At 49.2% G+C, this 62,780-nt stretch overlaps 1 protein-coding gene across 4 annotated transcripts; it reads left to right on the top strand.

The window, feature by feature from the left end:
• The first annotated feature begins 9,252 nt into the window (after positions 1–9,252).
• On the top strand, positions 9,253–39,401 carry ZNF496 (zinc finger protein 496). 4 transcript variants are annotated; one of them, XM_004778428.3, is made up of 9 exons: positions 9,253–9,390; positions 10,663–10,779; positions 11,189–11,568; positions 11,960–12,143; positions 14,553–14,629; positions 30,124–30,256; positions 30,694–30,801; positions 31,528–31,641; positions 36,123–39,401. In XM_004778428.3, the coding sequence occupies exons 3-9, from the start codon at positions 11,239–11,241 to the stop codon at positions 36,875–36,877; spliced, it is 1,701 nt and encodes a 566-aa protein (XP_004778485.2). In that variant the 5' UTR covers positions 9,253–9,390; positions 10,663–10,779; positions 11,189–11,238; the 3' UTR covers positions 36,878–39,401. The 4 variants fall into 4 exon arrangements, with proteins under 4 accessions (XP_004778485.2, XP_004778486.1, XP_044925159.1 ...); XM_004778429.3 differs by having other exon boundaries at positions 11,142–11,568; XM_045069224.1 differs by lacking the exon at positions 9,253–9,390 and adding an exon at positions 9,427–9,562 and having other exon boundaries at positions 11,142–11,568.
• Positions 39,402–62,780: the final 23,379 nt, after the last annotated feature.

The raw sequence follows: 62,780 nt of genomic DNA, 5'->3' as shown, positions 1-62,780 counted from the left end.
GACGATGCAGACATGAACGGATAAGGCCAGAAGCCAGGTCTACTTGAAATAATGCCCAGGAAGCCTGAGAGGAGTTGCACTGAGGAGAGAATGTTTGCCTACAACAGCCCAACCTTTTCTAGCAAAATAGAATGAAAATTATCAGAGTGCAACATGAGGCATGTGCTTTGTTTAGTCTTCCTGCAAAACAAACAAACAAACAAACAAACAAAAACCAAGAGAAATGCTGACCCGCAGAATGAAATGCATGTTCTTTAACCTGGTGACTTTGTCTACGGGTCACAGAGTTCCATCCAAACAGCAAGAGTTTTCAGGAGACCTCACCTTTCTGTTAGCTTCCTAGGTACCCCTACCTCCTACTTTTAAGCTGTTGAGCTCCCCTGATAACCCTAAACCAAACATAACTGATGCCACCTTGGAGCCCTTATTGCAGGCCGACCATGGAGGGAAGTCTGAAGCTGGGAGGGGTGCACTTCAAAGTACACTGGGCCCCTGGTCACCTGCAAGTTCCTTCTTGGCTGTGGACACCTCTGTGGGGGTTGGGGTGGGGAGGCTTCTGCAGACTATCCTGGTTGGGCAAGAGGAGCCCTCAACAGGGAAGTATTTTGTTTCTCTCCAGGAAAGCTGATCACTGCCCTCCTCAACTAATGGCCCCGTGTTCCCTTAGTTCATCTTCGTGTCGTGCCTATGAGGTTTTCAGGTCATCCACTCTGAGTTGATAACCATAAATGACACTCATAAAATGCTCTGAATTAATCCATAGAGGATAGAGACAAAGAGGACAGCAGATGTGCTGGCAATAAGATCCCTTTTCCAAAGAGTTGGCTCTCAACCAAGATGGACAGGAATGCAAAGATGGCTAGGGGAACAGTTCTCAAGTCTGCCTGGTTAGATGTGGCAAAGAAAGGGCAGGAAAAAGCTGACAGTGAAAAGTTTCAAGTCCTACTGAAGGTTCTCATTTATCTACAAGAGACTGTGCACAGGAGACTGGAAATAATCATTATAAAACAAAGACGATCAGACAAAATTCCTAGTTTGGCAAGTCAAGTTAGTGGGTGTGTGTTTGGTGTGGTGGGGTCTTTCCAGGTCTTAGAAGCCCATCACCCCAATCTCCACCTCTGTTGTCATGAGGCTTTCTGTGGGTCTACTTACTTTTGTTGTTGTTGTTGTTTTAAGATTTCATTTTTAGGGGAGCTTGCTTGGCTCAGTTGGAAAGGCACCAACTCTTGATCGTGGGTTGTGCGTTCAGCCCACATTGGATCTAGAGATTAATCAATACAATAAATAAACTTTGAAAAGCTATTTTATTTTTAAATAATCTCTATGTCCAATGTGGTACTTGAACTCATGACCCCAAGATCCACAGTCACATGCCTCACCATCGGAGCCAGCCAGGTGCCCCACATGGCCTATGTGTAAGGCATCACTAGAATTAGGGTTCACCCTATGATGTCTGGGTAGTTCAGTCGGTGAGGCATCTGCCTTTGGCTCAGTTCATGATCCCAGGGTCCTGGGACTGAGTCCCACATCAGGCCGCCTGTTCTTTGGGGAGTCTGCTTCTCCCTTTGCCTCTGTTGCTCCCCCAGCTTGTGCCCCCTCTGTTGAATAAACAAACAAAATCTTTAAATAAAAGAAAATAAATAAATAAAAATAAAAATAAAATAAAATACTTAGGGCTCAGTGTAATTCAGTATAACCTACTCTGAACTTGATTACATCTTTGAAGATGTAATCAGATGAATCAGTGGATAGAAAGCTATCACATTCATAGGCATGAAGGGTCATCGCTTCAACCTATCTTGCTGGGGAGACACAGTGGTGCCCAGTCTGACCTCAGTGTCACCTGGACGTGCACATGAGGTAATGAACTTGAGGAAGAGGCCAGCACACGTGGAAGGGCTCGTATCTACAGTATCAGGAAATTCCGGAAGACGTGGCACTAAGTTCCCCTTGCAGTCATTCAGAATTCACATCTGGAGCAAAACTCTGTAGATAGATCCAGGGGTTTTCCACAGCATAAGAATAAACAGATAAACACTAAAATGAGAGGGTTCGAGGTTCACAGGCAGCTAATGGAGGAGAGGAAAAGTACCCACTTGGTATCACTGGCTTTGTGCTGGATACTTAGGTAACATTTTGTTGTTTGATCCATGGGAGCCAGGAGCTATATCACCAGATCTTCACAGAGAAATATCTCTACACCTCTCAGCAACACTTAAGTACCTTACACAGTGTGGGGGCAGGTACCGGATTTCCCTGGTCCTGGGACTGAAAGAAAACACCACAATTATAGGACTCAGTGCTCAGGGTGGATGAAGATGGAGGTGCCAGAATAGTGTCTGTGCTCTGAGAGGAGTTCAGGGTGTGGGTTCCAGGATGGGGTGTGTGCTTTGAGAGGAGGGTCGGGACACACAGGGGGTGGGATCCAGGATGGAGTGTGTGCTCTGAGAAGGGATCAGGTCACACAGGAGGTGGAATCCAGGATGGGGTCTAGGCTCTGAGAAGAGGACTGAGACACACAGGAGATGAGATCCAGGATGGGATGTATGCTCTGAGAAGGGATCATGTCACACAGGCGGTGGGATCCAGGATGGGGTCTGTGCCCTGAGAAGGATTCTCAGGGTGTGGGTTCTAGGATGGGGTCTAGGCTCTAAGAGGAGGGTCAGGACACAAAGTGAGTGGGATCCAGGATCAGGCTGTGCTCTGAGAGGGTCAGGATACACATAAGAATGAGGACACACAGCATACACTGGTTCCTCCTGTCCTGTAGGACAAACTATGCGGTTCTTTGGCTCCAGCTTCCTGGGATTCCAGGGCGCACTATGATAAAATGCCGGTGGTTCGCCTAGCAGATGCCAAACACAACTTATACAATGTCTCTGTTCATCACTCCTCTCTCTCTCTCTCTCTCTCTCTCTCTCTCTCTCTCATACACACACACACACACCCCTGTCTCATCCCATGCGGCCCTTGACCACTTTCCTCTCCCTGAGTCTCAGGGGCCATCCTGAAATTCCAGCATCCTGGGATCCACCTAACTTGAGCAGACAGAAAGGAAACCTTCTAAGGGCCAAAGCATGAAAATCAACAGGACGGAGGTCCAGCAGGGAAGAGAGACCCAGCAGAGCAGCCGTGCTGTGTTCCCAGGAAACACGGTCTCGTGGCAGCCAGGAAATAACACCATGTACCTGTCTTACCTGGGATGCCCCCGATCATCTCACTGTGCCTAGCTTTGACTCTACACTTCAGCAATCCTCCTATCCAATAACCCCGCTCTCCTGAGCCCGCCTCTAGCGGCACCCACCCATGGAAGCCTCCCTAGTGCCTTTCCCCTCCCCCTCCTCCATCCTTCAGGGCAACTCTGCTCTTCCCCTTTGATCAAGCCTGGCTCCAGTCTCCTCTGGCTGCAGCCCTCAAGGCACCAGGACAAAACCCTGGTTGTTTCAGTGTGAGTGTGTCAGACTACAGGCTGGCTGCTGGTGGGCTGGCAGAACTGGCTGACAAGAGATGCCTCCTGGTGTCTCCTCCTGCACTCATGCCTCTACACCCCCACATCCACACACAGCTCCCAAAACAACACTGGGGAGGTCTTGGTTTCATTTCTCTGACCACAGCACCCAATGAGTTAAAGGAAAGGGATGGCATCTTTCCCAAGGGACAATGGGGCCTTTCCCGAGGTTCTCATCAGAGCCCCTGAGCAGCTGGTTATGTTGGTCCTTCCACAAAAGAAACAGGAACCCCAAAAAAACAGATGAGCAGCCCCCTTGTGGCAGCTGGGAGGCTTATATTGTGACAAAATTAATGAAGCCAAGTTCCAGAACTCAATGGACTCTCACTGAGCCCTCTCCACAAGATATGACCTCTGTTGGCATCTCATGTGAGATGCCATGGCAAGGCCCCTGCTGTCCTTGTCTCCCGGGAGCCTGGAAGCCCGGGAATAAGTCACAGTGATATCTGGCACTATTATTCTTAGGCCTCTTTGCAAAGCTAGAGTTTACTGAGTGTCTGGTATGCCGGGAACAATGATGGCCCATTTGCAACAGCGCTTCCAAATCACAGAGCTGGATGGTCCCCTGAACCTGGCTAACCATGCAGGCTACGTGTGCAGCCTGGGGGTTCTACATCTAATGGGCTCCCAGGGAATGTGGAGGTGGTTGGCCTGAGACCCTGCGGGGAGGCAGCACACTCTCAACATGCCCATATTTGCTGTAGGCACATGGGCCTGTCTTGTGCGGCAGTGACCAGCCAGGCCCCCAGGGAAGACCTGGCTGTTCACAGACTCTTGTTTTTGTTTTTTGTTTGTTTTTTAAGATTTTATTTATTTATTTGACAGACAGAGATCACAAGTAGGCACAGGGTCAGGCAGAGAGAGAGAGGAGGAAGCAGGCTCCCCGATGAGCAGAAAGCCTGATGTGGGGCTCGATCCCAGGACCCTGGGATCATGACCTGAGCTGAAGGCAGAGGCTTTAACCTACTAAGCCACCCAGGCGACCCAAGACTCTGGGTTTTAGGAGAGCTACGCTTCACACCTCACTGTAAGCAGTTCCATCCCATAGGTGGAGGAATTCATCACTTCCTTTGTGATATCCCCATCACCTCCCAGTGTGCAAAATGAGCATATCACACCACCTCCTCTGGCACTCACATCTCCATGCCCTCCTGCCCCCCTGGTAAGCCCAGGACCCTGTGTTGGCCAGGGTTCTCTGGGGAAACAGACCTGCAGCATCAGGTGTGTGGGGGTGGGGGGTAGAAGAGAGTGATTTAGGATACCTATGCAGAGAGATATGTAGGGTATGCATATAGAGATATTTAGGGTGTGTGTGTGTAGAGATATTTAGGGTGTTTGTTTAGAGATATTTAGGCTGTGTGTATAGAGATATTTAGGGTAAGTGTGTAGATGGAGAGATTTAGAGAGACGGGGACTGGCTTTCAAGACTGTGGAGGCTGGATGAGGCCCACCCACATTATGGAGGGTAAGCTGCTTTACCCAGGGCTTACTGATTTCAGTGTGAATCTCATCTACAACCACCTTCACAGGGGCACCTGGGTGGCTCAGGTCATAATCTGAGGGGCTTGAGATGGAGTTCCGAGGGCTCCCCGCTCAGCAGAGCGTCTGCTTGAGTCTCCCTCTTCTTCTGCCCCTCCCACCACTCATGGGCACATTCTCTTTCTCTGAAATAAATCTTTTTTTTTTTTTTAATTTTACTTATTTATTTGTCATAGAGAGAGAAGCGACAGCAAGCACAGGCAGACAGAATGGCAGGCAGAGGCAGAGGGAGAAGCAGGCTCCCCGCCAAGCAAGGAGCCCGATGTGGGACTCGATCCCAGGACGCTGGGATCATGACCTGAGCCGAAGGCAGCCGCTTAACCAACTGAGCCACCCAGGCGTCCCTGAAATAAATCTTTAAAAATACCTTCCTAGCAAATCTAAACCAGTGTTTGATCACAATCTGGGCACCTGGGCACAGTCAAGCTGACACATAAAATAAGACATTACACCTGCTTCTGTTAGTGCAGTGTGTCACCGGGACTCCCAGATGGCCACACACCCGCAGCCTGTGAGCTCTCGGCCCTTCACGGCCTCCAGTCGGCTCAGGGGCATCTCTACCCAACCCCAGGCCAGTGTTTTCCTCACCCAATTCAGACTCCAACCACAGCCCTTCCATCAGTGGGAAATCTGGGCCACCACTGGCCCCGCCAGCCAGAGGCACCTCCAGCAGCCAATAAGGGAACCGCCACTTCCTGCCTGTGCTTCCCTGACAGCTTCGAACATAGCGCCTGCCTTCTCTATCTCACTCCAATCGGCTCTGCACAGTGACCACAGAAAATGAAAGTCCCTTCAGCCTCGACCCTACTGGACCTGCTGAGTATAAAGAGCAGTCGCTCTGTTCCCCCACCTCCCTGCTCTCTCACTGTTCCCTCAGCTGGAATGCTCTTCCCCACAGCCCCTGCTCTGCTGTCAGAGCACCGGCTGAGCCCTCCCCCTGCTCTCTGTTAAAACGTGTCCTCATGCAGCTCCTTCCAGACTTCCCTGGCGGGCTCCTCCTCACCCTGCTGTATTTTACGCCTTTCATTTTCATGGCATCTATCACCAATGTTTCATTTTCTATCTGATTTCCCTTCAAGCCTCCAGAAGCCAGGATCTTCTGTACACTGTGGTCTCTCCAAGGACGGAAGAATTGGTGGCAGATGGAAAGTATCACATAGAAATATACATGCTCAGCAGCAGTCCTGTAAATCAAATAAATGTTCACATTGGGTGCAAGATGATGGATGTTCCTTTTTTTTTAATTATTCTTTTATTTATTAAATTTCTTTTCAGCGTAATAGTACTCATTGTTTTTGCACCACACCCAGTGCTCCATGTAATACGTGCCCTCCTTAATACCCACCACCCAGCTCTCCCCCCCCACCCCCCGCGCCCCTTCAAAAGATGGTCAACGTTCCTTGAGCAGGGCCTCCACCCAGGCTCATCCCATGCTGCTGCACACTACTGTACCTGACAAACCCATCTGGGGCAGAAAGAGACGTGGCCCTGGCTCCAAGCCCCGCCTGCCCACGAAGAGCCCACTCTTCCGGCTCCCTGGCCACCTCCCTGTAGCTCCCCATTAGGCCTCCACTTGGGACACTGTTCTCACCCCTGCTTGAGCTTGACCAACTCAGATATCCCAGTCACACGGGATCCTGCCCTGACCTCTCCAATACCGCAAGCACCACCAGCCCCTCTCCAGCCCCACGTTCCTTGACACTGCTCACTTCTGCACCAGGCATCAAACACAGCAGATCCTGTTACAGAGTCTGCTAACTGCTAGCCTGCACCGTGCCCCTACGAACCGGTTGTGTTCATGGATGTGCCCCGAGTGCCAGGCAGGGGCTCAGGTGTTTATCGAGTGCCTTAAGGACCCCAAATGCACTAAGTGAGGTGGACAGCTTCATCTCCATCTCCTGGATGAAGACAAACTTGTCACAGAAAGGTGGAGGATGCCCAAAATGACCCGGTTAGGACGCAAGGGGGCAGGATTTCACCTAGGGGTTGGCTTTAACCCCTGTGCTGCGTGAAATGCAGAAAACATGCAAAGGGAGGGCCTATTCCTAGCTGTGGGGGCGCACAGTTTACGAGGATGGGGAGGGAATGGGGCTAAGCAGCATTGATCTGATGCTGTATGCTAGCCATTTCTGGGCTCCACGTTTCATCTGGTGTGAGCTGCACTGGGCAGAGCCATGTGCACAAGATTCCCAGCCCTCAGCAGCTCGTTCCACAGCCAGTCACAGAGCTCGAACTCCTGAGGAGAATGTGGACTCCCCCTGAGGATGTGGATATCCAGAGCAGTGCCAGAGACCCAAGCCCAGCATACCTTTGGGGTGATCCTTGGTCCTTCCCTGGGGGCATCTCCCCTCCAAACCACGGTGCCTAGCTGGTGCTCCTGAGATTCCTGGTGTGCATGAAGCCTGCTCACGGGGAGTCTGGTCAAGTCTGAAGGCAGCGGCCCTGCCTGTGTCTGTCATTTGGGGGAGCACTCACTGTTCACAAAAAGCTCCACTCCTTCACTTTGGTGCATCTCCTACTAATGTCAGAATCCAGACGTTTGGCAAATGGTGGTTGCCAGTAACCCCACTAGTCAGGAGCAATTATTTGCAGTTTATGGGAAATGGGAGGCGGCCAGGCGCACCAACTGAGAATACACAGAAAAGGGTCCAGATTCTCATCCCTTTTCCTTCCCCTGCTCTGTTCTTCCAGACCACATGGTCTTTGGGCGAACTGGTTTTATTTCTGCTTGGCTTCAAACAGTGATCTGCAGTCAGGCGCCCCTCTGGGACGTGGAACCTTTCCTTTGCCTTCTCTTCCGTGGGAGAGGCCAGCATCAGAGGGGAGCAGGGTATGTGGAAGGGTTGGTGCCAGACAGGCCTGCACAGGGACCCAACATGCTTTCACCCAAGCTAGGGAACCTGGAAGATGCGGGATGGACCCAGGAAGACCCTGCTGAGTCACTGGGCTATGTTCAGCATAAGGTAGAGGCCAAGTAGCCCTGTCTGGGGTACAGTGGCCCCGATTCCCGGCTTGCCCCTCACTGCCACCGGACTTAAAAGGCCCATAACCTCTTTCTCTGCCACAATAGGAACGTCTAGCTGCTTCCTCCACTGAAACCAGCAGCCCACCCACTGGGGTCGAGACTGACCCCGGCCCCTTTGCGCATTCCACAGCGTTGTCCTGATGCTCAGAAGGGCCATACAACAGGCGTCCTTTCTTAAACTGTTAACTCTGAAAACCCAAGAAACCGCGGGCTTCATCCAGAGAAAGCCTGGCGTCCCAGAATGAACGAGGCGGGGAGGAGGGGTCTGTGGAGCGGCCGCGAGCCGGGCGGAAGGGAGGGGTTCTGGCGGCGAGGAGGTTGCATCCGCCAAGGCGTGGGGTCGGAAAGGTCACAGGCGGGCCGGGAGATGGAGTGGCCCAAGGCGCGCGGGAGCGGGGCGCACCTCCTTCCGCTCCCCCCTCCCACTTCCAGCATCTGGGCGCGGCTCGGGGGTCGCGCTCCGCCGTTCACGGCGCCCGCAGTCCCGGGAAAGGCCGGGCTGCGGAGACCAGCAGCGGAAAGAACCCCAACACGGCCCTTTCGGCACAAGCGCGCCCGGCCGCCGCCGCCCGCGTCCGCGCTCGCCCGCCCCCGGCGCGCGTCCCCCAACGGGCCCCGGGTCGTCCAGGCCGCCGCGGCGCGCTGGGCCCACAAAGCCCCCGGCCGGACGCCCAGGCCCGGACGCGCGGAGCCGGGGCGGGGCGGGGCGGGGCGCGCCGGCCGGGCCGGGCCGGGGGTGTCGGATGTCACCCCCCCGCGCACACCTCGGCCGGGGGGCGGGGGAGCGAACCACTGAGATGCGGAGACCTCCCCGGTCCTAGAGCGGAGCAGGAAGTGTCCCAGGGGAGGGAGCCGGAGGGCTCCGGCCTTTCCTTTCTTGCGCGTCCGGCGGGCTCCGCGGCGGCCAGGCTCGCGCGGCCCGCCACCGGGGACGCGCCGCGGGGGTGAGTGCGGCCTGGGCGGCCCGGCTACTCGCGCACCCCAGCCCCGCGCGCACGGCTCCCCGCGCGCCCCGGCTGTCCGCGCTCCCCGGCCGCCCTGCCCCGAGCCGTGCGGCGGGGACGGTGCGGGCGGGGCCGTAAGGCGACACAAATGCTGTTTTGCAGGCGCCTCCATTTGCTCCCACCTCTCCACTACCGAGCGCAGCCGCGGATTTCTGAATGAGCCGGGGACGGCGTCGGCCCCTGCGAGGAACCGGCCGGCCTCAGGAGGGACGCCCGGGGGAGCGGGCTGGAAGGATGCGGAGCTGCTGCCGTAGGCTTCCGCCGCAGCAGGAGGGACTCGAGTTGGGCGCCTGGCAGGAATTCCGAGCGGTGAGGTGAGCAGCCGGGAGCTGGCGGGATTGAGGTCTGGCGGGGAGGCGGCGAAGAAAGCTGGCCCTTGCGCCTGGCCTGGCCTGCGGTCCTCCTTCCTCGCCGCTGCTCCCGCGGAGTCCTCCCGGAGCTGCTTTCCGCACGCCCCGCCCCTCCGGCAGTGCCCCGGGGACGAAAGTGAGTTCATTCATCAGGCATCTTCTCCGAGCCGCCTGCGTGCCGGGTGCCCTGTTGACAAAAAGGGCCCCGGCTGTGCGCTTGAGGGTGCCCCGTAGCATCCTGAGCGGTGAAGGTGGGGCACGAGTCTGGGGCAGCCCTGAGCGCTCTAGAGACCCTGCAGCTGTGGGATGGCTGAGCTCCTGGGAGGTGGGGGCAATTCGGGCTAGGCTGGTGCTCCAGCGGCTGGTGTACACACCGTCAGAGCCCTTCGGTGTCCTACTCTGTTCTTACGTGAAGCCAAGAGGTCCAGAGCCTGGAGTCTGGTGGCAGGTCAGGGGCCTTTGCTGTTACTGTGGCCTCGAATGCTGTTGTGCGAAGCGTGGGTGAGGGGTAGCCTTATGCAGTCTGCTGTCCAAGAGTGGCAGAAGCCTGAGGATGAGGGAAGGGGCTATGGGCTTCATGCACCCTTCACTTTCTTGGAGTCCCCCAGTCTAGAGTAGCCTTGGCTGCTCTCGGATGTCCCTGGAGAGGTGTGGGGGCTCCCCGGAATCCCTGTGCCTGAACACTGTCCTGCCTGAGGAAGCTGGGAGCTGTGTGCTGTCGCCTTCACCATTTGGGGTTTGGGGATGACATGGGGGTGAGGAGCACAGGCTGATAGGCAGCACTGCTGTTTCTTTTCTTTTCTTTTTTTTTTTTTAAATATTTTATTTTTATTTACTTGACAGAGAGAGATCACAAGTAGGCAGAGAGGCAGGCAGAGAGAGGAAGGGAAGCAGGCTCCCTGCTGAGCAAAGAGCCCGAAGCGGGGCTCGATCCCAGGACCCTGAGATCATGACCTGAGCTGAAGGCAGAGGCTTTAACCCACTGAGCCACTCAGGCGCCCCAGCACTGCTGTTTCTAAATACACAGTTATTTTCTCTGGTTACATGCAGGATGTGGCTGCATCTCTCGTCTGCTGTCTTGGGGGCTGTCTGCTTCATCCTCTCCACGCTGCTGGCTGGGACTCACTCTGGCAGGTCCAGCACCGGTCCTTGGCCCTGGCCAGACATGGGGTTGACTTCTGGTCCTGGGTCTGCTATGAAGGCTCTTCCCAGGAATGTCTCTCTTTGTCTTTCCAGCTCTTTTTGCAAAAGTCTCAAGGGCAAGGACGGCGACTTTGGCTCCAAAGCCTCAAGATAGCGTCTTGCTTGGCGTGTGCGTCTCAGGTCCTGTCCAGGAGAACCTGGCTCCTGAAGGTACCACAGCACCTTCACTCCATCTGTCTCCTGCCTGTGGTCCATCCATGATTCTGGTTGCTTGAAACACTGGTGTCCTGTCCTGCTAGCGCTTTTCTTCCAGACTCCCCACCCCCCGCCCCCGCCTCGCGTGTCTGGTCACCGGCTAGAGGAATCACATGATGGTGCTGTTGAGGGGCAGAGGGTGGTACTTCCCTCTCCCGCCTTGTGTAAGGAACAGCCATGCTGACCCCTCTCCCATGTCCCAGAACTCCTCCTGAGGGCTGGTCTCTGGGGGCTTTGCCACACTCCCCATCACCACCCCCAAAAACCTACCACAGGAGACCAGAACATTGAAGCCAGTGATTTCTGTTTGGAAATAGGGTCGTCTTCTGCTGCTGACCCCCATCAAATCCCATCATGCCCACAGCCCTGTGCCCCCGAGTCTTGGCTCCAAAGGAAAGTGAGGAACCCAGGAAAATGAGGAGCCCACCGGGAGAGAACCCTAGCCCCCAGGGGGAGCTTCCCAGCCCTGAGTCCTCCCGCCGCCTCTTCCGCCGCTTCCGCTACCAGGAGGCTGCGGGCCCCCGGGAGGCCCTGCACCGCCTCTGGGACCTGTGCCGGGGCTGGCTGCGGCCGGAGAGGCACACCAAGGAGCAGATCCTGGAGCTGCTGGTGCTGGAGCAGTTTCTGGCCATCCTACCCCGGGAGATCCAGGGCTGGGTGCGGGCCCAGGAGCCCGAGAGTGGTGACCAGGCTGTGGCAGCCGTGGAGGCGCTGGAGCGGGAGCCAGGGAGACCCTGGCAGTGGGTGAGCAGGGGTTGCTACGCCAGGCTAGTGGGTGTTGGGGGGTTGCTGGGTGGGAGAGGCAAGGAGCGGGTCTGGACGACATTTGTGGAGAGGGGCAGCCGTGTCCTTGGATGTTCGGCAGTATCACATGTTCTCTGGCCAGGGGTGAGAAACTGTGGAGCTCCAGGCTTCAGTGAGGCTCAGGTTGGAGTTCGGTTTCCTCAGAAAATGGGTTCTGTGACTTGTGACCTCACAGCCCTGTAGAAGGCCCTGTCTGAGCCTCTAGCGCTTCACCAGGAGGGTGTTCAGCAGGTCCAGGGATGGGTGGTATCGGTCCAGTCTCTGGCCGCCAGCTCTCTCCTGGCCGGGGACCTCTCCACCTGGCCCTGAAAAACCCTCTCTGGAACTGAAGCTCAAGCACTGTGAAGACCCCGTGGTGATCGAGGATGGGGACAGCCCTCCAGACCAGGAGCAGGAACGGCTGCCAGCAGAAGCCCAGAGCGACCTTGCCAAGAGCCAGGACACGCAGTCTGTGGCCCTGGCGCCAGGCCCCGGGCTCCCCAGCAGACCACCAGGCCAGCTCAGTGGGGAACCAGGTACTGCCAAGGGGGTGGGGGAGGGGCATGCATACCCCACCGTGTCTGTATTTCCTCCTCCTCTGCTGAAGAGCCATGAACTATGTTGGGGATCTGGGTCCTTTCCTAAAGTGATTCAGTTAGAATCTGATGAGCATGTCTGTCCTCTTCACTGTGTTAGGCCCTCCCAGGGGGACCACTGCCCATCTCTTGGAGGGTGCATTTCTGGATCTTGTAGGCTTGGGGGCCAGCCAGTCACCATCACCCAGCAGGGCCTGTGTGGTGTGGGCAGCTGTGCACGGCCATGCCTTGTCTCCCTGAACCGCTCTTTCCTCAGCTACAGAACAGCTGCCCTCGGGATGTGTCATAGGAAATATAAAATTTGCCTCACAGGGAACGGGCTGGTGTTTTCAGGGTGCAGGGCCTGGGTGTCACCTAGGTGCATTTGGCTCTCTGTGGGAAGAGCGCCCATGGCTGGAGGCAGGTGGTTTTGACAGCTTTGAATCCTTGAGCTCTGACCTAGGGCATAATCCAAGTCCCGATTTCCAGTGAAATCTAGAGACATTTTTTAAGAGACATCTGCACAATTAGGAACTGTATGGCTTTTACTGGAGGTGCATCCCCAGTAACAAATCAAGCACCCTTCCTGGGTTTGTTGAGGATTGAAGGATGAGACTCACAGAATGCTGAGAGCAGGGACCCGAGCTGCCCATGATCATCACGGGAGTTGAGTGCCTTCAGGGTGAGGGAGGTGATATCCACGATGGGAGGGTCAGTTTGGGAGGACTTGCCACATTGTCCTGTAATTATAGCTGGAGAAAGCCAGGAGTGCATGCTTGTGATTCACACAAGTGGTCCTTTGAAATGTAGTAAGGTTTTTAGTTTCCAAAAAAAATCTTAAATTTCTCTCAGTGTGTAATTAATCTGCCTTCTGTGTAAGGTTTAATTTTTCTTTTTTAACATCAGGGCTGCTGGCCATTGGGGCTTGCTGGGGCTTCTGTGACCAAGCATCATCTACTGGGCAGTTCACACAACAGGAATGTATATTCTCACAGTTCTGGGGGGCCAGTGCCCTCCATCAGGGCATGGGTGTGTGGCTTTCTCAAGAGGCTCCTCTCTGTGGCTTGTAGGCTCCTCCCTGCGTCTTCACAGAGTTGTCTCTGAATGTCCATCTGTGTCCTAATCCCTTTTGATCAGGACACGAGTCACTGGATCGGGACCCACCCGTGGGACTTCACTGTAGCTCAGTTACCCCTTGGAAGACCTCATCTCCAAGTGCAGTCATACTCTGAAGTTACACGTTCATGATTGGTCACTGGAGGATGAACCTCCAGTAGAAGCCATATAGGTTCTAGTCTTGCTGGTCTTTCTAGAAAGGTAGATTTTGTTGGAGACTGAGAGCTCTCCAGTGATTCTCATGGCGTCCCTCTACTCATTTCTCTTGCGGATGAGTGAGGGAGGGCTGTAGTTAACCTGGAAGGAAGCACGTGTGAAACTGGAAATACAACGGTCCTCCCACATCCGAGCCCACGCAGCCTGCACTTGGGCCACTGGGGCGGTCACCTGTCACTGCTCTTGAGCTCTCCCTGTCTCACCCTCATTGTGTTGGAGGCTGGTATCCCAGACCTGCAAGGGGAGGCACACCGGATGCTGGTTTCAGCTTGGATGGGAGGGATTCAGCATGTGAGGTAGGCTTCTCCTGGATTTGTTCTGACCCTGCAGATGCCGGCTTTCCAAGTCTTCCTTTGCGGAAGAAGCAGATTTCAAAACAACTCGTTTTTCAGGGTGGCCCCACAGGCCAGGCGTGTGGCTCACCATCTGCAGTGCGGTTTGGTGTAGGCAGGAGAGGGGTCCTCCTGCAGCTGAGCGGAGGGGTTGGCCGGGCTGCTGGTGGGCCACGCTGCCGTGCCTGCTAGCCCTTAAAGCACTTGGCCCACGGCTCTGCTGGGAGCTGCTCGTGGTTGGTAGCCATCTTTCTTCCGGAGCTGTGTGATTTCTCAACTTGTAAATAAGTGACCACGGGTTGCGCAGTGATGTTTGTTGCTGGCAGCTCTTAGGGACATCTCGATGCCGTAGAGCTTAAACCTTTATTTTCCCGGTATTGGGTCTCTCGACCTGTGGGAGGCAGCGGAGTGTGTTGAGTAAGAGATTGTTGAATCTCGAATAGGTAGATGGTCCTCCTGATGCAGATAGAACAGTGTGTGTTCACTGTACTGGGAGGGACAGCAAACAAGAAGAGAAAGTAGGCGTCACTCATGCACGGAAAGCTGCCTTGAACCCAGGTATGCCCTCCCTGCTCAGGCCTCTCCTGGCTACATCGGAAAGCACAGTGACAAAGATTCCTGTGGTTTGCAGTACTCTTCATGTGCATTGTCTTGTACTCCCCCTTCCTGTGGATGAGGAAGGAGACGCGTTTTCCCTGTCTTTCAGTTCTGCAAGACACCCCCCTTCTTCAGGAAGCAAATTTGAGGGATACACAGCCCATGACGGAACTCCAGCTACCCCTGGTGAGTGACTTCTTCCAGAGTCCTTGAACTCCACAGTGCTGCCCCTCCCTTCCCCCACTGCACTATGTGAGCAGAGACAGCCTCAGGTCAATGTATGCCATCCTCTGGACACCTTAGGGTCCCCCTGGGAAAGATGGGGGAACCTCACAGCATATCCGTTTCTGTCCTAATCATCACAGTGATTATATTCCAGAAGTGTTAGGAGATGAGGGGAGAAGGCACATGTCATTTCAGTACTGTACACAGCCAGGCACACTCATCAGGACTTTTCGTGGTATGTTACCATATGATACTGCACACAGCCAAGCAAGGAGTCCTTGCTCATGTGCCCCCGTGCAATAGAGAGCCCGTCTGATAGGGGTCTCCCTCCCTTCTTTCCTGCCGTTTTGCTGCCTTTGGCTGCAGCTGCTCATCATGCCTCCTCCATTTTCCTGACACGTTCCTTGCCTGGCAGCCAATATGGTCTTGCCCCATGGAGAAGTGGGTGATGTGAGGTGTGGACCTGGCAGATAGAGGACTGTCTGGTGGTCCCAGGTATGCCTCAGCACCATGCATCCTGCAGGACTTGGGACCTGGGAGTGGGGTCGGCTCACGGTGGGGAGGAGCTGGCAGGTATGTGGCTTGGGATGTGTGTCTTCCCTTTCAAGCGGTATCCAAGGGCTCTTGTGTGCAACGTGCACTCCCATATCACCGATGTCCTGTGACAGTTGTGGAACAGACTGACCCAGAGGTAAAATGCCCAGTTTTTACTAAAGATAGAGATGTTTGACTGGTACGACATGCAGAGAAGCACTGTGAGCTCAGATCTGATGAGCCTGGTATCCTTCTGAGTCTCTACGTCCTCCTCTACAAAAGGAAGATGGATTTCGGTGAGTCGGTACCATCTTGTCACTCCCCTGAAGACAGTTTCTGCTCAGTGCACTGGAAGTCACCATCACAGAGGTCTTATTTTTTCAGAATCATTTTGAAATTTTTAAATTTTTAATTGTGGTAAAATACATACTACATAAAATTTACCATCTTAACTATTTTTAATGTAGAGCAGTGTCTTTAAGGGCTCAGGGAGTGTAGGTATGTTCACACCACTGTGCAGACAGCCTTCAGAACTTTCTTATCTTCCGAAATGGAAACCCCTTGCTGGTTAGGATGTTAGGATATAACTCCCCTCTCCCCCACATCCCCAGCAAAATGGCTGCTCTGCCTCCTTTGTGAATTTGGCTACTCCCTATAGTTCATGTAAGTGCAGTTACACCTTTACAGCATTTGTGTCTTCATGACTGGCTTGTTACACACAGTGTGGTGTCCTCAAGGTTCCGTCACACTTTTCTGTGGTGGGCTTTCCTTCCTTTCTGAGGCTGGATAAGATTGAACAGCGTGTATGTGATACATTCTGGTCAGCTGGGTAATACTGCACGGCACGTGTGTGAGAAATTCTGGTCAGCCGGGTAAGAGTGCACAGTGTGTGTGTGATGCGTTCTGGTCAGCCAGGTCAGAGTGCTTGGTGTGTATGTGATGCATTCTGGTCAGCCAGATAATACTGCATTGCGTGTGTGTAACGCATTCTGGACAGCCGGGTAAGAGAGCATGGCGCGTGTGTGACACATTCTGGTCAGCCAGATAATACTGCACAGCATGTGTGTGAGGCATTCTGGTCAGCCAGATAATACTGCACCACGTGTGTTTGGCATGTTCTGGTCACCCGGCCAAGAGTACACAACATGTATGTGGCATGGTCTGGTCAGCCAGATAATATTGCACCATGTGTGTGTGATGTGTTCTGGACAGCCAGATAACACTCACGGTGTGTGTGTGACTTGTTCTGGTCAGCTGGGTAAGAGTGCACGGCGTGTATGTGGCGCATTCTGGTCAGCCGGGTAAGAGTGTATGTGATGCGTTTTGGTCAGCCAGGTAAGAGTGCACGGCGTTTGTGTGACTTGTTCTGGTCAGCCGGGTAACAGTGCACAGTGTGTATGTGATGAGTTCTCTTCACTCACTTGTCCCTGGTTTGCATCTGGATCTCGGCCCCTAGGAGCGGTGCTGTTGTGAACATAGGCAGACGCGCGTAAATGTGCTGTTGATCTTTTTCTGTCTGAGGTTAATTGCATTCATCTACAGCGGCCAGAAACGACAGAGCTCCCTTGTACTGTTCACACTATGCGGTCGTGTATGGTGAAAATACTGTAGAAAGTCGTGGCCAGCCTATTTGTGTGGAGGCACACAAGATGCGGACCATGCGCTTCCTCTGAACCATCCTTTCCTTTGCCCTTGACAGCGGCCTGTGTTCAGTCTGCAAACAGTGGAGCCGTGACGGGCTTTGCAGGTGTCTGGCTCGAGTCCTGCTGTGTGCGATGAGATTCCACAGCATGGATTCGCCGCAGTGTGCCTGACCTCTCCCCTGTTGAAACCTCTGGCTTGTTTCTAGTCTGGGGCTGCGTTGCATAAAGCTGGTGTACATATCGGCTTGCGGGCTGTTGTGGGAGCGTCAGCTTCTTGCTCTGGGAGGAAGGCCCAGGTTTGCACTTGCTGCGTTGTATGGTATGTGCCTGTTTTACTTTGTGGGAAACTGCTGCGTCCTTTTCCAGAAGGAGTGCTTATTTCTAATAGAAAAAGTGCAGTTGGTTTTTGTTGTTTCTCTTGATTCTGTCACCTTGCTGGATCAGTTTGTTTTTAAACGGCATGCTCTAGATTTTCCGTGTACGCAGTCACACTCTCTGCCCATGAAGACAATTTTACTTTTTTCCAGTCTAAGTCTTTGTTCCCTGTCCTGGCTTCCTTTCACTGAGAACTCCCGGCACAAAGTTGGGAGGCAGTGCTGAGCTCCTTGTCCCTGCCTGTCCCCAGGATTCATGGGAAAGAGTTCATTCAGTCTTTCACTGTCCCTGACCTGGCAGCCTTAGGGGTTTGGAAATACTCTTAGAAAATTTTTTTTTAAAGATTCCTTTTATTTGACAGAGAGAGAGAAATCACAAGTAGGCAGAGAGGCAGGCAGAGAGAGAGAGAGGGGAGGAAGCAGGCTCCCTGCAGAGCAGAGAGCCCTACATGGGGCTCGATCCCAGGACTCTGGGATCATGACCTGAGCCAAAGGTAGAAGCTTTAACCCACTGAGCCACCCAGACGCCCCTGGAAATACACTTGATGCAGTTGCGAAAGTTCATCGATCCCTGTTTTCCTGTAGTTTTTATTATAATGGGTAGCTGTTGAAATTTGTTGAAACTTTTTCTGTTGCTGTTGGTCAGGTGTATTTTCTGTAGATTGTTAATGTTGTGGATTATATTTATCGATGTGGATATCGAACCAGTCTTGCATCCCTGGAACAAAACCTCTCCTGGTCACGGAGTAACATTCTATGGGTATATTGCCATATTTTATTTGCATTTACAGGTGACCCTTGAACATGAATTTGAACTGTGCTTGTCCATTTACATATTTTTTTTTTTGACATACAGTATAGTAACCTCAGTGTGCTTTCTCTTATGGTTTTTTAAATAATAGTCCTTTTTGTTGCTTAATTTATTGTAAGAATACAGCATGGAATACATATAACATATAAAATGTGTGTTCATCAACTCTTTATGTCAAGTTTTGGGGAAGTCAGAAGGTATACATGGGGTGTGTGTTGCAGGGGGAGGGTTGTGCCCCTGACCCCTGCATAGTCCAAGGGTCACCTACATTTCGTTAAGGATTTCTATAGCTGCCGTTTGGGGAGAGAACAGTCTGAGTTTGGTATCAGGGTAATAATAGGTTTGTAAGACGAGTCTGATTGTGTCCACTCTTGATTTCTAAAGGAGATTGTTTAGAATTGGTTTTCATTCTTTGACATTTGGTAGAGTTCTCAGATGACACCATGGGAAGCCAAAGGTTTCATAGGGTGGAGGGGAAGTGGTGTTTTAATCATAGACCTGAGTTCCTTGGCAGTCCTAGAGCCATCCACGCTGCCTCTGTGATGGTGGAGGTGCTGGTCTTTCTCAGTCAGCTCCTTCCTTCGAGCTTGTCAGATCCATGTGCACAGACAAGCTCATGCTGTTCTGTATCATCCATCTGGTTTGGCTGCAAAACCCATTTCACTTCTGATACTGGAAATTGGTATCTTCTGTCTTTTCCATGTCAGTCTTATTAGAGGTTTTCAATGTTGGTGATCTTTTCAGAGAACTAGCTCATTGTTTCATTGATTTTTCTCTGTGATTTCTTTTTCTGGTTTCATTGATTTCTGCTGTCATCTTGACTGTTTCTTCTGCCTGCCTGCTTACTGTTTGTGATCTTGGCTCTTGAGGTGGGATCTTCGGTTATGGATCTGAGACCTCCCCTCACATGGAGGAATTTTAATATAAGTGTTTCCATGCAGTGACCATCCCCCTGAGAACTACTTCAGCTGTATCCCACAGATTGTAATGATGTAACTTTACTTTCATTCATTTCAGTGACTTTTTAAAATTTCCCTGACCCTTCTTCTTTGACCCAAGCTTTGTTTTAAAATGCACTGTTTAATTTCCAAGGGCTTGGAGATTCTCCCTTTATTTTCTATCCCTGATGTCTGGTTTGATTGCATTGTGATCCAGGAATGCGATTCCAGGATCTGGTGAGCGCAGCATGTCTGGCCAAGCCGTGTGTGTGGGTTGGGAACAGTGTAGGTGCTGTGGGTGGTGTGGACTGGAACACACAGGTTGTGTGCTTCTGCTCTTGCGTATTTTCTTTCGCTTGACAGAAGTCAAATTGAGGCCCCCGTCAGTAATGGTCGATTCCTCTCTTCCTTCCAGTTCTGTCACTCTTTGTGTCCGTTTCTCAGCTCTCTGGTTTGGGACACACACAGCGAGGGTTGCTGTCCCTTCTTGGGGGATGACCCTTTTATTAGTATAAAATGTTCTGTCTCGTTTTCTTTGCTCTAAAGTCGGCCTTATCTGGCGTTTGACTACTCCTCCTCCCTTTGATCAATGGTTGTGTCATACATACCTTCCATCTTTTTACTTCCAACCTGCCTGTACCATTATGTTTGAAGTGAGTTTCTTTTCTTTTTAAAGATTTATTTATTTATTTGAAAGAGAGAGGGAGAGCACACGAATGGTGGGGGGCGGGGATAGAAAAAGAATCCCAACCACACTCTGCCCACATGTGCAGTCTCTCTCAAATAAATCAATCCTTAGGAAGAAGTAACTACATTAAAATATATATGGTCTAAATACATCTTTAAGTGAAACTCTGCACCACACATGGGGTTTGAACACACGACCCTGAGATAAGAGTCCCATGCTCTTAGAACTAAGCCAGTTAGGTACCCTTAAACACATCCATTAAATCACAGTGAGTGATTGGCAGAGTAGACTAAGAAACCTGACCTAACTCTGTTGTCTCAAAGAAACTCACTTCTGGGATGCCCCAGTGACACAGTCGGTTAAGAAACAATTCTTGGTTTCGGCTCTGGTCGTGATCTTGGGATGGAGGGCTCCATGCTTCCTTATCAAAGCTCTGAAGGGTCTTTGCTCCTGCAGGAAAAGGATCTTCCTTCCCTGGCCACTTCTGGGTTGCTCATGCCCATCCTGTCTCCAGAGTCCCCAGTCCACGTATGGTGTGTTTGCCATGATTTCTCTGGACGGCCTGTCTCCGGTTCCCTCCGCCTGGGTCTGCGGGGCTGTGTGTTTTAACATATACAGGAATTCTGGAGTTGGTTTCTCGTCCTGTCAATTCCAAGCACCCCCTCTGCCTGCAGGACTTGGCCAATAGGACTTCTGCTCTCCCGAGGCCCTTGCCCAGGCTCCTGACGCTCTGCTCACTTGTTCGCAGTCTGTTCTCTGCCCATCGTTCAGATTGCACGTCAGGTTTCTCCGTCTCCTCCCCACGGGCAGGTTCTGTCCTCTGTCCCCTTCTTGTTGCCGTCAGCAGTTGCTGAGCCCTCGTTCTGCAGCTCTGCTATTTCCACTTAACTCGCTATTCACGTCTTCTGTGTTCAGTCCGGTTCTTGGTACTTGGTGTAGGCTGATTTTCTACAGACACACGCACTCTTCCTAGGTCTCCTTGAAACCATCTGTCCAGCTGGGTTTTCCCTTCAGACACTGTTCCAGCAGAAGATAGGATCAAGCTGCCTCGGGGTCCCCACTGGCACAGCCATGGTGGGGCTCCTGCATGGGACTAGGGCATTGAGGGGGGCATAGCCATGGGGGGTTTCCTGCATGGGGCGCGGGAGTGGGGGGAGAGCACTGCCATAGGAGGGGCTCCTGAGTGGGGCTAGGGCACAGGGTGGGGGGGGTGGCACAGCCATGGCGGGGGCTCCTGCGTGGGTCAGGCGTGCAGGGGGAGAGGGGCTTTGGGAAGCTCACGGTGCCCCACTGAAGGCACAAGGCATGACTCCCATGTGCTCCCTGCTGGCACGAGCAGGGCTAGGGGCTCATTGCTGTAGTTCTTTGGTCCAAGGCCAAAAGCCCATCTTCTCTCCACCTTTCAGAGTCTTGAGTGTGGGTTTTAGGTATCAATGGCCTGGGATTTCTGTTCTGGAGGCAAGAGTTAGGGAAAATATATCTGTTCCATGTGTCAGAAGGACGCAGAAGTCTCTGAAAATCCATTCTCCTGATGAAACTTGGCAAGGTTGAGAAATGGAAAGCCTGTGATACATTCCCGGTTACCTGAGATCTCCACGTGTTCTATAACGTTCTTCCAGACTCTTCTGTGTCCTTTGTTTCTGCCTAGCTAGGATGATATGTGGGGTCAGTGTATACCACGGCTGCTGCCAACATGTGAGCACATGTCCCTGCAGTGCAGAATTCCCCAGGTCTTTGTGGCCGAGTCTGTGACCCCACCCACGTGGCATCGGGGCTCAGTTTTGCATCAGTGAGGCCATGAGTGTCTCTGCCCACTGTGTTTCGTTCCTTCTTCCAGGCTTTGGTCCATTCTCGGGCACTGATCCAAGGGTCAAGGGAAGGAAACCCATAACTCTTGCCTTGCTGTGTAGTCTATTGTTTTCTCCAGAACCTGCAGAGCCAGCAGGCACTGCTGTAAGACAGCTCTGATTTCCTTCGGTCTCACCAGCTGTGGCGCTTCCCATGTCTTGCTCCTCCGCAGGCCGTCGGGAGCAAGCCCCTTCCTGTGCTCTCCTGGGCTCAGTGCTGGCCTGCACAGGGGCTGACGGGCGGAATGCAGGCGAGAAGGGGGCACTTCATGTGTCTGTGTGAGAACCCCAGGCAGGCAGGTAAGTCCGTGGCTGAAGGACTGTTTAGCTGGGGACCACACGGTTGGTGATGGACACTAAGGTGACGTTTGATGTTGTCTGAGCCAACCAGAATGCTGTCCTTTCTGGGGGTTAAGGGCTTTTGGCCCTTCCGGGCAGGGGAGAGTCAAGGGGGCTCTTGATGAGGAAGAACAGTGCTGGCTTTAGGCAGAGATGGGGCAAGCAGAGCACATTGTCTGTTCTCATTCTTCAGTTTCCCTCAGCTGGAAAGTCTTGATTCCAAAGTGGCGTCCCCAAGTGGGGATGGCCCTTTGTGACCCACTCTGAGACCAACACCTGGTTCTATGCTGCAAGCCCATGGCTTCCCCGCAGTCTGTCATCCGTTCTGTGGACTGTGTGCTGCCCCCACACTGGCCTCCTCTTCGTGGCCGTTGAGACGCAGCTGCTCAGGCTCTGTGGACCTCCTTAGACAAGGCGTGTTTGTATGGAGACACTGAGTGGTTCATCCATGTCTGTGAGATTTGGAAGCCGGTTCCCAACTCCTGTTCAACCCTAGACATTTCTGAACTATTCTGTTTATTTTAACTTTTATTGTGGAATGGACTCCAAACTTGAGGAAGATTGCGAGAGTAGGACAAGAGACTTGCAAATGCCCTTCACTTTAGTTTCTGTGTTGTCTCCCTGCCCCCACCTTCCCGCCTAGGCTCATCTTTTCCCCAACCCTGCAGAGTGTCAGACACATCTTTACCTCTCCGGCCACAGCATGCCCAGCTGCATACATGAGTGTGATATATGTGTCACGTTCTGGAAGTTTCAGTTGAGATAATGAGCAACCAGGGTTATGCTTCTGGGTTTGCGTCTGATGTCCAGCATCCCCCCTGCACCCCCGGTGAGCTTTCCTAGTCTGTAATGCCCATATTCCAACAGGTGGAGACTGGCCCTCCTCACTCAGCGGCAACTCTGCGCAGATGCAGGCTGCACACTGTGGCAAACCCATGGGCTGCGCTGTGTCCACCCCGGCACACATGCCCCACAGGGTCATGTGGTTCTCTCGCTGGAGTACAGGTCTCCAGGGGTTAACACCTTGTACAGGGAGAGTGTGTGTATATGATTGTTCCACAGAGAGCTGTTCTTTTATATTAGAATTGTTTATCATCTTCACCAGAATGATGGTGGAAAATGCTGTCTATATTTGTACTTCCTTAAATCTAATTTTGAGGAGCACCAGGGTGATAACCTCAGGGTCCTGAGTTCAAGCCCTGATTTTAAAAAACAAGCTGATTTGGGGCTATAATCTGCATATAGTGCAGCTGTTTCAGCATCTGGCTTGCAGAATGTTGGACAAGTGTGTGCATTGCTGTCCTGGTTGCCCCAGTCAGGATAGGGAGCATCTCTGCACCACTTTTGAGGCTCCCTGGTGCCCCTTTGTGGTGGAGCCAGGCCCTCACGCCTGCGCCTCGCCTCTCTCCATTGCTACTGAACATGAGCTTCTCTCCTGAAACTGTACATGAACAGAATCCTATGGGATGTGGCCTAGGGGCGGCTCCTGTTACCAGCCCAGTGATCCAGGCATGACTCACGTGCGCGAGTCAGTGGTGAGGCCCTGTTCATTGCTGAGTAGCATCGCATGTGGTGACAGCCAGTCTGTCGTCCCCTGTCCATGGGGATTTCAGTCACTTCATTTTCAGCATTACAAAGGATCTTCTAGAACATTTGCATGTCTTCATGCAGAGACACGTTTTTATTTCTCTGGGAGTGAAGTTGTTGGAGGGTAAGTGTGTGATCGGTTCTACAAAAGATGGCTGTTTTCCCTGGACCACTTAGGCTCCCACCTAGTGAATGCACCTCTTCCCCACTTTTCATTTTCTTAGAAAAAGTATGTTTTTGGTCATTAAAATATTCATTATGGTTTTCGTTTGCATTTGACTCAACGAAGTGTATCTATCTTTTGTGAAGTGTCCCATAGCCTGTCTATGACGGGGTTCCTTGTCTTACTGTGTAGTTTTAAATAAGCTGCACACTCAGCATGAGGCCAACATTCATGACCTGAGATCAGGACTCACCCTCTGTGACTGTGTACCCATCTTACCATGTTTTAAGAACTTTGTATAAATCATATATTCTGGAGGACAGTAGTTTGTCCGATACATGTACTGGAAGTTCGTGGTTTCCTTGTTTTAATGGTGTCTTTAAGAGGGTCAGACATCTTTAATTTTCACGAGGTCAAGTTTATCACTTTGTTTTCTTTTGTCACTTAGCTTTTTATGTCCTAAGAAATCTTTGCCCCAAAATCATAAAGAATTTCTCCTGGAAGTTTTAGAGTTGTGGCTTAGTTACATTTTTAGGTCTTTGGTTCATTTCAGGTTATTTTTTTGTGTTTGGTATGAGGTGTAGAGTTATTTTTTTAATGTTGATATTTAGTTATTAATCACCACTCACTGAAAAGATTTTCCTGGGGTGCCTGGGTGGCTCAGTGGGTTAAAGCCTCTGCCTTCGGCTCAGGTCATGATCTCGGGGTCCTGGGATCGAGCCCCACATTGGGCTCTCTGCTCAGTGGGGAGCCTACTTCCCTTCCTCTCTCTGCCTGCCCCTCTGCCTACTTGTGATCTCTGTCTGTCAAGCAAGTATATAAAATCTTGAAAAAAAAGTGCATCTGAATGTTTAAAAAAAAAAATATTTTTCCTTTAGTGGCCTTGATACCTTCATCAAAAATCAGTGGTCTGGGAGCGCCTGGGTGGCTCAGGCAGTTAAGTGGCTGCCTTCGGCTCAGGTCATGATCCCGGAGTCCTGGGATCGAGCCCCACATCGGGCTCCCTGCTCTGTGGAGAGCCTGCTTCTCCCTCTACCTCTGCCTGCTACTTTGCCTACTTGTACTTCTGTCTCTGTGTCAAATAAATAAAACCTTTAAAAAATTTTCTTCTGATATTAAAAAAAAAAAAAATCAGTTGCGCACGTACATCTGGATATCCTGGCCGCACCGTGGTTTATCCGTGCTCTGATTCTTTACACCAAACCACCGTAACTTCATGGAAGGTTTGCAGCTGGGTAGTATGAGTCCTCCTGTTTGATTCCTTATTTTCAGAATTCTTTCCACTGGTCTGAATGCTTGCTTGTCCACATTCATTTCAGAATTAGTACATCAGTTTCTATAAAACTGCCCCCTAGGGTTTTTGTGTGGGATCGCCTAGAATCTGTAGGTCATGGTGGGGTGAGCTGACGGTCTAGAAATATGTTCAACCCTTCCGTGTTCAGGCAACATGCAGAGTAGAGTTTGTATGCGTTTTCCTTAAGAAGTCCATGGTTTTGATTTTGTAAGTGGTCTAGCCTTTTTTTTTTTTTAATTTCATCTTCTAGTTATTGCTCATACACAGTGATATAGAAATACAGATGATTATTGTATATTGGCCTGCTGTCCAGAAACCTTGTTAATTTTACCTATCAGGATAAAACCTTTCCAGAATATTCCAGACCATGTCCTGTGATTGGGTGGTGGGAGTTTTGGCCTCTCCAGTGAGGCAGTGGTTCAAGGGTTTGAGAGGAGATACAGGTTTATTGAATCCAGGGCCAGGGAGTGGCGGGCTGGACGGCAGAGCCGAGACCATGTGCCAGGAGGGGAGGGGTGGTTCAGGAGGAAGGTGGAATGGTGAGGAGGTTTGGGAACATAAGGAATATTCCCTTGTTTGTGCTCAGTGGTAAGTAGCCCGTTGGCCTACTCTGGCCTGTGGCTGTTCTGAGGTGGGCTGCCCGATGGCCCTGCTTGCAGCCAACCCAGGGGCTACCATGGGCCCTTCTGTCTTACTTAGCCTTCCTGAAGTAGCCTCTGCATGTCCCCCGACAGATAGATAAGGACAGATCCTTGGCATTGGTTGGAGGCCTCAGTAGCTGCTTCCTCCTGAATGGGGGCAGGGAGTGGGGGGCGTCTGTCTAGCAGGAGTTCATTTATAGACCAGAGTGTGGTTTGAGGTTAGGAAGCTGGCGGGCCATTGGAGTGATATTACTTGGTGGTCAGGGCCATGGGATTTAGGGGAAGGGACCCTTCCAGTGGCATGGGCTGGAATCCCTGTTCAGCAGTCCTTCCCATACAGAATTGTTGGATTCAAGATGAGACCAGTTAACAAAGATTAAAGAGGGGACCAAAATGAGGAGTATGAGTATTGAGGGCAGAAGTGCTAAGAAGAGAAGAAGTGGGGAGAGCCGTAACTGGTTTCCAGGAAAAGCAGGCAGGTGATTGAAGGTGAAACAAAGGGACAAGGGCCATGGAAGAAGGAGCAAGGCAGCTGGGAACAGCAACCTGAGGACAGCGTCCCAGCCGGCTCCTAACACAGGCAGATTCACCCTGGTCCAGTTTCTGTGCACACTGGGAAACGGAGACTCGGGGGACCGAGCAGGAGAGCCAGGGAAAGCGGTCCTGACCCACCCCCCCGCCAGGGGCTCGCAGCCCACCTGTTTGCCCTGGCATCTTCAGACCACCCCATAGAGCCGCCCTGGTTGAAGAACAGTGGCTCTGCTGCTGCAGAGCTGGTGGGGAAAGGGAGGGAGGGAGGGTTCCCTCTGAAGGGTGGGAGGGGACACCCATCATCCTTGTGGGCAGGGGCCATGTGGCGGGTTCACCCCGGGCTTTGGGTCCTCACCCAAGAATCACCCAGACAGGAGGTCATCAGTGTACCAGGGAGAGTCCCTAGAGATCCCTGGGAAATCAGGGGAGAGTCCTAGGGCCAAGGTCCTCCAAAAGTGGGGCATCCCAATTGGATGTGGGATGACTGGATTGGGTAGAGGGGACCCCGGCTGGCATAGGGGGGGGTCCCAGCTGGTACAGTTGTCCCTGGCAGGTAGAGGTGACCCCAGCTGGTGTAGGGCAATCCTGGCAGGTAGAGGGGGACCCCAGAGGGCGGAGGCCAGCAGGAGGTGGTGAGGGGACAGAAGTTCTCTGGGTATAACTACAGGGGCTGTGGCTTCTGCCAGGAGTTTCCAGCATATGCTGAATGGTCAGGATTGCAGACAGATCTCCTCACCTGTCTTCCAGTCTTCATCAGATGGTTTCATAGGCGTGTTTTCATGCACGAGTCAAGGTGAACTTTTTCTCATACACTTCAAAGTATTTACTTTCTTGACTCCCTCTGTAACGGATATGGAAGGCTCTCTAGACAGGTGCTCTGTATATTCTCAGCCCCTCTTCTCGTTCATTCATGGTGGACCTGTGTACCCGTTTGTCATTTGTCTCATTCATGCTGTGTCATTACTGAGCATACTTTTAAGTTTTATGTGTCTGCCCATTATTTCTTTACATGGTCTTTATTTTTACTCCCTGGAAGCCATTTTTTGCCCTTCTGGTACTTTAAGGTTTTTAGGGGTTTTTTTGTGTGTTTTTGTTTTTGTTTTTAATTTTTAAATTTGTTTTCAGCAACCTATACACTCAACATGGGCTCAGTCTCACTGCCCCAGATGAGAGTCACAGGCTCTATCAACTGAGCCAACCAGGTACCCCTAGGGTTTTTATTTTTATATTAGTTTGGTCAAGGAACAGGATCTAGTTTTATTTCCAGTCAACCAACCATATCAAATACGTTAGATAAAAATTATCTTTTCTGGGGCACCTGGGTGGCTCAATCATTAAGTGTTGCCTTCAGCTCGTCATGACCTCAGGGTCCTGGGATTGAACCCCACAATGGGTTCTCTGCTCAGCGGGGGGCCTGCTTCCCCCTCTCTCTCTCTGCCTACTTGTGATCTGTCTTTGTCAAATAAATAAATAAAATCTTTTTTAAAAAATTAAATAAAATTAAAATAATACTATGCTTTCTTTTGTAAGAGTGAAGTATATCCACAATTATAAAGCAGACAAACACAGGTTGGCCACTAAACCGAGAGGAGAGGTTGGTGGAGAGCAGGGTGGGCCCCCACGAGGACAGCTACTCACCTGGTTATTGGAACCATGATAGTATTGCCGCCCAGTGCTGGCAAGATGGTGGGGAGACAAGACATAGGTGCGCAGTCTGGAGCAAGAACCATGCGGGGGTATTTAATATAGGGGAAGATACGTGTCAACAGGGTCCAGCACTCCTCTGCTGCGTGTCCCTAGAGTCCCTTGCCCATGGACAGGGGAGGCCCATGAGAGAACTCCCTGAACCATTGCTGTAGCAGCAAACTGTTGGGGGGCACCCAATGCTACTGACAGAAGAAGGGGTGAATCAGCGGCGTTCTGAAATCACACCTTTGGGTAAGTGCGTGGACTAGACACACGTGCATGGAAATACAGCTGAATGGGAGTGCAAGCGAAAGCCAAGTTCAGCATTGAAGTGTGCAGAACGGTGCTGTGGTTTGATTTAAGGCTGGGTTCACCTCTGATGGCTGTCCTGAGGTAGGCACGGACCATGTAGCTCTAGGCCCACACTGTGTCCTCCCTCCACCAGCCCTAGGGGTGGGGCTTGGAGCCACAGCTGCACAGAGGAGACCACAGGCCCCTGTGGGGCTCACCGACCTGAAGCAAAGGCTGTCAGTATTTGTAGTTTTTACACCTTTGTGCTGGGGACCTGCATATTTTGTCTCTTTGATCGTAGACGATGCATGCTCAGGGCCCCGTCAGACACGAGGGAAAAGCATGCAAAGGAAACTTCATGTGGTTCCACACAGTGGGTGTTCCACACACATTTTTGTGTTTGACACATTCCTTCCTGCGCCTCTGAATCTCCTGGAAACAGTGGGCGTGCTTGTGACATCTTCCCAGAGGTCCACAAACATGCGTTTCCACTCAGTGTGCATGAGGTCCTGTTTCCCAAATTCTCGAGGACACAGGGGAGCATGATACTTATAATCCTTTTCAATCAGCTGCTCCCTGGGGTGGGGGGAGGGGACCTGAAACAAAACCAAGTAAGCGCAAAACTGGGACTGTTTCCACTTGAACCCCTGATGGTAGATGTGTTTAGCATGTTTAGCATAGATGGTAGTTTAGCAAGGTTTCTGGGGTCCCCATTAGAAAGTTAACACAGCGGTTCCCCATCCTAACTGCTTGTTACAGGCACCTCTGCAACTCTTAATTTTTTTTTCCTTAAAAAGGAAGACCCATAATTCACACAACACAAGATGAGGTTACTGAACCCTGGGCAGTTTGGGGGTGTTGTGGAGTGGTCTGTCTGCTGTGGCTCTGTGGACATAGTGGCTGGGTCACTGTTTGCTGCGTGGGGCTGTCCGAGGCTCGGCAGTCGATGCCAGGGCAGCCCACCCCACGGTGGTGGGAGGCAGTCCCTCTGGGCTGGTGCAGACCAGCCCCACTGGGCCAGAGTCACCTCGCTCAAAGAATCACGCTGGTAGATGTTGAGTTGACACATGCCTGCAGTTCCTCGGTGGTCAGGGGAACGAGAATCTGGCACCATATATGAATGGGGGTAACTTGGTACATCTGCCTGAGTGGCTCTGTACCCCTCATGTTTGCTGCCTCAATCTCTTGTCTCCAGATTCAGTTTTAAGAATTAAGAAGTGTGTATGTGGGATGCCTGGGGTCTCGGTCAGTTAAGCGTCTGCCTTCAGCTCAGGTCATGATCCCAGGATCCTGGGATCAAGCCCCACATTGGGCTCCCTGCTCTGCCTCTCCCTCTTCCACTCCCCCTGCTTGTTTTCCTATTCTGTCTGTCTCTGTGTGTCAAATAAATAAAATTTAAAAAAAAAAAAAAAAGGAAGTGTGTATGTGAGGGAATAATAAGAGGCATGTTACATGGATATGCCATCAGATTTTAGATTAAAATCAATTTTGACACATTCCTGGGGTCCATGACTCAAAAGTGTCAGAAATGTCTCCTTGCAGTAGTAACCTGCGGTCCCTGTAGCAGTTGCTGGCGTCCCAGATGGTGAGACTCCTCCCTGTGGGGACAGGCTGGACAGCCCTCTGCACAGGAGCTTTTCATGCACCAGCAGACCGTGGAGGGTCCCTTCTGTGTGCACTTCCTCACGGGTGTGTGCTGTGCCCGGCAGCTTGCCCCATTCAGAGGCCGTGTTCAGTATGCTGCTATTACCCAATATCACTAATGCTGCCATGAAAAGTCCCGCATGCAGAATGAACTCTGGAAGTGGGATGTCAACATGGGTACTGGGGTTGGGCGTCCCGCGTCTGCCCACCTGACAGTTGCGGGTATCATGCACCGAGTTGGAGGTCTGTCCCTGTGCACCCCCAGCCACTCTGTGAGGCACCTGCCTGACGAGAGGGGCGGGAGGAGGATGCCAGCTGGAGCAAGGGAGGGGTGGCGCCGGGCAGCCTCCTGGCTCACTTGTCTTGCTGGAGGCTCTGCCCTTCGCCCCGCAAGTCTGCCCGAGCTTGACCCAGGATTGAGGTATCGCCGTTCTGCGGTTTCAGAACCGGGTGTCCCCCTTCAAGGATATGATCTTCTGCTTCTCGCAAGAGGACTGGTCCCTTCTAGACCCTGCACAGACTGGCTTCTACGGAGAGTTCATCATTGGGGAGGACTGTGGAGTCTCCTTGCCTCCAAGTAAGGCTTCCTTGCCTCTGTCCTGAAATCAGAGAACTGCGGGGCCAGTCTCTGCTTCAGTGTTCACCCCTGAACCCTCAGGCCTACTGACTGCACATACATCAGGCCTAGCTGGCTGGTTTGCATACTAAGCCAAATATAACATGCTTTCCATGCGCCTGGTTTTCTGTTGTGTGTAGGCTATGGCTCGTTTTGCTTCTGTTTCCCTGATGGTCCTGAAGGAGACCCCCCTAACCACAGCTCCTCCCTTCAAATTCTCCTCCTGTCCCCTCCCTGTTTCCTCTCAGTAGCCCTTCCTGGCCCCCTTGGGGGCTGTGACGGGGTGTGCATGTCTCCGGCTCTCCTTTCTGGACCTGTGTGGAGTCAGCCCTCCACCCTCCCTGGCTTCCTGTGAGAACACATAGCTGATGGGTGTGTGTCCTCCCCTTCGTGAACAGATGACCCAGGCACCCAGCTGGATCTCTCCCAGGGAGAGGAGAATGAACCCCGGGTCCCTGAGTTGCAGGACCTCCAAGGAAAGGATGTGACCCAGGTCTCATACTTGGGTGAGTAATGGTTCCAGAACTGGGTAGAAGGTTGCCACCGGCCAGAGGCAGGCCTGCTCCCACCACCATCTCTCTGCAGCTCGGTGTTACTCCTACACCTTGTCTGGCCTCCTTCCTGACTCTTGCCAGAAAGCACGTTGCCATTCCCCTCAGCCAGAGGTGAGAGTATGACAGGAATCCCCTGTGCTGCAAGTGGGGCCTGGCTTATGCTAACTAGGTGGCCCATCCACAGGTGATCTTAGATCCTCTCCAGAAGTCAGGTTGGGGAGGAGGAGTGGATGCTCACTCAGACTGTCTGGCTCCCAGCCACACGGGGAGGAGCTGGGGCTCGGCCATGGTGTTTTTTCACATCCTCCTCCACGCCGTGTCCATCGAACTCATGTCTGTAGCCTCCGTGCCCTGGAAATGTCTGCTCCTTCATGGGAATGGGCTCTGTGCGGTATCAACAGCAACCCCCATCCCCTTGGAACCTTAAAGCTGGCATGGAGCAGACCAGGTTTGCGCCCCATGCCCGCCTGGAACAAGCATGCACATGCCCTGGCTAACTCTGCACGCTGCGTATATGCAGCATCTGTGTGAGGCGGGGGACCTTGTAGACACCCAGCACAGAAAGTGGGAGTGAGCGCTGGGAGTTCTGTTGAGTTCAGCACCCAGGTTCGGGGGGTGACCTGTCTTGTCTACAACACTTGACTGAACCCAGGGCTATTCTCCAACCAATTTCTCCAGACTTCCCAAGCCTCCAGCCATTCCAGATAGAAGAGAGACGAAAAAGGGATGAGCTACAGGTGCCAGAGTTCCAGACCTGCCAGCAGATGACACTTACTCAGAACACCTGCCCAGGTACTGGGTTGGGGAGGCTGCACACCTGTGTGTGCGGTGTGTGTGTGTGTGTGTGTGTGTGTGTGTATGCGTGCTGCTCGGGGGAGGGCGTCCCTAGGTCTCTAAGATCCCTGCTGACGGCTCCTGTGGACTATATGCTATAGCGCTATTCTCCCAGTCTGGGACCCTCCCCTCCTTGCCTTCCCTCTGCAGGTGAGAGCCAGGGCTCCGCCAGTGGACAAGGGTTCTGTGTGCTGAGAGGGTGGTCATGGCTTGAGGAGTACCCAGGACAGGCCTTGGCATCCTTGCTGGCTTCTGCGTGCCTTCAGCACCTCTTTAGAAGGTAGATGATAACCAACCTGGGTTGTTCTCAGCTCCACCTCCTCCTCCCCAGGCCCTGTGGGGGATTTGGCTCTGAATGGGCAAGACACTGAGTGTGGCTGTCTGAGAACAAGGAGGGATGCTTGGTTTCCAAGCGCGTTGGTCGCCCATGGCCTCTGAGAAGGGGAGGGGCTTGGTCCCCCGCCGTTCGCATGCAGGGTGCTCCAGGCCTGGTTGCTGTAATGCGTCACTGGACTCTCTCTTCATGCATTGCCTACATAATACTCTGCAGTCCTGGTGTTGGCTTGTGTTCCTCTCCTCTCCCACGGGGTGAGCTCTGCTTGGACCCAAGCCTTATGGAAGCATGTAGTCTGTGTGAGGTGCTGTGTGTGCACCTTGTGTGCTGATGACACTTCCCAAGAGGTCTGCCGAGACAGCAGACATTTCCCTCCTCCCGGTCCTGGAATGGGGTCAGGGCCAGCCTCGGAGGTGCTGGCAGGCTCTGTGGATGGTGAGGACACGCTCTGCCATGGAATGCCTGCCCTCCCCCTGTGTGCTCACGTGGCCTTTCACTACGCCTGCTGTTGGAGACAGAAGTTGATGCTCTCCCATCTCTTCCTTTCCTTATAAGTGCTCATCCCAGCACAAGGCTCCCACCCTCAAGACTGCTTCTAGGCCCAGCTACCTCTCAAAGGCTCCAGTGCCTGATGCCCTCACACTGGGGCTTAGGGCCTCCTGGCTCTTGTCTGTACCTCACTGAGCCATTGCATGTCCTCTCTGGGAATATCCTAGAAACTCTCAGTTATGGGCCTGGATCTGTTCCTAGAAACTCTCAGTTATGGGCCTGGATCTGTTGCCTCTTAGGTATTTGCACACAATTTCTCCCCATTTTATAAAACTTTATATGTCAGCCCATAACTTCTCCCCTACATTTATTTTTTTTTTAAGATCTTATTTATTTATGTGAGGGGGCACAAGGAGGAGGAGAAGCAGGCTCTACGATGAGCAGGGAGCCTGATGCAGGACTCGATCCGGCCAGGACTCTGGGATCATAATCTGAGCTGAAGGCAGATGCTTAACCGACTGAGCCACCCAGGCATCCCTTTCTACATTTAAAAAATGTAGAAAACCTTTCAGGTTTTGTGTCTTATAAGAAAGCCTCCCATTTTTTTAAGCTTTTATTTATTTATTTGACAGAGACAGAACACAAGCAAGGGGAGTGTGAGAGGCAGAAGCAGGCTTCCTGCTGAGCAGGGAGCCTGATGAGGAGCTCGATCCCAGAACCCTGGGATCATGACCTGAGCCAAAGGCAGACGTTTAATGGCTGAGCCACCCAAGCGCCCCAAAAGCCTCCCCATTCTAACATGACAAGAATGTATTTCTTATAACGCCTGGATTTCTATTTGTTTATTTTCTCATCTGTCTCTCTGACCCTGCCGTGACTCAGCCCTCCATCTCAGGGAGCGAGCGGTGCGTTTGCAGACCATGAGTGAGTGCCCTTCCCAAGGCAGGAGCTGTGCTCCCAGCACACCCCATGGTCTGGTATTTCCCACCTGCAGCTAGCCAAGCACAGGCTACATTTCTGTTCTTCTGAAACCCTGGGCAACTTTGTCTCTCCGAGATAACAGTCTTGGCTGCCAGGTGGTTTCTGTTGAGGATTAACTAATGGACGAAAGAGCTCTCAGACCAGTAATTTCTCCCGTCTTTCCTCCTGTAATCCTGTGCGCCCCCACTCATACACCCCGAGTTACTTCTCAGTGCTGAGCCCTGAGCTCCTGTCCCTCTTCCCCTGGTATTTGGGCACTCCTCTGAGTCTCAGCTTTTCTACTAGGAGTTCTTCACGTTGTTGTGTTGATAACATGTGACGGCATTATTGTTGATTTATTCCTCCCTCTGTAGAAGCTCTGCATTTGTTTCTGTTTACTCTGATTGGAGTGGATGTGACCCCATATGCATTATGTTAGTCTCCTAGGGCTGCATACCAAAGAACCACAGACGGGGAGGCTCAAGCAGCACTGATTTTCTCAGAAATCTGGGGGCTCAAAGCATAGGCTGAAGGGGGCAGCACAGTTACCTTCCCCTGAGGCTTCCCTTGGCCTGCGGACAGAGGTCTCCTCCCTGCATCTACACATGGCCCATCTCTGGATGTCTATGCCCTGATCTTTTGAAGGACACCTGCTAGAGTAGGACCTGCCCTGATGACCTCATTCTAACTTCTTTACCCCTTGAAATGCCTTATTTCCAAATAGTGTCGTATTCGAGGTACTGGGCTTAGGACTTTAATATACAGATTTTTAAGGGGATGCATTTCGGTTCATTGCATTCTGCCTTCAGGTGCCCCAAAATTCCTGTCCTCTTCATATGTAGCAGATAATCACCCTCTCCAAACATCCCTTAGTCTATTCTACATCCGTCCTACATCCATCTCACCTAAATATCCTGTAGATCAGGTGTAGGTAGGTGAAACCCAGGCATGTTCCTCTCTAGCTGTGAACCTGTGCAACCAGACATCATGTTATGTACCTCCCAAAATGCATTTGTGGGACAGGCATAGAATGGACCTTTTCATTTCAAAAGGGAGAAATTGTCAGTGCCTGGGTGGCTCAGTTGGTTAAGCATCTGCCTTCAGCTCTTGGGGTCCTGGGATCGAGCCTCGTGTCGGCCTCCTTGCTCAGCGGGGAGCCTGCTTCTCTCTCTCCCACTCCCCCTGCTCATGCTCTCTGTCAAATAAAATCTTGAAAAGGGAGAAATTAGGAAGAAGAATGGCTGATGGCCCCCAGGCAAAGGTTGGAATTCCATGAGAAGGTACAGTTTACAGGTAGCAGTGGGCTCAGGGCTCTGTCGCTGTCGGGCTCAGGGAAGCAGTTGGAGTCCTGTCTCCCGAAGGACAGCCTTGGCAGCCAGTCTTCCTTGGGCATGAAGGATAAGTAGCTCTCTGGCCTATTGTGTAGAATGCCAGATGTCTGAACCCCAAGGTTCATCCATCTCTTGCTCTTTAGTCTAGGCTGGCAGTGTTTCTACTCAGACACAAGTCTCAGAACCAGTGTTGGGCCCATGCAGTCCCCAGGAGCTCAGGCCATGCAACAGGAGGGTCCTTTACAGATCTTTCCTGGATTATTTCATCTCTGTTGCCTGCCTGGATCTGTGGCTCACATCCATAATCCCTTTACCTGGTGGTTCCCCAGCCCCTCCGTGTTCTCTCCAAAACATGCTTTGTCATCTTCAGTATGGAAGAAACTGGGAATTTTCCAGATATTCTCGTCTTTTCCCACCCCCTAGCCTCATATCAAGCTGAACCCCGTGACCTTTGTCTTCTGAGGAACAGATGCGCCCATGGCTCTGCTCTTGCCTGCTGTCTCCTGCTTTCTGGCTTCTCGGTCTCCCTGCCCTGCTTCTGTCTCTCTGGCTTCACCTGCCCTCAGGTGCCCTAACCTCACAGAACTCTCCTTGTTCCAGAGATTACATCCAGAACACCCGAGTGGTTGCTGTGTGTGGGCTGCGGGCTGGGACCTCATGCCAGGCACTCCACTGCCCGCCCACTTCTTCTAAATCACAGATTTGGGATTCAGTGAGTCTGCTTCAGACTAGGTTATAAACTCCAGAACCACTACTTATCCCCACGGTGGCTGCTGGTGGGGCATCAGAAGTGACATAGTTGACCTGGGTGGTAGGAACGGTCAGATAGTCATGATATCATCAGCACAGCGAGGCTAACTCTGTCCTCAACCCTGAGCCCGGAGTGTGTCACCCCAGTTGGCTTGTGTGTATAATTTGGCAAAGAATAGGTCATTGGGTGGTGTCCAGGAGCCAGTGGGGCTATTGGTGTCAGAAGTCTTGCAGAGACTCTGAAGGATTTCAGTGCTCAGCCCCTTAGTAGCTGGCAGCTTCCTGCCACTGCCTTTATAGGATATAGGGTCTTTCTCTCTACCATGGTCTTTAAGGTGCCCGATTTCTGGTTAAGTAGGGCAGTGCTAACTGATGTGCATGGCCACGACTTGACTGACACTGATAGAAACAAGTCGTTAGGGCTTGAAGAGTCTTAGTGCCTAGAGAGGAAAAATAAAGATTGGGATTGGGGTCCTAGTGGGAAAGAATCAAGTGGAGCCTTCCGGGTTGGTGTTTCTAGGTGTGGGGATGTGACTGATGCAGCACCGCTGACCCTCCCTGTGGCTTTCCCATAGCTGGAGGTGACGCGCTGACCCCTGAGAACGGCCTAGATGAGGAGGTGACCATCGAGATCGTCCTGTCCAGCTCTGGGGACGAGGACTCCCAGCACGGCCCCTACTGTGCAGATGAACCACGGAGCCCCACAGAAAAGCCACGCAGTCTCCCCGCCTCCCACCGGAGTGGCGCTGAGGCCGGGGACGAGGTGCAGACTTCGACCTCCAAGAAGTCCTACATTTGCCCGAACTGTGGGAAGATCTTCCGCTGGAGGGTCAACTTCATCCGGCACCTGCGGAGCCGCAGAGAGCAGGAGAAGCCACACGAGTGCTCAGTGTGCGGGGAGCTGTTCAGTGACAGCGAGGACCTGGACGGGCACCTGGAGAGCCATGAGGCCCAGAAACCTCACCGCTGCGGCGCCTGCGGAAAGAGCTTCCGCCTCAACTCACACCTGCTGTCGCACAGGCGCATCCACCTGCAGACCCGGGGACTGGAGCCGACGCAGAAGCGAGAGGCAGCTGCTGCGGGAGCGGGGCCCGGCGGGCTGCTGGCCGAGGGACCGCCCAAGCTCAGCTGCCAGTGCCGCGAGTGCGGGAAGGCGTTCCAGAGGCCCGAGCACCTGGCGCGCCACCGCAGCAGCGCGCATGTGAAGGACAAGGCACGGCCCTTCCAGTGCCGCTACTGTGTCAAAAGCTTCTCGCAGAACTGCGACCTCCTCCGCCACCAGCGTCTGCACATGAAGCGCCGCTCCAAGCAGGCTCTGAACTCCTACTGAGGAGGCCTGCCGGACTGGCAGCATGTCCCCTCCCCCTTCCTGGGACAGGGCTCCTTCCCCAGGCAGGGCGGCCTCCCATCCAGTTCCCTTAACTGATCCTGTCTCCCTCCTCCCACCCCAGGGCAGGGTGAGGCTCTCCATTCGGACTGGTCCCACACCCCGCCCACCACGCACCTCCTCCAGGACAGAGTCACACCTTCCTGCCCTTTGCTCTCAGGTAGAAAGGAGATAGTGGCCGAATGAGCATTTGTTCTGTCTCTGCTGTGCCAAAAAGCAGGGAGGGCTTGTCTCCACCAGTTTTGACTTTTCCATCTTTCCAGGTCTTAGAGAACCCAGTACTGCTTTCCAAGCGGGGAAGGACCTGGGGTCTCCTCCACTATGGTGACCCCACAGGGGTCTATCCCTTGCCAACCAGTCTTCAATACACTCTTAATAAGTACCTATTGCACATCCTCCCTTCCCCCATCCTGCAGTCTGGGAGTAACTGTACTTCTGTGTGCCAACAAGAAGCTTCCAGTGTGGGGGTGGGCTGGGAGGAAGGCTGGGAGGCAGGTGTCCTCTGGTGCCTGTGGGCAGCAGGCCAAGCACTCCAAGCCATGTCCAATCCTCAGAAGTCAGTCCCTATCACCATCTGGCCCATAGGAGCAGTCCACCATCATCACGAGGCTTGGAGGGCGAAAAAGTCCCACCCTTTTATTTGTCATGGTGTCTGTTATTAGGGAATGTGAGTTCATTGAAGGCAAAGCCCACATTTTTACATTGTTGCACACTCTCCCCAAAATGTTTCTCTGTACCCTGGGAGGCCCTTGATAAAGGGTTGTGGGGTGGGAGCATGGTTATCGTTTGAAGAGCACTAAGGCACCCCATCCCACCCCACCGCATCTAGGAATGGGGTGCTCACCTGCCAGTCCCCCAGGTGGGCAAGGGACAGGATGTTCCATGAGCATTAACTCAGCCTGCCAGTCGTATCTGTAACAGTGGGATGGCTTAGACACATCTTCTGAGTTCTGGAGGAAGGAGTCCAAGATGGAGGTGTGAGCAGGCTTGGTTTTTTGAGAAGGAGGGTCTGTGTCACATGTCTCCTCTAGCAGGTAGTGGCTAGCAGTGGTTGACACTCTGTGACTTGTTGGAAGCATCACCCCATCCATGCTTTATCTTCACATGGTGTTCTGTGTATGTGTGTCTCCACACTTACCTTGTAAGGACACCAACCTAAGTCCTGCCCTTCTTAACTGATTATATCTGCCAGGTCTTTATTTCCAGTGTCACACCGACGTACCAGGGTTAGGACTTAAACCTGCACGTTGTGTAGTTGGACACAGTTCAGCCCACAACACCAGATAGACCTGCAGTGCTGCTGCTGTTCCAGTTCATGGAAGAATCAGTACAAATGAGCTTGCTTTCCCATCCATCAGAAGCAGGATTCAGACTCAACCTTCTGTTTCCGGGGTGGGTATCCAATGCACAAGAACCTTTGAAGTCTGCAGCCCGTGATTGTGGACTGGGAGCAACCACTGGTAGTGGAAACTTGAGCAGTGATCACTGGGCTCACTGTTGTGGACAAACGCAGTGTCCCTTAGTGTCCCAATGACAGGGAAATGTGGGGGCTGATGAGTCGCTGTGGCCAGTTGTAAAAGTCAGCAGTGACCAGGTAGGGGTTTTGTATAGTTTGTATGTCCGGGCCCCTCTGCTGCCATTGCACCATGTCAGATGACCCCTTCATGACCACATGGAGATGCTACTCCCCCAAACCAGTGAAAGGGTTACCAGGTCCTATAGTTGAACTCTGTGCCTGCATAGATGTACCTACCCACCCAGGGACAGTAAATGCAATAAAACCATTTGGTCATACCTTCAACAAAAAATAAACCGTTGGGCTCTTTGTTTCTAAATAGTTTGCCTCTTGTGTTGATCTGCCAGGAAGAGGGGGAAAATAACCCCCCAAATCTTTAAGGCTAGAAGAGAGGAAAATTCCAAATAGAAATCGGACTCCACACATTTATCCTTATCCCATCCACCTGAGCTCTCGCATTGGTGGTGAGTGTATTAACCCACCCATTTAAGAAACTTGTCTAGAAGAGGCATTGCTCAACTCAACTTGTGCATTTTATGGGTAAAATTGGGTCCTAAATAGAAAACAAATAGAACGTAACAGGCTGTGCATTTCTTTGAGTGTCCATCAAGTATTGTGAGGCCTTCTTACTTCAGTTACCCAAAACTGACCAAGGTGCCTAAGGAAACTGGGAGTTGACATTGCCCCTGGAAACTGCCCAGGCTGGTGTAGCTCAGATGCCAGGTTCATGCCATGCAGAAGCCAGGGCTTCCTACACTGGGGAAAACAGGAGGGCTGGCCCATCTGGTTCCTCCTTCCTCTGTGGGAGCTGGGCAGGCAGGTGAGATGTCTACCTTGCCATGAGGTTCAGAGACCACACATCTGAGAAGCATCTGCCCTCCCTGTTCCTCTCATCCCTTGGTACTGTTCCCACAAACGTAACAGGTGCATAATAAAAATTCTCTGGATTAATATTTGTGTTAGACTTACATTATTTAAAAAAAAAAAAAGTAGAAGCACAGTCTGGTCAGTCGGAGAGCGTAGGTGTGCAAGGATATTGAAAATGGCCATTCTGCATTATATCGCCTTGCAAAATTTAAGTCTCAGATAGTTTCAGTCATCTGATCTAGAGGAGAGAGGAAGGAAAGGTTTCCCAATACCAGGTGTAGGTTACACACCTGGTTACACCATAGCCATTTAAGTCAAAACTGGCTAGGGTTTGGCGTATCCTATGTCTCCTGAACACTTACCCCATCTGGGCAAAATAAAGATGAGACCAGTGGTGGGAGAGACTCACCATTGCAAAGTCCCACCATGACACAGATGGAAGAGAGGACGCACATCCACACCGGCCTTAGACTTGGGAATTGGTCCAAGTTGCTCTCCCCCGAGATAGTTTCCCTCCTCCGCCAAAAACAGAATTTGGATGAGGCACAAGCTCTTCTGCTTCCATAATATAGGGGAATTAATGGTCTCCAGTCCTATCAAACAAGGCTAGGCACATTTTCTACTAACAACAAAAGTTGATACTGTCAGTCAGGGTGCCTGGGGACTCAGTCGGTCAAACCACAGACTTGATTTGGGCTCAGGTCATGATGTCAGGGTCCTGGGATCAAGCCCTGGAGGGCTCCATGCTCAGAGGATGGTTCGCTTGAGGATTCTCCCTCTCCCTCTGCCGCCTGTTCACACATGCTTTCTAAAATAAATGAATAGAGCTTTGAAAAAAAAAAAAAAGATGGTCACTGCCCACCAGTGCTCCATGCAACAAGGCTACAAGTTAAGAACAGGGATCAAGAAGGCAGACTGGACAGGAAAGGAGCGATAGGAGGAAGCCTGGATGATCTGCCACCCCACCCCACATGCAGGGCACCCAGTATCCAGAAGTTGGTTATTAGAGATCATGAGTTCATCAAGGGCAGACCCCTGGGGTTCTGTTCATACCTGCTGTGACCATCAAGTACCTGCTGGGAACTTGATTCTTTCTGGAAACCATAGCCTACAATCAGGGCACCATGATTAATGTACATATAATCACAGTACATTGAAGCAATAAAAAGTCCACATAAGATGCAGAATTCTCTGCAGAAGAAATGGGGAAGCAGATTCCTTGGGAACACACAGGTGTGAAGGGCCAGTGGCTTACCTCCAATATTTTCGCTACAGCCGAGGATCTCACAGGCATGCTGGTGACCTCTACAAGACAAAGGCTGTCTCACCACACAAGCGATTGGCAAGAGATTGCCCTTTTCTTCCTCTTCTGCTTAAAAAATAACTAGGTCTTGCTCCATCTTGTCAAAATATGGAGGTACTCAGATACCTGCTCAAAAAACATAGCAGGTCAGAAAAGACACAGCTGTAGTAGTGGCAAATTGATCCCACCCAAATTAACGTGCAGCTTTTTTTGAAAGCATGGCTCTAAGAAGAGACAGGACCTGCCTGCCTCCAGCGCACTGTGAAGGTAAATTCAGAGTGAGATTTCTGGATAGTTTTAAGTGTTTTCCCTGAGTGTTTCCCCAGAGAATGATCTGACGTGGGAAAGAATATAAACTCAGGTGGAAATCATACCAGCACTTTGCATCTTCAGCAAACACTGACTCCTCCAGTTGTGGGGGTGAGAGAGTAGGAATGGGAGACAGGGATGGTGGGTAGGTAGCTGGACTATATTTGTATCATCTCCCTTTTGACACTCATGTTTTTCTAAAATGGCTTGGCTGGTGTTAGCATGATATTCTGTGGTCACGATCTGAAACCTTCACTAACAACTCCCTTTAATCTGTGCTCAGGAAGCCAAAAGTCTGGATGTGCACTCACCAAATTTATAGAAGCAGGCCCGGTGTTCCAGCAAATACAGCCACCTGGACAGGTGTTCAGGGGTGGGGGGGCAGCATCTTGAAAGCAGTCTCTAATCCCTGTGTGGAGATTTTCATATAGCTGCCATTGGTGACACCCCCTGTCCTGTGAAAAGCTGTTAGGGAGGTAGGCAGTCTTAGGGCACGGAGAAGGCGAGCACAGACCCACATTGTAGCTGGGAAGAAGAGAGCACATAGATACATAGTGCATCTTCTCAAAATTTTCTCCACAGCTTCTCACCAAAGGCAGGAACCTCAATGTGTTCATCTGTTTATGTCATCCAGCTCAGCATCTGTTAACAAAATGGAACTTTGATTGTGGGTTCTAGAAGGCTGGACTGTCATTTCTGCTGTCTAGAAACTGAAATAGATGCCCCAGGTCCCCCAGGAAAGCTTGCCACTCACTGTCCTAATGCCAATTCTTTGACACCACATAAGTGTCCACCACGTAAGGTGTCTAACTACCTGGGATTAACATCAGATCCCACAGGTTAAAGGGCAAAATCCTGCACAAAACTCCCCACTTTGGGTGTCAGTCACATATCTCAGGGGCCACTGACACTTCTTCTGGGCTGGCAGCAAATTAGGGCTCCAATGACCCCTCATTTTCCAATGAACTTACTGAGAACATTGTCCTTATAGTTTTTATTATAAAGGATACAGTGACGACTGGCCACATGGAAGGAATGCACAGGGCAGGGTCAGGGAAGGTCTCTGTGCTCTTACCCTGTGGAGTCAGGGTGCATCCCCCTTCCAGCACAACACACTGGGTTCACTATCAGAAAGCTCCCCCAAGTGGAGCTATCCAGAACTGTTGGCAGGATTTCATTACAAGGCCCTGTGTAGCTGACATCACCTCTGCACTTCCCTCCCTCCTCCCTGCCCAAGAGCTGGATTTGGTCCAAAGTCCTTAGCCTTTGGTTAAGTGCTTGGTTTTCCTGGTGACCAGCCCCACCCTGAGGCTACTGGCCCCCCTGTCCAGGAGAAGACACCTCACCAGCATAACAAAGACATTACCTCTCCAAATATTTGCAGGGTTTTTAAAGATCCGTGCCAGGAACCAGGGACAGAGACCAGATATATTCATTATTATGCCTCACTGTCTCTGGGAGGTTTCTTACAGAGCCTCCTTAAGAGAGGACTCCTCAGAGTGTGGGTCCCATTCTGCTCCTGTCTTGTCCCTACTGCCACTGTCTAGACCCCTGTGCTGGCTGCAGCCGGACCTCACTGGTTCATTTAAGGATGCCAGCTTGCTGGCTTCATAGAGATGCTGTTGTTCCCAGAACCCGCTGGAGCTGCAAGTCTGAAGAGAACTGCATGCTGGAGGAAATTTCCTAGGAATAGCTGGTTTTATTAGTACTAATACTGTGAATACTTCGCGATTTCAAGGAGCTAAAAGAATCAACCGATCATATACTAGGGGAACAACAAAGTGGCCATTGCTCTGAGGATTTTACTCAAAGATGGTGGGCTCTTACCCCCTTTGTCTCGACAGATGCCACTGCCCCCCCCCCGCCCCCATCCCCAGCACCCTATGTATGTCAGGGTGGCTGGCACTGGAGGGGTCAGTAGATCAGCCCCACTGATGTGGGAAATAAAGGCAGAAGGAAATGTAGGTAGAAGTCCTTAGGTCCTGCAGCCCATTGACAAATACTCGGAATAGACAGAGTGGAACATTCCTCCAAGAATCTGTACATCTTCAGCATATGAAAGGCCTTTTGGCACTTCCTTTATTTTACTCCCTTCCCTCACCCCACCCGAGCTGAAAGGTATATAATCAGTTGCTCCTCACCATGCTAGGACAACAGCTCTTTCTGCCCATGCATCCTGTCCCCTTGCTTTAACAAAACCACCTTTTGGGGGGTGCCTGGATGGCTCAGGTCATGATCCAGGGTCCTGGGATGGAGCCTGAGCCTGAGCCCCACATCAGGCTCTTTGCTCAGCAGGGAGCCTGCTTCCTCCTCTCTTTGCCTGCCTCTCTGCCTACTTGTGATCTTTGTCTGTCAAATAAATAAATAAATAAAATCTTTAAAACAAAAAACAAAGAACAAAAAAGCCCACTTTTTTGCATGGAAGCCATCTCAGGAATTCTTTCTCCAAACCCCACCAAAACACCCCCCCCCAAAAAAAAAACTACATCACCATGAGTTTAGTTTCCAGATGGAGAATCAAGTTCAAACTTTGAGAAGGAATGCATGCAGGTGAATATTCTCACACATGAGACCTTCACTCCTAAACATTTGTAACCAGAGACAACTCCTAGAAGAGAATTTTTCAAGAAATACTTCTTACTCAGGGAGTTAGCCTGGTGTGGTAAAGGGTTGCAGGTGTTTGGGTTTAATACCATGTGATTTTTTGAGAAGGTATTTCTCTGCAGTCATCCCCTTTGTGTCTACAACAGAGAATGCCGGTCTGTACCTGTCTTAGGAAATTCCCAGATGTAAAGGAGCCATGAGTGGTGGTATGGGTGTGTTAAACACAAGAAAACAAACATGGAGCTAGCTATCTGTTGCTCTAGACAGACACCTTGTGGTTCCCATCCACAATTACCTTCCTTGGTTTGTGTTAAACTTTGCATTCTACTCCTTAGAAGTGGGAGCTGGAAACAGACACCTAGTCTTTGATAGCAGTGACCTAGTCATGCTTCTTTCGGTTCACAGCTGTGGAAACTCCCACCTAGTTGGGTTTTGGCAATGTGACCCCTTTCTTAGATGGTTTGCAGCCCAGGTGAATGTTTGCAAATTCTTCATTGGTCTAGAGAAGAATGCTCTGGATGAGCAGATTTATTCACTTTACGACATTCCCTAAGCATTTAGTATGACTTTTTGGGGTGGGGGAAGCAGCTCCATGTGGATTCTTCCAGATGCCACATTGCACAAAACTGTCAACAAAATAGCAGAGTCACAAGAAAGGCAGGCCCCTGCACCCCAAAGAAGTGACAGTCAGGGGGCCTCTTCTAGCCTCTCATTTTGAAGCAGATCAGGTAGAGAGGTTTATTAAGACATGAAATGACTCTGTTTCCTATTCCCAGGAAACCTGTCTTCCACCGCATTTGTAATCACAATTTATCTACAAAACCCTGGGAAACAGGAAACCAGCACAACCCTGAGCACAGAAGCACATTAGTAAAGGTCAAGGGATAGAAAGAGTGGGAAGGACATAAAAGAAATTTGCCTTGGGTGCCTGATGGCTCCTGAAGTGTCTGATTCATGATTTCATCTCAGGTCCCAATCTCAGGGTTGTGATTTTAGCTCTGTGCTGTGCATGGAACCTGCTTAAGATTCTCTCTCCTGCTGCCCCTCCCCACCCCTTTCCCTTTCAAAAAGAAGAAGGAGGAGGAGAGGAAGGAGAAGAAGAAGAAAGAAGAAGACTCATGAACTATGAACACCTTGGTCAGGGTCCTGATATAAGACCTCAGGGCTGTTCAGGGGGCTGATTTAATGTAGAATCATTTAGACCAGTGGCCACATCTCTTAAATGTTCTTCTTGGGACTCTCCATATGAGTAGGCACAAATATCCACCCCTCACTATCCAATGAGGCGCCATATGTTTCTTTTTCTTTTTCTTTTTTTTTAAGTTTTATTCAAATTCAAGTTAGTTTATATAGAATAAAATATTAGTTTCAGGTATAGAATTTAGTGATTTATCACTTACATAGAAACTCAATGCTCATCACAAGTGCCCTCCTTAATGCCTATCTCCCTGCCCATCACCCCTCCAGTAACCAGCAGTCTGTTCTCTATACTCAAGAGTCTTGGGGCACGTAGGTGGCTCAGTGAGCTAAGCCTCTGCCTTCAGTTTGGGTCATGGTCTCAGGGTCCTGTGATCGAGCCCCGAATCAGGCTCTCTGCTCCGCATGTCCCTGCCTCCTTGTGATCTCTCTCTCTCTGCATGTCCCTGCCTCCTTGTGATCTGTCAAAAAAAAAAAAAAAAAAAAAAAAAGTCTGATGCTTGGTTTGTCTATTTTTCCCCCATGCTTGTTTGTTTTGTTTCTTAAGTTCCAAATATAAGTGAAATCATATGGTGCTTGTCTTTTTTTTTTTTTTAAGATTTTATTTATTTACTTGACAGATCACAAGTAGGCAGAGAGGCAGAAGGAAACAGGCTCCCTGCTGATCAGAGAGCCCCATATGGGGCTTGATCCCAGGATCCTGGGATCATGACCTGAGCCGAAGGTAGAGGCTTTAACTCACTGAGCCACCCAGGCACCCACCCCCATATGGTGTTTGTCTTTAACTAACTTATTACATTTAGCATAATAGTCTCTAGCTCCATCCACCTCATTGCAAATGGCAAGATTTCATTATTTTTGATGGCTGAGTAGTATTCGGTTGTGGCTTTTTATTTGTTTGTTTGGTGCAAAGCTGGTTTTATTAAAGCACAGGGACAGGATCCATATGCAGAAAAAGCTGCATGTAGTAAAAGTCCATTGTATGTGTATATCACATCTTCTTTATCCATTCACCTGTTGATGGACACTTGGGCTCTTTCCACTTTTTGGTTATTGTAGATAATGCTGCTATAAACATCAGTGTGCATGTGTCCCTTCAAATTAGTATTTTTGTATCCGTTGGGTAAATACCTACTAGTGCAATTGCTGGGTTGTAGGGTAGTTCTATTTTTAACTTCTTGAGGAACCCCAATACTGTTTTCCAGAGGGGCTGTGCCAGCATGCATTACCACCAACAGTGTGAGAGGGTTCCCCTTTCTCCATATCCTTGCTACTATCTGTTGCTTCTTATTACTAATCTTGAGACTCCACAGGAGACCTCACTACTAAGAATGAAATCTTAAGTTAAATAAATGTTCTTGGGAGAAAGAATGTTCATTAAGGATTCCTGAGAATCTGATATAAGCAAGACAACAATAAACTGCAAATAAAATGCAATAAAACATGGCCCCAGGGGAAAGCAAGAGAAGGCCCTAAGGAACTGGGTGGGAATGAGGGGCTTGAATTCTGTCCCTCAAAAAGGACATATGTCCATGGGGCACCTGGGTGGCTTAGTGGGTTAAGCCTCTGCCTTCGGCTTGGGTCATGGTCTCAGGGTCCTGGGATAGAGCCCCGCATCAGACTCTGCTCAGTGGGGAGCCTGCTTCCTCCTCTCTCTCTGCCTGCTTCTCTGCCTGTTTATTTTCTCTCTTTCTCTGTCAAATAAATAAATAAAATCTTAAAAAAAAAAAAAAGGCATATGTCCATGTCTGAACCTCCGGAACCTGTGAATGTGACCTTATTTAGGAAAAAGGGTCTTTGCTGATATAATCAAGTTAAACATTTTGGAATAGGTTATCCAGGATTACCTGAAATCCAATGACAAGTGTTCTTAGAAGAAGAGACACAGATAGAAGAGGATACACCTGGGAGCAAGGTCTGTCAGGACAGAGGCAGAGGTTGGAGTGAGTGTCTACAAGATGAGAGAGCCTCGAGCCAATGCAAGCTAGAAGAAGCAAGAAATGACTGGACCCTAAGCCTTCAACACCTTGATTTCAGACTTTGAGCCAATAGAGCTGTGTCAGAACACGTTCTGAATGTTTTAAGCCACAGAGTTTGTGACAATTTGTTGTGATATCCCCCAGTTACACCAGCTTTGGATGGCTCTAGGCATCCCTTGGCTGGTGACTGCAGGATCCCAAACCCTGCCTTTGTCTCTTTACCACATCTTCTGTTTCACTGGAATTAAGAACAACCATAATCCTTGATTGTCTCATCTCAAAAGCCCTAATTTAGTTAATCTTCAGAGACCCTTTCTCCAAATAAGCTTACATTCACAAGTTCCAGGGAACAGATCTTTGAGGGGGGGCCTGTTGAACTCACTATGGTGATTACTGAGGATCTGATTCTTTCAAGGGAGGATTATAATCAAATCCAGCCAGTTAATCGGTAATGTTCTACCATGCTAACAAATTAAACCAACCTTGAGAGTCTGGTTTTCAACATTAAAAAAATACTCCCCCAAGAAATGATCGCCTCTGTCAAGAGCTCGGAGTGTTAAACCTGAAAGATCTATGGATAGTTACCTGAACCCTCCTTGTCAGGAGGGGACAATTTGGCTTTGTGTGAGATCCTAGACTAGGAGAAAGAACCCAGGATGTCTGCTGGTGGGCCAGGATCCCAGTCTGCAACACTGGGGTTGATGAGAGGAGAGACAGGATGCTATCTCAGTGTCTTAATAAAAAGAAACAAGCTCAAAGTAGATTCCCTCTTGCTAAGCCGGATCAAGACTTAATAACTAACCTAACCCAATTCTAGAGTAGAATTTTCAACCACTCAGTCTAGAATTTCCTGATCAACGCTAGTAAGGTAAATTGCATGATAGGTCCTCACCCTTACCACAAAAGTGACCTCGCCTGAAATAATAAATTCTTTTCTTTATGACTTCCTTGCTATTCTGCCTATTAAGGTCTTTCATTTTATATAGCACCTCAGAGTTCCTTCCCTTCTATCCATTAGACAATGCTGACTAATTCATAAATCATTGACTAAAGTCAATTAAATCTTTGAATTTACTCAGTTGAGGGTTTTGTTTTTGTTTTTGTTTTCAAAGATTTATGTGGGGAGCAGCAGGCAGAGGGAGAGGGAGAAGCACACTCCCCGTTGAGCAGAGAGCCTGACCTGGGGCTCTTTCCCAGGGCCCTGGTATCATGATCTGAGCTAAAGGCAGATGCCCAACCCACTGAGTTACCCAGGAGTCTCTTGGGTTTTTGTTTGCTGGTTTGTTTGTTTGTTTTGTTTTGTTTTTTTATTTGATGGTATCTGTCAAGAGGGGCACCTGGCTGGCTCAGTCAGTGGAGTGTGCAAATCCTGATCTTGGGGTTGTGAATTTGAGATCCATGTTAAATGGGTGTAGAGATTATTTAAATAAAAAGTAAGAAGTCTTGGAGTGCCTGGGTGGCTCAGTCAGCTAAGCATCTGCCTTTCGCTCAGGTCATGATCCCAGGGTCCTGGGATCAAGACCAGGTCAGGCTCCCAGCAGGGAGCCTGCTTCTCCCTCTCCTCTTCTCTCTCTCTCTCTCAAATAAATAATAAAATATTTAGAAAATTAAAAAATAATAAAAATAAAAATAAAAAATAAATCTTAATAGTATCTATCAGGATTTTCCACAGAAATGGCACCAATATAGGATGTGTATATATACATATATAGAAAGGAACTTATTTTAAGGATATTGCACACCTGATTGTGAGGGCTGGCAAATCTGAAATCTACAGGATGTACTGGCTGTCTGGATGCTCAGGAAAACTTGCAGTTAGAGTCCAAAGGCAATCTGCTCCCAGAATTCCTTCTTTCTTGGGAAAAGTCAGGCTTTTATTAAGGCTTTTGTCTTAATCTGGGCTACAATAACAAAAGTGCCAGAGACTGAGTGGCGAAACAATGTTTCTTAAACATTGCTCACAGTTATGGAGGTTGGAAAGTCCAAGATAGAGGCTCCAGCAGATCTGGTGTCTGGTGAGAACCCACTTCCTAGTTCATAAGCATACATCTTGCTGTGTCTTTAGGGTAGAAAGGGTGATGGGGCTCTCTGGATCTCCCTATAGGGTGCACTAATCCCATCATAGGCTCATAACCTAATCACTTCCCAAGGCTTCACTTCCTCATAGCATTAGGCTGAGGTTAGGTTAGTTTTCAATATATAAATTAGGGGCAGATACAGTCCATAGCGGCCTTCGTCTGATTGCCTGAGGCCCACCCACATTACAGAGAGCAATCTGCTTTTCTCAGTGCCTACTGATTTAGATGTTAACCTCACCCAAGAACACCTTCCCAGAAACATCCAAAAATTTTTTTCCACTCTTTTTTTTTTTAAGATTTTTATTTATTTATTTGACAGAGAGAGACAGCAAGAGAGGGAACACAAGCAGAGGGAGTAGGAGAGGAAGGAGCAGGCTTCCCACAGAGCAGGAAGCCCAACACAGGGCTCAATCCCAGGAACCTGTGATCACAACCCAAGCCAAAGGCAGATGCCTAATTACTGAGCCACACAGGCCACACCCCCCAAAAAATTTTTTTTTAAAGATTTTATTTATTCATTTGACACAGAAAGAGAGATCACAAGTAGGCAGGGAGGCAGGCAGAGAGAGAGGAGGAAGCAGGCCCTCTGTGGAGCAGAGAGCCCGATGTGGGGCTCTATCCCAGAACCCTGGGATCATGACCCAAGCTGAAGGCAGAGGCTTTAACACACTGAGCCACCCTGGTGCCCCTCCAAAAAAATTTTTTTTTTTTTTTAAAGATTTTATTTATTTACTTGAGAGAGAGACAGTGAGAGAGAGCATGAATGAGGAGAAGGTCAGAGAGAGAAGCAGACTCCCCATGGAGCTGGGAGTCCGATGCGGGACTCGATCCCGGGACTCCAGGATCATGACCTGAGCCGAAGGCAGTCGTCCAACCAACTGAGCCACCCAGGCGTCCCCCCTCCAAAAAATTTTTGACCAGATATCTGTCCCCCATAGCCCTGCCATGTTGACACATAATCAATCATCACACTTAGATTCCCACTTCTTTTTATCTTTTTAAGATTTTATTTATGTAAGGGCCTCCTTAGACAGAGTGAGCCATTTTGTTGTTTATGCAGTAAACTTAGATTGAACCTGCACCTTCCCCACAAGAGAAAAGTGCTTAGAAACAGAACTGGTGAAATATAACTGGCCAGCCCCTGATAACGGAGCCCACATACAAGGATGTGTCTGGCCAGGTGGAAACGTCCAATCAAGGGAAAGCGCACATATTACCCGCCAAGGAGTGTGAGCCCCGCCTATCAGGCCAATTCCAGCCAAGGTTATAGGCTGAATTAAATGACTATCATGGGGTGAATTGTAATTCAATTGGCCACCTATGTGTGGCCAGGCTCAACCACACAGCCTTTACACTATAAAAGTTAGTCTGTGAGACTGGGAGGGGTCGCATCTTTGCAAGAGAGGGCCCTCGCTGGTCAGTTTGATTCTCGATGCTTAGCGGGAAATAAAGCCCTGCTTAACTTCCGCTTTGTATCGGTCTCGTCCTTTTGTCTACGGACCCTTTCATTTATTTATTTTTTTGACAGACAGTGATCACAAGGAGGCAGAGAGGCAAGAGAGAGAGAGGATGAAACAGGTTCCCCACTGAGCACAGAGAGCCCGACTTGGGCCTCAACCCCAGGACCCTGAGACCATGACCTGAGCCGAATGCAGAGGCTTTAACCCACTGAGCCACCCAGGTGCCCCTAGATTCCCACTTCTTTGACCAATTCTGTGCTGCAAAGGCAAAATCCCCACTTTCTCAGGTAACTGGTGGCAAGAAGTCTAGAATGAGTTAAAAATGTAACCTTATGGCAAGGTTAACAGTTGGTCAGGCCTATAGTTGCTTTTCCTCATGAAAGTAAATTTAGGTCTGCTTAAGACAGAGCTCTGTTCCAAGCCTCTCAATTCATGCTGAAATTTTCCAAGTCCCTTGAGTGTCCTGGGCATATCATGATGAAGTCAGCCAGAATAAACCATAGCACAGCCAGAGGAAGTCATGGGTCAGGGTTATATAGAGCTCTGGACATCCCCATTCTGGTGCTACTGGCCACTCACCAGTCCCACCTCTTGCTAGAGTCCTGCCATTCCCCTCCTTGCTGACTTTGCTCCCCATTTAGAGAAGGAAGAAGGGGGTGGGAGGAAGTGTATGTTATATATTATGTATTATCTATGCACAATCTACAGGCACTTCTTAGGATGTGACTTTTCAAAGAATGACTGAACCTCAAAAGGGTAAATAATTGGGAGCCAAGAGAATAACCTTTAGAGATGAGATGAGCCATCACTGAGGTTCTGATATGCTGCATGGATGTAACTGACTCTGCCCTAGCTGACAGAAAGGCCTCCTTGGTTTCTCTCAGGATGGTTCTGTACAGACCCAGGGTGTCCCTGGCTCCCTGATGGCACCCATGCCATGGTTTGGATAGTATTCAAGGCAGCTTATAGTGGACATGTGAACATGATGTCCCTGGTGAGCACCTTACCTCTGGGCTCCAGAAGCTGGTGCCCTTGACCACTTACCATGCTCCATACTTGGGTGTCCACCTAGAAGCCTAAACAAACACCTGCCCTCTTTTCTTTTCTTTCTTTCTTTTTTTTTTTTTTTTTAAGATTTTATTATTTATTTGACAGACAGAGATCACAAGTACTCAGAGGCAGAGAGAGAGAGGAGGAAGCAGGCTCCCTGCTGAGCAGAGACCCCGATGTGGGACTGGATCCCAGGACCCTGGGATCATGACCTGAGCCGAAGGCAGAGGCTTTAACCCACTGAGCCACCCAGGTGCCCCTCTGCCCTCTTTTCTTTTCCGTAACTTCCATAACCCACTGCCTTGAGCTGACAGATAGAAAACAGAGGCCCCATGAATGTTTTCTTCCTTTCCTTCCTGCCCCCCTATTACCACCAGCTGCCCACCATCCTGATACCTCCTATTCTGCATCTCTCTGCTTAGGAGCTTATCCAAGCCCACCTACTAGAGAAGCAGGAAGGTGGGCTGAGAAGAATATTGTGGCCTGTTTTTCTCCATTCAGAGGCTGCTATGCTCCAAATCAGGACATCACTCCCAACTCTAGAAACTACCATTGTTTCTACTTTGAGTGGCAAGATTGAAACTTCATACTTCCCACCCTCTTCTCCTACCCAACATCCCGAGATTAAATTGTCTTGACTATGAATGTGCCTTTCACAAGCTGAGCAAAACTCAACACAGGGAAGGGATGATGTGGGAAACAAAGGCAGAATAAAAATTTTCTAATTTCCTTACTACCTAGAGCCCACTGACAAGTCCTTGAAACAGGTAGAATGACATTCCTCTACGGACTCAACTGCTTAGATGCTTTTACTTTGCTTACTTACTGCTTACTTTGCTAAGGGCAAAAGGCAATCTTAGCCCAACCCCCCAAGATCCTGTAAGTCTACTCTAACATATAAAAATTCCTTTGGAAACTTCCTTTATCTCTGCCCCACAAGATACATGTTGACAATCATTCCGCAAGCATACAACCCATTGATATATTCCTCAAGGGTCTTATGACTAAGGTAGACAGTAAAAAATGACATTTTCTCAACAACTCGCCTCCTTAAGGTCCTGGAAACCTTGTTTCCAAATTCCTTAGTTTTCTGCTCTTCCTAACTCCCTCCCAACTTGAAAGTATATAATGGGCCACTTCTCATGACCCCAGTGCAGCTCTTTCTGCTCACAGGTCTTTTCCCTGTGCTTTAATAAAACCACCTTTTTGCACCAAAGACACCTCAAGAATTCTTTCTTGGCTGTTAGCTTCAAACCCTACTTCTTTCCTACATCAGGGGGACCCTTCATTTGCGGACTCTGGTTTTAAAATCCCTTTATACTATTCCCTTATCTTAGATGGAATTAGAGGGACAAGAGTCAAAACAGTGGCATAACAAGGAATTCTCCCTAAAGAATTCACCGTCTCCTAAGAGGTTAATTATTCTCACTGCTATTGATATTTGCATAAAGGTGTATCCTTGGCTTTGGTGGTCAGGATAGAGCTGATGTGGGAAACAAAGGAAGAATAAAAATTATTAAATTTCCTTATTATCTACAGCCCATTGACAAGTCCCTGAAACAGGCAGACATTCCTCTAGGAACTCAACTGCCTCAAGGTTGATACTTTGCTAAAGGCAAAAGGCAATCTTAGCCTAAACCCCCCAACCCCCACCCCAGGATCCTCTAAGTCTCCTTTAAACATATATATATATCCCTTTAGAAACTTTCTTTATATCTAGCTTTCCAAGATACATGTTGACAATCCTCTCCCAAACACAAGACCCACTCCTATATCTGAAGGGTCTCATGACTGAGGTTTTATTAGACAGTAATAAATGACCTTTCCTAAACCTCTCGGGATCCTGGAAACCTTGTTTTCAAAAGGACTTTCATATGTTAAAGAAGACTCCCAGGATCCTGGAGGTCTCACTATTGTCAAGGTAGGGTTTCACTTTGCTTCCTGTGAAACATTAAAAAGAAGGCAGTTAGTTGTGAGTTTCTGGAGGAATGCCATACTCTGCCTGTCTAAAGTACTGGTCAATGGGCTGCAAATTGTGAAGAAATTTAATTTCATCCTCATTTCTTTTGCCTTTGTTCTTCACATCACTTGCAGCAGATTCCTTCAGCTTCAGAGCACCTCTGCAGCTTGCAGGGGGGCATCTCTTCCTGAAGCTCAGTTTCCCTCATCCAGGGCTGGCATCTGCTCTGGGTCCATGGTCATCTGTACCATCCTGTTCTTTTTGTCCCAATTTCCTGTCTTCTTTCCATGTTTCAAAGCCGGGTTTCTGTGCCTGGTCTCAGCTGGTCTTTACTGAGCACTGCTAGGGAGAAAAAAACTCTCTCTTTACCTTCCTCTATTCATTAATTAGGAACCTCCAGATTAAACTGCCAAAATATAGATAAGCAAGAGAAAAGACAGATTTTTATGCATGTGTAGACAGAAATTCATACAGAAATGTGATTCAAAAGTTGGTGGTTAGACTTTGGGACTTATATGCCATCTTAATAGTTGGTGGTGATGAGGGAGCAGGAGGCTGGCTGAGGACAAAGCAAAAGCTGGCGCCTTGCACCCCCTCTTCACCCTTTCCCCTCCATAAGTGTAGCATCCCTCAGGCAGCCCTGACTGCCATGAACAATAAGCAAATAGTTAACTTGCAGAGCTCACAATCCTGCTAGACAGGAGTCTCCCTTGGCTTACAAATGTCCTAAATCTCACTAACAAAGACGATTGATAGCAGGATTGTGACACCCCACCAAAAAGTCTCCCAACTATCTTAATGTTAATGGCCGGTCTAAAGACAACACTGATCCAGCAGCAAGGGCAAGGCCTCCGGCAGGCCTGGAACATCCTGGCACCTTGTAGGCCCTCTTTAGCATATGAAAACTCCACTGACACCTCCCTTCCCCTCACATTCCCCCAACAGCAGGGTACATAACCTGCCATCCCTCACAACCCGGGGCAGCAGCTCTTCCTGCCCACGGGTCCTGTCCCCGTGCTTTAATAAACCACCATTTTGCACCAAAGATGTCTCAAGAATTCTTTCTTGGTCGTCGGCTCCAGACCTCAGCCCACCAAACCTCACCTAGTTCTAGAACTTCATCAGTGGGGAGGGCCAGAGGGGAGAAAAAATTACTTCTTAGAAGTCTTACTTCTATAATACTTCCATAAGATTTACTTATGGACACACAAACGACTTACAGGGCCCTTAGGAAAACAGATGGGAGGTACGACAGTTTGTAGCAAAGTCTGTGTCCATGTGTTGATTTCTAATCTGCTTTCTTGTGATAAAAGTCAATCTTTATTGACTTTTGGTGAAGCTCCCAGGAGGGGAGGGGATTTAGGATATCAGTTCATTTGCAAAGCACTGCTTTTAGGCAAATAAGGAATTCCAGGAACTCTAATGCCTTTAGCTCAAAATTGTACTTACCCCACCGTGGCATATTTTGGGGTGGCATATCCTAATGTCCTTCAGTGCTTACTGTAAATTGCACCTGTGTGGGATTTCCATCATTCTGCTAATCGTGATGTCCCAGGATGTGGGCTGCAAAGTGCCTCACCCATGGTGTGCTTTACTTAGCCATGTTGAGCAAGGTGCTGGGTGGCTGAGAAGGCCTTGTGTGTTACCACTGCCTCCACCCCAGCCCAGGAAGTCTCCTTGGAGGGGGAATAAATGTCATAGATAGAGTTTTCTCCCTCTAGGCTGGACAGTCTGAGAACATGGAACACATGATTTTTGTCACTATTTTTTGAGATTTTGAGCTAGGTTTTAAGAGGCAGAGGAAAGAAAATTGTTTTTCTGCATCTTCCTGAATGATGTAGGAAACAAAGGCAGAATAAAAATTATTACATTTCTTTACTACCTAGAGCCCACTGACAAGTCCTTGAAACAGGCAGAGTGACATTCCTCTAGGGACTCAATCACCTCAATGTTAATACTTTGCTAAGGGCAAAAGGCAATCCCAGGTGGACCAAGCCCCTCCCCCCAGCAGGATCCTGTGAATCTACTTTAATATATAAAAATTCCTCTGGAAACTTCCCTTATCTCTAAACCTCCACAAGATGCATGTTGGCAATCATTCCCCAAGCATATGGCCTACCAATATACATCTAAAGGGTCTCATGACTAATGTTTCATAAGAAAATTATAAATGACATTTTCCCAACAATAGCTAGGCCCCTCAAGATCCTGAAAGTTTTGCTTCCAAAATTCCTTAGAGGCTTCTGCTCTCCCTAAGCCCCTTCCAACTTGAAAGTATATAATGGGCCACTCCTATGGCCCTAGTACAGCTCTTTTTGCCCATAGGTCCTGTCCCTGTGCTTTAATAAAACCACCTTTTGCACCAAAGACATCTCAAGAATTTTTTCTTGGCCATTGGCTTTGAACCTTAATGTTCTTTACTACATCAATGGACACCTGGGAAGAAGTATAAGACAAATGTTTGTTTGTTGGAAACCAGACAACCTGCTCCTCCCCCAGTTTGAGTTCATTCCCCTAAGCCTGGGGGAAGGTCATTCTGGAAAGACTAGTGTGTGTATGTGTTGCAGGGGGGTTGATCTAGCCAGCAAGTTTCCTCCAGGTATGTCAGGGTCCAGGTCACAAGGTGTAGCTGAAAACTGAGTTACAGCCTTGGTGAGCTTCAGGCTCTGGGAAGTAAGGGTTTATTTGATGTTTTGGAATGGTGGTGAGGTTCAGTGGAGTGGAGTCTGGAGTCAGTGACCAAGAATGAATAATTGAGACATCTGGTGCAAAATGGTGGTTTATAGATAGTATGGGGACAGTACCTGTGGGCACAAAGAGCTACTGCCTTGGGGTTATGTGGGGTGACTGATAATATACTATGGGGTTGGGGAAGGTATGGGAAAAAAGGAGGTTTTGAAAGAAACTTTCATGTATTAAGGAAGACACACAGGATACCAGAGGTTTTGCTATTTGTCAAGTAAAGGTTGTTTTTCCTTCTAGTAAGGCATTAACAGTAAGATAGTTGGGAGCTTCCTAGAGGAATGTGACATTTCTCTTATCACAGGCCCTTATCAATGGGCTATAGGTTTAAAAGAAATTCAATTTTATTTGCATTTCCTTTCACCTCAGCTTCCCTCAATTTTATGGAGGGGAGGGTGTTGTTAGAGCTTCAGGAACTGAGTTATGGGTCTCTGGAAGTTAGGCCATTGATAAGAAACCTTCTTTCTTAGTCACTAGGACATTTGTAAACTGAGGAAAACTCAAGTCTTGCAGGATTGTGATCTCTACAAGTTAAATATTTGTTTTTGTTTTTCCTTTAGGGCACCCAGAGGGCCTGAGGAATGTCACATATATCCCATGGGGTGGAGGGGAGGTTGGTTGCCTGGTGTCAGCTTCAGCTTTGTCCTCAACTTGCCTTCTGTTCCCTCATAATAGTCATGACAAATCCAGAGAAGGAAAAAATATAATTTCTAATCAGAAGATCCCAATGTGCTTTGAAATGAGGTGAGGGGAGACTATGGGAAGAGAGAACTGGTTTTACCTGGAAGACTTAGGAGCTGTCCTCATTGTGTCTCACTCAACTTTGCCATCTCAGCAGCTGGCCAGGTGGTGAGGAACTTCTAAAAGGCCAGAACCCCTTGACTTGGCTGCTGTATGCTGGTAGATGGACATAAACTCCTTAGTGCCAGCTACTCAGAGTGATGGCTCTTTTTGGAAATCCAGGGCACTGCTTTCAGGGTTACAGCAGAAGCTGGGTGGTGGTGCCAATTTCTGGGTATCTGGTATTCCAGTGCACCTTTTTGTCTTGATAATCAGATCAAATGCCCAGGGAGAGCCATGGAAACACTGACCACAGATATCTTGAAGGTATATAGTTCTCCCACCTCTAATCTCCTGCCCCTCCCCAGCCTCTGTCTTTTTATCTGTTTTCCCAAAGAACACATGAGTGTAGTGGAGAGACCTAAGAAGGAGACCTGACCAGATTCTGGCCTCACTACTTTCTGATGGCTGTAGGTGGTTTTCTGGGACTCATTTAACTGCTCTAAGCCTAAGAGGTTTGCTCAGTAACTGCTTCCTGGGCTTGGTAGACAGAGGTGTATATAAAACCCATAACCTGAGCTCTTCCCTAGGTCAGGATCATTGGACCTAGGAAGGGAAAGCTACCTGCATTGTGCAAGACTTTATCTAAACCACAGTATGCCACCCTCCCTTTGGTTGATGAACTAAGAAGCAGAAAAAGAAGTTCAGGAACTATCCTATGACCTGCAAGAAACTTGTAACTGCTCCATGTCAATTAGAAAAGCCTGGAAAATCTTTCTACAAGCCAACTTGAATCTGCACGATCATCCTGTAGAACAGGCACAATTAGTCCCTCATTTCACAAGTGAGGCACAATGGTTAAGAAATAGGTTTAAGAGACACAGATGACCCAAGAATCCAATTCAGGCAGCCTGTCTAGGTAGTCTGGGCATTTCTAACATGCTGAACCCACTTCTGCAATCTCAGGCATTAGATCACAAATTGCACAAATAACTTTTAAATTACTGCTGTGATAGGATCACAGATTAGGAATACAGAGAGAATATATCAGGGAAGTTTCCCTTACTCTGTGGGGTCAGGGAATGAAAATGGATTTAGGATGCCTCCATTTTGACCTCAAACTTTCTAGTTGGGCTCTTATTTCCAACTTGTCTCTTGGCTTAGGTGGAAGACCCTGAGGGCAAAGCATCCTCCATAACTACCCCTTCAAGTAAATAAGGATTGCCCTGAGCCATCAAGAACACACTCTTGACTGACAGCAAGACAATAATGGCTTGACCTTCACTGCCTTCCTGCATATACCCACTCACCTTAATCCCACGTTTTCCTTATATAAACATGTAAGTATTTTTGGCATTTGGGAAACTGTCTCTGAGACATTAGTTGGCTGTCTTCCTTGCGGTGAAATCACTGAAATAAAATCCTTTCTTATTTTATCACCACTTGTCTCTCTGCGTTTGGATTTTGTGAGAAGCGAGTGGGTGAACTTGGTCTGTTTGGGAATCCCAGAGCAGGTGATCTTGCACCCTGGTGCCCTGCCTACAGGAAGGCTTCTGTGAGAAGTAGTTTCATTTTTTTTAAAGATTTCATTTATTTATTTGAGAGAGAGAATGTGCAAGGGGAGAAACAGACTCCTCTCTGAGCAAGGATCCCGACTCAGGGCTCAATCCCAGGACCCTGGGATCATGACCTGAGCTGAAGGCAGACATTTAACTATCTGAGCCACCAAGGGGCCCTGAGAAGTAACTTTAGAAGTGAGATGAAGGGAAGAAATAGTAGGCTGAGATGACATCAGGCAGCAGGAGATCAGCTAGATAGCTTATCAAAACATTGTAAATACCTACAAACCCAACAGGAGATTGAAGAGAAGAAGAGCAACAATTCTAGAAACAGAAAATTGACCACTTTCTGAAAGGTAGGGCAGGTGCAGAAGTGAATCCAAAGCGACGGGAAGATAGATCACGGGGGGAGGGGCCAGCTCCCGGGAAGCGGCAGAGCAACAGAGCACAAAATCAAGACTTTTTTTAAATATTAAAAACTTTTTTTATAATTTATTTTTTATTTATTTTCAGCATAACAGTATTCATTATTTTTGCAACACACCCAGTGCTCCATGCAATCCATGCCCTCTCTAATACCCACCACCTGGTTCCCCCAACCTCCCACCCCTCCCGCCATTTCAAACCCCTCAGATTGATTTTCAGAGTCCATAGTCTCTCATGGTTCACCTCCCCTTCCAATTTCCCCCAACTTCCTTCACCTCTCTAACTCCCCATGTCCTCCATGATATTTGATATGCTCCACAAATAAGTGAAACCATATGATAATTGACTCTTTCTGCTTGTCTGCTTGACTTATTTCACTCAGCATAATCTCTTCCAGTCCCATCCATGTTGCTACAAAAGTTGGGTATTCATCCTCTCTGATGGAGGCATAATACTCCATCGTGTATATGGACCACATCTTCCTTATCCATTCCTCCGTTGAAGGGCATCTTGGTTCTTTCCACAGTTTGGCGAACATGGCCATTGCTGCTATAAACATTGGGGTACAGATGGCCCTTCTTTTCACGACATCTGTATCTTTGGGGTAAATACCCAGGAGTGCAATTGCAGGGTCATAGGGAAGTTCTATTTTTAATTTCTTGAGGAATCTCCACACTGTCCTCCAAAGAGGCTGCACCAACTTGCATTCTCACCAACAGTGGAAGAGGGTTCCCCTTTCTCCACATCCCCTCCAACACATGTTGCTTCCTGTCTTGTTAATTTTGGCCATTCTAACTGGTGTAAAGTGGTATCTCAATGTGGTTTTGATTTGAATCTCCCTGAGGGCTAGTGATGATGAACATTTTTTCATGTGTCTGATAGCCATTTGTATGTCTTCATTGGAGAAGTGTCTGTTCATATCTTCTGCCCATTTTTTGATATGATTATCTGTTTTGTGTGTGTTGAGTTGAGGAGTTCTTTATAGATCCTGGATATCAACCTTTTGTCTGTACTGTCATTTGCAAATATCTTCTCCCATTCTGTGGGTTGCCTCTTTGTTTTATTGACTGTTTCATTTGCTGTGCAGAAACTTTTGAAAATCAAGACTTTTTAAAAAAAAAGTCTGCTCCACTGAGGACATCGCTCCAGAGGCTAAGCCAGGGAGAAGCCCGCGTGGAGACAGGCCATTCAGGTCCGGAGGGGTCACAGAAGGAGCATGGGTATCTGAGTGTCACAGAGCTCACAGGTATTAGAGTGGGGAAGCTGGCTACAGAAACAGAGCCGAGGAGTGAACTCTCAACTCAGGGTTACCTCGAACTGTAATCCGTGGCACAGGCCACTGCTCTGTGATTGGTGTCCCCACAAGATCTGGGGAGACCCCTCAAGAGGAGCTCAGAGACCTGTGGGGTTTGGAGAATCCAGGCGGAGCTGTGTGCCAGAGACAAAGATGCTTGGTCACAGGCTGGGTGAGCTCAGAGCACAGGTAGAGCAAGGGATACTGGAGTGACTGACATCTTTTCTCTGAGGGCACACTGAGGAGTGGGGCTCCAAGCTCTTGGCTCCTCTGGGCCAGAGATTGGGAGACTGCCATTTTTATTCCCATCCTCCAGAACTCTACAGAGAGCATTCAGGAAACAAAAGCTCCCAAAAGCGAACCCCAGCGGATTACTTACTTAGCCTGGCCCCTGGTAAGGACAGTGCAATACTGCCTTGGGCAGATACTTGAGAATCACTACAACAGGCCCCTCCCCCAGAAAATCAATAAGAAATCCAGCCAAGACCAAGTTCACTTACCAAGGAGAACAGCAGAATTCAAGAGGAGGAGAGAGCAGAGCATGGAATTAATAGCTTTCTCCCCAAGATTCTTTAGTCTTGAAAAGTTAATAAACATTTATATTTTTATTTTTTTCTTCCACTTTCTTTTTAACTTTTACCCTTTTCTCCTTTAACATTTTTTTTAACTAGTTTATCTTAACAATACCTTTCATTAAAAAAAATCTTTTTTGGCGGCGGCTGGGTGGTTCAGTGGGTTAAGCCTCTGCCTTCGGCTCAGGTCATGCTCTCAGAGTCCTGGGATTGAGCCCCACATTGGTCTCTCTGCTCAGAAGGGAGCCTGCTTCCTCCTCTCTCTCTGCCTGCCTCTCTGCCTGCTTTTGATCTTTCTGCCAAATAATTAAATAAAATCTTTTTTAAAATAACCTTTTTTGAACCTTCATTATTATATCATATTTTATCCTTCATTGTGTCTAACTTTACTTTTTGTATACACATAGTGGTTTTTTCTTCTAAAAATTTTAGGGTACAACTGCTAATAGATCAAAATATACCTTAAGTCTAGCACCGGGCTTGTTGTAGTCTCCAGCCCAAGAAAATACTCTCCACTTTATTTTTCTTTTTTCTCGCAACCAACTTGATTTATCAAATCCTGTTTTAGAAATTTAAAAAAAATTTACTCATCGTTATAGTCATACTCCATTCCTTCACTGTGTTTACCCTTATATATGTTTTTCATTCTTTAAAATTTGGGGAGGTAGTTTCTTCAAGAGACCAAAATACTCCCAAAATTAAGTGGGTGACTTTGTTCTAGTCACCAGTCTTTTAGATATATATTGCATTTTATATTTTTCCTTTATTTGTTTTCTTTTTAAAATTATTCTTTTTATGTACTTCTTTTTACCGCCTTTCTCCACCCCAACCCCCATGATTTGGGGTCTCTTCTGATTTGATTAAAGCACATTTTCCTGGGGTTTTTGCCACCCTTTTAATATTTTATTTGCTCCTTCATATACTCTTATCTGGACAAAATGACAAGGCAGAAAAATTCACCACAAAAAAAAAAAAAAAAAAAAAAGAAGAAGAAGAAGAGACATTACTGAAGGCTAGGGATCTAATCAATACAGACATTGGGAATACGTCAGATCTAGAGCTCAGAATGACAATTCCCAAGGATATAGCTGGGCTCGAAAAAGGAATGGAAGATATTAGAGAAACGCTGTCCGGAGAAATAAAAGTCCTTTCTGGAGAAATTAAAGAACTAAAATCTAACCAAGTTGAAATTTAAAAAGCTACTAATGAGGTGCAATCAAAAATGGAGGCTCTCACTGCTAGGATAAATGAGGCTGAAGAAAGAATTAGTGATACAGAAGACCAAATGGCAGAGAATAAAGAAGCTGAGCAAAAGAGAGACAAACAACTACTGGACCATGAGGGGAGAATTTGAGCGATACCATAAGACGAAACAACCTTAGAATAATTGGGATTCCAGAAGAAGAAGAAAGAGAGAGGGGAGCAGAAGGTATATTGGAGAGAATCATTGGAGAGAATTTCCCTAATATGGCAAAGGGAACAAACATCAAAATCCAGGAGGTGCAGAGAATTCCCCTCAAAGTCAATAAGAATAGGTCCACACCCCTCCATCTAATAGTAAAATTTAAAAGAGAAAATCCTAAAAGCAGCCCGGGACAAGAAGTCTGTAACATACAAGGGTAAAAATATTAGGTTGGCAGTGGACTTATCCACAGAGACCTGGCAGGCCAGAAAGAGCTGGCATGATATATTCAGAGCACTAAATGAGAAAAACATGCAGCCAAGAATACTCTATCCAGCTAGGCTATCATTGAAAATAGAAGGAGAGATAAAAAACTTCCAGGACAAGCAAACACTGAAAGAATTTGCAAACACCAAACCAGCTCTACAGGAAACGTTGAAAGGGGTCCTCTAAGAAAAGAGAGAGCCTAAAAGTAGTAGATCAGAAAGGAACAGAGACAATATACAGTAACAGTCACCTTACAGGCAATATAGCTGCACTAAATTCATATCTCTCAATAGATACCCTGAATGTAAATGGGCTAAATGCCCCAATCAAAAGACACAGGGTATCAGAATGGATTAAAAAAAAAAACCAAAAACTAAAACCCATCAATATGCTGCCTACAAGAAACTCATTTTAGACCCAAAGACACCTCCAGATTCAAAGTGAGGGGGTGGAAAACAGTTTGTCATGCTAATGGACATCC

The sequence above is a fragment of the Mustela putorius genome, unplaced genomic scaffold, assembly GCF_011764305.1.
Source record: "Mustela putorius furo isolate JIRA1106 unplaced genomic scaffold, ASM1176430v1.1 tig00003914_pilon_pilon_pilon, whole genome shotgun sequence".
Taxonomy (NCBI): domain Eukaryota; kingdom Metazoa; phylum Chordata; class Mammalia; order Carnivora; family Mustelidae; genus Mustela; species Mustela putorius.
This window is presented reverse-complemented; position numbering and strand designations above follow the sequence as displayed.

Excerpts from the sequence above, each read along its gene's own strand:
- ZNF496 (XM_004778429.3), top strand. The coding sequence starts at position 11,179 with ATGCCCACAGCCCTGTGCCCCCGAGTCTTGGCTCCAAAGGAAAGTGAG. Across the intron at positions 11,569-11,959 it reads CAGGGAGACCCTGGCAGTGG|CTCAAGCACTGTGAAGACCC; the intron begins GTGAGCAGGGGT and ends CTGGAACTGAAG. Across the intron at positions 12,144-14,552 it reads CCAGCTCAGTGGGGAACCAG|TTCTGCAAGACACCCCCCTT; the intron begins GTACTGCCAAGG and ends CCTGTCTTTCAG.